At 39.0% G+C, this 72,089-nt stretch overlaps 1 protein-coding gene across 1 annotated transcript; it reads left to right on the top strand.

Moving 5' to 3' along the window:
- Window positions 1-32,286: 32,286 nt before the first annotated feature.
- On the top strand, window positions 32,287-33,986 carry LOC149192139 (uncharacterized). The gene is made up of 3 exons (XM_089406850.1): window positions 32,287-33,131; window positions 33,176-33,722; window positions 33,840-33,986. The coding sequence occupies exons 1-3, from the start codon at window positions 32,287-32,289 to the stop codon at window positions 33,984-33,986; spliced, it is 1,539 nt and encodes a 512-aa protein (XP_089262976.1).
- The last annotated feature ends 38,103 nt before the right edge of the window (window positions 33,987-72,089 follow it).

The following is a 72,089-nucleotide window of genomic DNA, read 5'->3' as shown; positions in this document are numbered from 1 at the left end:
AACCTGGTAAATACTTAGCCGGTTGTGTATTATAAACTTCTGCGCATTTATCTATGAGCCTCAGCACTCATATAAATCTGCGCGGCCATATACCCGATAGTCTGCTGCGCATGTATGTATATTCCTAGGCATTTACTCGAGAGCACCGTCACTCATATAATCTGCGTTTTTATACATACCCAAGCTACTGCCCGAATCTATTAAACAAAAATCCAATCGGTCTCTCAACCTCAACCAGCACAACCCCGTGCTCCTTTGAGCGTGTGAGAGATAACTGTCATCGCCAAATCTCTGTTACCAATATTCCCTCTCGCCGTTAATTCAACCGACAAGAATTAACGCCTGCGCCTTATCCTCTTATGCGCCTGAGCCGTACGCATTAGAACTGCGTAGCTAATCCGAGAGACTCCATTAGTTGATTGATGGGTTGAATGGCATTTCACCATGCCATATATATACACGCATCGTCTCTCCAAAAGACGCGTCCAGCCATGAAGCCGACTCTCCAAAACATAATAATATGCCCCCAACATGTATTTAACACGTCGGCCTTCATTTCTCCATTATATATACGCATTTCTTATTTTAATGGTCGTCCCCGCCATCCATATAAGGCCACGTATCTTTTTATTATCCGCTTATTTGCATGTCCTCCACATACGCATAAGCTCCACATTTTTATTTTAATTAATCCACTTATATTCACATATATGAACATCTCCATATAATATGCGTACTTCCTATGTTTTAAGGCCGTCCCATTATACATATAAGTCTCGCATATTATTATATCATTCATGCACATTATATTTTCCACCATATACGTTCTTCCTTATGTTTTTAATGGCTATCCATTATACATATAAGCCACGTATATTATTCTCACATATTATATTTAATTCATCCACGCACATATTTATATGTGCGTATAATCCACCATATAATGTGTGACCATGCGCTCTCACGTCTTCGTCCTCGCATACCGACTCGCCGGTCTGCCCATCCGTAGCTCCGGTTCATCACCCAAGTGTCGGAGGTTCGCCCATTGTCGGGTCAAAACGCACCCGCCGTCGTGCACGAGGGCGCCCGCCCATCGTGCACGCCTGCCCGAGACTCGAGGGCGTTACACCCTCACCCGCCTCACCCGCCCGGGTGCCCTCGCCCGCCCTCCCGCCCGGTGCCCTCACCCGCCTCACCCGCCTGCCCGGCGCCCTTACCCGCCACACCCGCCGCCCGGCGCCCTCACCAGCCTCACCCGCCAGCCCCGGCGCCCTCGCCCGCACGCCCCGGCGCCCTTGCCCGCCCGCTCGCCCGGTGCCCTGACCCACCCCCCCTGTCACGCCCCAATCTTTTTTTTTTTTTGTTTGGCGGGGTGCGGCACCACCGAGCGCCCACTTTAACTAAGTAAACACTTATGGACTACGCCTTTCAACATATAACCATTATAAGTTTTCAACATTAACGTTCATGAACCATTCATAACATCACAATATTAAAACAACAATATTAATACATCAATGCCCAACGCTTCAATATAATAATAAATCTTTTTATTTTATCGCAATGTTTTACAACCGGGTGGGCGACCGCCCGTGCACACCTGCACGGCGGTCCGCCGAGACCCTCCACGTGAATTCGATACAATATATAAGGGGTGGGCGACCGCCAGTGCACCCCTGCATGGCGGTCCGCCTGAACCGTTGAGTTTTCCAATATGTAAGATATGGGGAGTGGACGACCGTCCGTGCGCTGCTACACGACGGTCCACCGAGACCACTCTAGAACCGATGCGCCGCAACCTATAACCGCGCCTAGCTGCTGTAACTTCTGCGCACGCCGAAACACGATGTTTGGTAGGGAGGGCGACTGTTCGTGTGCTCCTGCACAACAGTCCGCCGACCTCTATATATCACAACCCGAGACCACGTTCCAATCCGTAGCTCGTTGTTAACCTGTCGGACTTCTATGCCGATTATTTTGTGGACTGTATATCTACCCGAAGCTGGGTGGGCGGACACCCCATGCACGACTCGACCCTGTCCCAGCACGGCGTATAATACAGCGCGCAACCGGTTTATAACTCGCTCACTGCCTGACTGTTACCCAACCCGTGAATACCTTCCGACTGCGCCTTTCGCCCGTTCATTACCGAGACCTCTGTTTTAGACCACCCGACCTTCGCCCGCTCCACGGGCTCATCCACCAATACAGCTGCGTCCTTACCGTAAGTGCGCACTGCCTTTTGAGGAATGAGAGTGAAGTTCGTTGTTTTTGAATGAGCTTTAGCTTGTTGTATTTATACGCTCCCTTAGAGTGCTTTAACCATCCAAGCCGATGCTCCATAATGCCTAAATTCGCCACCATTCATTAAAATCCGTTGTCGGCCCACCCATCAACGATTTCTTATAATGGTCGGCTGGGACATAAGGCTGACCGCCTTATAAAAGGGGCGAGCTCACCATTACTACATGTACTTTTATCATTCTTCATGGTTCGCTCGCGCCCATAGTCTTCTTATTTTTATGCGTTGGAGGGGCGCGCGCTCGGGCGGAGCCGCAGCTCGCCACTTCGCGCGCCCGGGTAGGGGCGCAGGTCGTCACACTCTCCCCCGCCCGAAGTCATTGTCGTCCCGACAATTCCTGCTCTCCTCCTCAATTTTCTGTCATATCTCGCGATCTTATCCTTCCATCTCCAAAGTGAATCTTCTGTCTCCCAGCTCTCCTCTTCCGGTGCATCCTTCCATCTGCAAAGAAATTCCCGTCGTCGGTGGCAGCCAACACCAGTAGTCCTGAGGTTCACAATTTTCTCCAACTCTAGTCCTGGCCTGTCCACGATCCCAGCTGGTCCCCTTGTTGGTTCAACTCTCTCCGGATGGTCGGAATCAAGTCGGCATCTTTTTAACTGGCTTACATGAAAAACGGGGTGTTTCATGTTCATGTGGTGTGGAAGTTCTAGTTCGTAAGCTACTTCCCCCACTCTCTTCTTCACTCGGAATGGTCCCTCATATTTCCGTGTCAGTTTACTCGTTGTCCCATTAGCTGGCTAAAACTGCTCCCCGGTGATCCTGAGAAATACCATGTCCCCTTCACCAAAGTGTGCTTCCCGTCTCCCACGGTCAGCATACTTCTTCATCCTTCTTGTAGCATCGTGCAAGCGCAACCGTGCTAACTCCAGGGTCTCCTCCCAAGCCTTCATGAATCTCTTCGCATGAGGACTCCTCAAGAAACCCCCCGTCACTACAGTATGCGGTGCAACCGGCATCTGTCCATTTACCAACTCGAATGGACTGTACCCTATCGCAGAACTCTTTTGAATATTGTAGCTAAACTGAGCAATATCCAAGAGTTCCGACCAATTCTTCTGGTCAGCTGTCACAAGTAGTCCTCCAACAACGTGTTGATCCTCTCGGTCTGCCCATCTGTCTGGGGGTGGTAACTCGAGCTCATCAACAGTTCTGTCCCGACCAACTTGAACAATGTTGTCCAAAATCTCCCTGTGAACCGCGGATCTCTATCCGACACAATACTCAACGACATTCCCCAATACTTCACTATGTTCTTAAAGAACAATTCTGCTGTTCGCTCAGCCCCACAAGGTATATTTGTAGGAACAAAGACGGCATACTTGGAAAAACGGTCGACCACAACCATGATCCCATTATACCCCTGAACCTGCGGTAGCTGGGTGATGAAGTCCATTGAGACACTCATCCATGGTCTCTCTGGAATCGGCAAAGGCTGCAATAGTCCTCCTGATCTCTGGTTATCCAATTTGTCCTGTTGACAAATGATGCATGTATGTACATACTCCACCTCCTCCCTCATCTTTTCCCAGAAGAAACCCCTCTCCAACAAAGACAAGGAACGACGTTGTCGTGGGTGTCCGGCCCACAGAGAATCGTGACATTCCTTCAAAAGGTGTCTCCTGAGTCCTGATGACTTTGGAACATAGAGTCGGTTCCCAAAGAATAAGAACCCATCTCGTAGGAAGAACTTTTGTGTCTTCCCTTCCTTAACCTGCTCCATTATGTTTTGTGCCAAAGTATCGGTCCCAATGCTTTCCTTGATCTTATTTTGCATTTCTTCTGACATCTGAATTCGACTTCTACCCCTGGCGGCCCGGTCCTCTCCTTCCTCCAATGCTGCCAGCTGTCCCTTCCTACTAAGGGCATCTGCTACTGCATTGTGCCTCCCCGGTCTATACTCGATAGTCATATTGAATTCTGCCAAGAAATCTTGCCACCGAGCTTGCTTTGCTGAAAGCTTCGGTTGTGATGCAAAGTAACTTGCTGCAACGTTGTCGGTCTTGACAACAAACGGCTTCCCGATCAGGTAATGCCTCCACACATGAAGACAGTGGATAATAGCAGTCATCTCCTTCTCATGAACCGGGTACCTTTGTTCTCTATCCTGTAACTTCCGACTCTCGTACGCCACTGGATGTCCATCCTGCATGAGAACTCCTCCTATAGCAAAATCTGAAGCATCAGTGTGTACCTCAAATGGTCTCTCGAAGTCAGGTAACTTCAGTACCGGAGCTGTGACCATCCTCTTCTTCAAATCATCAAATGCCTCCTGGCATTTGTTCGTCCAACTCCACCTCTTGTCTTTCTTTAGTAGGTCTGTCAGTGCTGATGTCACCTTGGAGTACCCCTCTACGAACCTCCGTTGGTAGTTGGTCATGCCCAAGAACACCCTCATCTCATGGATAATCTTTGGTACAACCCAGTCTTCGATCGCCTTCACTCTGCTTGGCTCCATCCATATGCATCCTTGACCAACAATATGACCAAGGAACAGAATCTCAGTTTGGGCGAACACACACTTGGACTTTTTCAAGAACAACTGATTTGTCCTTAGTGCCTCGAACACCATTGCCAAGTGTCTTTTGTGATCTTCCATGTTGTCACTGAACACCACTATATCGTCCAGGTATACCACCACGAACGAGTCCAAGTATGGTCGTAGGACATCATTCATCAAAGTGCAAAATGTAGCAGGAGCATTACACAACCCGAACGGCATAACAAGGAACTCAAAACTACCATACCTTGTTACTATCGCGGTCTTCTTCTCGTCTCCTTCCGCTATCCGCACTTGATAATATCCATGTCTCAGGTCCAGCTTGGAAAACACCCTAGCTTTCGCAAGCTTGTCAAAGCAATCAGCCGCTAATGGCAAAGGATATATGTTTCTTACCGTCTGCTTGTTCAATGCACGGTAGTCACAGCACATCCGTAGCTCGTTCGAATCCTTCTTCCGTTGGAACAGTACCGGGGCTCCATAAGGGGACCTTGAAGGTCTGATGAATCCTGCCTCAGTTAACTCCTTTAACTGGCGCTTCAATTCCTCCAATTCAGGTCCCGACAACCGATAAGGTGCCTTGGCCGGGGGCTGCTTCCCTGGCTCAAGTTCAATGCTATGGTCCACTGCACGCCTTGGTGGAAGTTTCTTTGGAAGCTCGTCAGGCATCAAATCTGCATATTGGGTAAGTACCTCAGATATTTCGGTCGGAACAGGTGTTCCTTTTCCCCCTTCCTCAACATCTTTGAACATTACCGCATATGTTTCCATATTTGAGTCCTTCATGGCCTTCTCAAAGCTTAGTGCCGAAACATGCTGCACCCTGGCTTCCTTCCTTTGCCCATGAGTGGGCAAAGTCCAAATTTGTGATTGTCCAATCAGCACCACCTCATCACAGAAAGGAACAACAATGGCCTTGTTCCCTTTCAAGAAATCTTGCCCAAGTATCATATCGAAGTCGTTCATCTCCATCACCGTGAAGTCCAACTGACCCTTCCATTCCTTTATTTGCACAGGTACATCGTGTACCAAACCCGCCACCTTAGCTCTAGAGTTCACTGCCTTAACCTCCATGTTTGATGGGGTGATTGTCAGTCCAGCCTCTTTTGCTAACCGTGTCGTCATAAAGTTGTGTGTGGCCCCTGTGTCCACCAGAGCTTGGATGGTTTTGCCATGTACCACCAAGTCTACGAACCCCAAGCGATTCATCCATGCTTTCTCCATGGTCTTACCGGCTTCACCTGTCGTGAGCAAACTTGGCTCTGATACCACCTGTCACGCCCCCAATCTTTTTTTTTTGTTTGGCGGGGTGCGGCACCACCGAGCGCCCACTTTAACTAAGTAAACACTTATGGACTACGCCTTTCAACATATAACCATTATAAGTTTTCAACATTAACGTTCATGAACCATTCATAACAGCACAATATTAAAACAGAAATATTAATACATCAATGCCCAACGCTTCAATATAATAATAAATCTCTTCATTATATCGCAATGTTTTACAACCGGGTGGGCGACCGCCTGTGCACACCTGCACGACGGTCTGCCGAGACCCTCCACGTGAATTCGATACAATATATAAGGGGTGGGCGACCGCCCGTGCACCCTTGCACGGCGGTCCGCCTGAACCGTTGAGTTTGCCAATATGTAAGATATGGGGAGTGGACGACCGTCCGTGCGCTGCTACACGACGGTCCGCCGAGACCACTCTAGAACCGATGCGCCGCAACCTGTAACCGTGCCTAGCTGCTGTAACTTCTGCGCACGCCGAAACACGATGTTTGGTAGGGAGCGCGACTGTTCGTGCGCTCCTGCACAACAGTCCGCCGACCTCTATATATCACAACCCGAGACCACGTTCCAATCTGTAGCTCGCTGTTAACCTGTCGGACTTCTATGCCGATTATTCTGTGGACTGTATATCTACCCGAAGCTGGGCGGGCGGACACCCCGTGCACGACCCGACCCTGTCCCAGCTCGGCGTATAATAAAGCCCAACCGGTTTATAACTCGCTCACCGCCTGACTGTTACCCGACCCGTGAATACCTTCCGACTGCGCCTTTCGCCCGTTCATTACCGAGACCTCTGTTTCAGACCACCCGACCTTCGCCCGCTCCACGGGCTCATCCACCAATATAGTTGCGTCCTTACCATAAGTGCGCACTGCCTTTTGAGGAATGAGAGTGAAGTTCGTTGTTTTTGAATGAGCTTTAGCTTGTTGTATTTATACACTCCCTTAGAGTGCTTCAACCATCGAAGGCGATGCTCGATAATGCCTAAATTCGCCACCATTCATTAAAATCCGTTGTCGGCCCGCCCATCAATGATTTCTTATAATGGTCGGCTGGGACATAAGGCTGATCGCCTTATAAAAGGGGTGAGCTCACCATTACTACATGTACTTTCATCATTCTTCATGGTTCGCTCTCGCCCATAGTCTTCTTATTTTTATGTGTTGGAAGGGCGCGCGCTTGGGAGGAGCCGCAGCTCGCCACTTCGCGCGCCCGGGTGGGGGCGTAGGTCGTCACAGCCCCCCCTCCCGCACCTACGCCCTAACCCACCGCCCCCGGGCACCCTCACCCACCCTGCCTCGGCCGTGCCCCCACCCGGCAAGCGGCAGGGCGATTCTGAGAATCGCCCTGCCGCCTACCCGGCGGTAGCGCGGGCCGCCCAGGTGACGCCTGCCTCCGCCGTGCCACCCGTGCCGCCTGCGCCCCCTCTCGGCAGGCGGCAGGGCGATTCCCAGAATCGCCCTGCCGCCTGCCGGGCGGGGGCGCGGGCCACCCGGGTGGCGCGACCGAGGCAGGCACCACCCCCCCGGCAGGCGGGAGGGCGATTCCGGGAATCGCCCGGGTGGGTGGGTGACGGCACCCGGGTGGGGGCGGGCGAGGTCGATGGGTGAGGGCTTCGGGCGGGCGAGGGTGCCAGGGCGGGTGAGCTGGGTGAGGGCGCTGGGCGGGAGAGGGCGCCCGGACGGGTGAGGGTGCCGGGTGGGCAAGGGCGCCCAGGCGGGTGAGGCGGTGAGGGTGCCGGGGTGGGCAGGCGAGGGCGCCCGAGCGGGTGAGGCGGTTGAGGGCGCCGGGTGGGCGGGTGGGTGAGGGCGCCCGGGCAATTCCCAGAATCGCCCTCACCCGCCCGCCCGCCGGGCGGGTGAGGGCGCCTGCGGGCAAGGGCGCCGAGGCGGGTGAGGCGGGTGAGGGTGTCGGGAGGGCGGGCGAGGGCGTCCGGTGGGCGGGCGGGCGAGGGCGCCTGGGCGGGTGAGGCGGGTGAGGGCGCCGTGCGGGCAAGGACGCGGGCGTGCGGCGCGGGTGAGGGCGCCCGGGCGATTCCCGGAATCGCCCTTGCCGCCCGGGCGATTCCCGGAATCGCCCTCACCCGCCCGGGCGCCCTCGCCCGCCTGCCCGGCACCCTCACCCACCTCACCTGCCCGGGCGCCCTCGCCCGCCCGCCCGCCCGGCACCCTCACCCGCCTAACCCGCCCTCTCCCGCCTTGCGCCATCGCCCGCCCGCCCGGCACCCTCACCCGCCTCGCCCGCTCGCCCGCCCGACACCCTCACCCGCCTCACCTGCCCGCCCGCCCGACGCCCTCGCCCGCCCGCCCGGCGCCCTTACCCGCCACACCCACCCGCCCGGCACCCTCACCAGCCTCACCCACCCGGGCGCACCCGCCCGCCCGCCCCGGCGCCCTCACCCACCTCACCCGCTCGGCGCCCTGACCCGCCTGCGCCTGCACGGGCGCCCTGACCCGCCAGCCCTCCAGGGAACCCTCACCCACCTTGCCTCGGTCGCGCCCCCATCCGGGTGGCCCGCGGCCCCCCGGCAGCGGTAGGGCGATTCCGGGAATCGCCCGGGAGGCCCTCACGCCCGCCCGCCCGGCCGGTGCCCTCACCCGCCTTGCCCCCATGGGCACCCTCGTCCGCCCGCCCGTCCAGCGCCCTCGCCCACCCGACACCCTCACCTGCCCGGGCGCCCTTGCCCGCCCGCCCGCCCGGCACCCTCACCCGCCTCACCTGCCTTCCCTCCCTCGCCCGCCCGCCCGCTCGGTGCCCTCGCCCGCCCGCCCCGCGCCCTCACCTGCCTCACCCGCCCAAGCGCCCTCGCCCGCCCCCGCCCACGCCCTCACCCGCCTCACTCGCCCGGGCACCCTCGCCTGCCCGCCCCGGTGCCCTCACCCGGCTGCCCGCTCGCCCGGCGGCCTCACCCACCTCACCCACTCGGCGCCTTGACCTGCCCGCCCCCCTGCCCGGGCGCCCTGACTCGCCCTCCCCCCCCGGGGGCGCCCTCACCCACCCTGCCTTGGCCACACCACCCGGGTGGCCCGCGCCCCTGCCCGGCAGGCGACAGGGCGATTCCCAGAATCACGGGTGAGGGCGCCGGGTGGGTGAGGGCGCCCGGGCCTAGCGGGCGGGCGATGGGGGCGGGTGAGGGCGCCGGGCGGGCGGGCGGATGAGGGCGCCCGACAGGGCGCCAGGTGAGGGCGGGCGGGTGAGGGCGTCGGGCAGGGGGGCGGTTGAGGGCACACGGGCTGGGCAGGTGAGGGCGCCCGGGCCAGATGGGGGAGCGGGTGAGGGTGGGTGAGGGCGCCGGGGCTGGGTGGGGGGGGCGGGTGAGGGCGCCGAGGCGGGGGGGGTTGAGAGGGTTGGGGCGCGGGGGGTTGTGTGGGCTGCCGGGCGGGGGGGGTTGCCAGGGTGCCCGGGCCGGGGTGGGGGGCGGGTGAGGGTGGGTGAGGGCGCCGGGGCAGGGTGGGGTGTCGGTTGAGGGGGCGGTGAGGGGGGGGGCCGGTGGAGGGGGGGGTTGATAGGGTTGGGGCGCCGGGGGTTGTGTGCGAGATTCGCAGACATCAAAGACCCATTAGAAGAGGAAAATGAGCAAAAGGAAACATAAAATATTGTGGAAGAAGGCAATGATGAAACTCTAGAGGATGAAGTGTTTGGATTACGTGACATTGTTGATTAAATTTAAGTTATGCTTGTAAATCAAGCTTTGCAATGTTTTGACTTTGACATTTTATGAGAAGAATAAACACTCAATTAGGGTTGTTATACGTTCAATATCTGTAATATGTGATTTTCGCATTGATTTTTAAGTTAATCATTATTTTTTGAAAAGAAAAGTGATTATTATTATTTTTTTGACATGAAATTCATAAAAAAAGCTATTATTTAACCATTTTTAGTTAAAATTATCATATAAAAATTGCGATTTTGACATGTCAATTCTAGCAAAAAATTATCAAAACATGTAGTTTTTTAGTTATATTTATGTTAAAAATGGTTATTTTTATGTCCATTGTTAAAAAATATTGTTTTCTAGAAACAATTATTTCATGTGGATTGAAAAATTAATTAAGGATGTATAAATATGTAGAATATAGAAAATTCTAAATATCGACCTCCTAATTTAAAAATGCAAAACAATAAAAACCTCAATAAAAAAAAAGCTAAAATTAAAATAAAAAACAAGAAAATGTGAAGAAAACGACCACTTCAACAATGATCAAATTTACAAAATAATTATTTACATTTTATACATTAGAAAATTTAAAGCCAAAAAACAGGTCTTTTAAAAAAAGGGGTGATGCAGAATACTCACTTTTTTAAATCAGCATGAAAATCACTACGATTCTAAAACGTAATGTACATAAAAAAATTAAAGTTCCAAAAACTATGCTCTAAAAAAAACATGTTTGTTCTGCATCACCCCTTTTCAAAATCAGGTCACTTTTTTGCTATCTCTACGAAACGGGTAACAGTATCAGTTCCCGTTTCAAAGTTTACATTGTTGAAGGTTGTTTAGAGGAAGAAGGATGTGCTGGCATGACCTTAGCTGGGATACTGATCCTTCTTCTTCTCTACACTAATGATATTGTTCTTCTCACAAGGTGTCCATCTGATCTTGATAAGCAACTTATACTTCTTAAGGATTTCTACTCTACCATGGGTATTATTGTTAACATAGAGAAAACAAAAGTATGATTATCAAATACAAGAAGGACACTTACACTAATTTTATGTATGACAATAGTAACTTGGAGGAAGAGTCTTCCTACAAGTACCTAGGAATTGATATTCATCACAAGCTCAACTGGAACTATAGCATTGAGAAAAGGATTAATGGTGGATGGAATGCTTATTTTGGCATTGAAAATAATTGTAAAATGGGAAACCTCATAATGTGGGATAGAAAGAAGTTCCTCTTTGAAACTTTATGTAGGAATTTACAGGGTAAGTTCCACAGAAAGAATACCAAAAGGACACCGCTCACAACCAGATCTCAAATCAATACACCAGTATTTTTGACGTGGTTAAAACCCTCAGAGTGCAAGGAGGGAAACAGTCCACGGCCTGTCCCAACGTGGGTACTACAGGCAATTTATTAATCAAAGAATGAAAAATTTACATAAGCTTCTCTCATGCACGGATTACCCGAACAATGACCCTCCATGCGCTTTAAATAGAACTCATGGACCAATCGGGTGTCAAGCCACGGATCAAGTGTCGGTAATACCGAGGTGAGAGTGAACCGTCGGATCACTACATATCGTGACCGTCGGATTGTAAGTTACAAAATGTACAACGGTAAAGAAACACACTTTACCTAACTCTAACCTAACTCTATACTAGACCAAGTTGAACTTAACTATATCCTATGTGTCAGAATATCCTAACATCCCCCCTTAAGAACAACTTGGGATAGGATTGAAGGATTTACAAATATGACACAATAGGAGAAGGAAGGAGGCACTAGAGCCTATCCCCCCTTAGTGACAACTTCCTGAACTCCAAGCATATATCGAAGTTTAGTTAACTTCGCCTCTGTGAGAGCCTTTGTGAAGATGTCTGCAACCTGATCATCTGTTGGACAATATTGCACTTCAAGAACATGGTCATGAATGAGATTTCTGATGAAGTGCATGTGTAGTTCAATGTGTTTGCTGCGCTGATGCTGGACTGGATCTTTGCATAGCTGAATGGCACTTTGGTTATCACACCAAAGTGTGGTTGAATGCTGCTGCTCAAAGCCAAATTCTGATAGGATCTGACGAAGCCACAAGGCTTCCTTACTAGCTTCCACGGCACCACGATACTCTGCTTCTGCTGACGAAAGAGAAATGGCAGCCTGTTTCTTACAAGCCCATGTAATAGGTCCTGAACCAAGAGTGAAGACATAACCGGCAGTAGACTTCCGATCATCAGGGTCACCAGCCCAATCAGAATCAGTGAAACCAACTAACAGAGGAGCTGCTTTGGCACTGTAATGAATCCCAAACTGTATTGTACCTCAAACATAACGAAGTATTCTTTTAGCTGCTTTCCAATGACTTTCACGGGGGTTTTGCATAAAACGAGCAACAAGGCCAACAGCAAAGGAAAGATCAGGACGAGTATGGGTTAAATACAGGAGTTTTCCGACAAGTTGACGGTATAAGGTAGCATCAACTTCAGGAGAAGTACAAGAGACTGAAAGTTTGACTCCAGACTGAAAGGGAGAAGGGGCTGGCTTACAGTCTTCCATGTGAAAATTACGAAGAATATCACAAGCATACTTGGACTGGGAAAGGAAAATACCCTCTTGGGATTGCAAGACTTGAAGAGCGAGAAAATAGTGTAAATGTCCTAAGTCTGTCATTTCAAATTTCTTTTTAAGGCTGGAATTCACATGGTTTATAAGGTTGGGATCACTACCAGTAAGAATAAGATCATCAACATATAGAACAAGGATGATAAGAGAGTTGCCCACTTTCTTGGTGTAGACAGTATTGTCAGAATGACACCTAGAAAAGCTAGATTCTAAAAGAAAGCTATCCATTTTGGCATACCAAGCCCGAGGAGCTTGCTTGAGGCCATAAAGGGATTTCTTAAGTCGACAAACAAGGCTGGAGTCTGTTTGTATGAAGCCAATGGGTTGTTCCATATAGATTTCTTCCTGCAAGTCCCCATGCAAGAAGGCAGATTTAACATCCATCTGATGGACTTCCCATTTTAAAGAGGCAGCAAGGGAAAGAACAAGGCGGATGGAGTTCATTTTGGCAACAGGGGAAAAGGTTTCAGTGTAGTCAATGCCTTCAACCTGTGAAAAGCCCTTAGCAACGAGACGAGCTTTATGTTTATTAACTTTCCCATCTGGTCCATACTTGGTTCTGTAAACCCATTTACATCTAACAAGTTTGCGTCCCTTTGGTAGAGGAACAAGATCCCATGTATCATTTGTCATCAACGAATGATATTCTTCATTCATAGCTGCTTCCCAGTGTGGATGGCCTGAAGCTTCTGCAAAAGTGTCAGGATCATGATTTACTGGAGCTTGAGCCAGTAAAGAAGAGGCTCTTTCAAACTGAGAACGTGTACGTCGCTGATCTGTAGGATCACCGGCAAGATCACCTGTTGCATCCCGAGTGGCACGGACCCATCTTGGAAGTTGAGGATCCTGAGAAGGTGGGGGAGGATTATCATCCTCGCTTTCATCATCTGAAGAAGAAATGTTTTCAAAGATAGAAGAGATAGGAAGAGGTGGCACATCCGCCGGACTAGGCTCGCAGGCTGATTTATTCTCATCAAATTTTACATCTCTTCTAATGATAACATTTTTGGACTTAAATGGAATAAGTCTATAACCTTTTACATCTTCAGAATATCCAACAAAAGTACATTTCTCACTCTTAGGTTCTAAAGCTTTATGCTTTTCATCTGGAATATGGGCCCATGCTTCACTTCCAAACACACGAAAGTGACTTACATCTGGTTTAATGGAACTCCAAGCTTCTTCTGGAGTGATATTCTCTAGAACCTTAGTAGGAGTGCGATTGATTATATAATTTGCACAATTAATTGCTTCGGCCCAAAAACTAAGACTGAGTCCTTTAGATTGCAGCATACAATTAGCCATTTCCTTTAAGGTGCGATTTTTCCTTTCAGCTACACCATTTTGTTGTGGAGTGTATGGAACAGTATGTTGCATTTGAATTCTATTTTCGGTGCAAAAGTTGATGAATGTGTTTTTAACATATTCTCCACCATTATCAGTTCTTAGCTTAAGAATTTGATGTCCAGATTGTTTTTCAACAAATGCTTTGAAGGCCAAAAAAGTGGTAAATACTTCACTCTTGAGTTTTAAGAAGTATACCCAAGTGCGTCTGGAGAAATCATCAATGAAAGTTAAGAAGTACTTGCAGCCAGAGAATGAAGCAACAGGAAGAGGACCACATAAATCACTGTGCACAAGTTGTAAAGGGGCTGAGGCGTGCCAAGAGGCACGTTTGTCAAAACTGTCCCGATGATGTTTTCCGAGTACACATCCGGAACAAACACCATCTCTGCAAGATACCATAGGAAGACCTGTCACCATATTTTCTTTACATAGATGCTGAAGGGAGCGATAGTTTAAGTGACCAAATTGCTCATGCCAAAGTTTGCTCACTTCATCATTATGAGCAACAAATACTGAGGGAAGATTGGATGACCCAAAGTTGTGAAACTTATACAACCTTTTGGAATCATCAGCAAGACCAGTAGCTAGAATCTGTTTAGGATCTTTTAGATCCTTGATTACAACATCATGAGGTGAAAATTCAACAATTTTACCTTCACCTGAATGAGTTATCTGATAGACAGATAGAAGGTTGCAGGATAAGGTTGGAACACATAATACATCATTAAACTGACCATTGTCTAGATGAACAGTTCCAGTCCCTACAACATTAAGAGATCTATCATCACCAATATATATATTTTTGGTGTTACAATCATTTAAAGAAGAAAACATGGCTTGGTTTTTGGCCATGTGACAAGAGGCTCCAGAGTCAATGAGCCACTCATGAGAATGAGAAGAAGAAGAGGATACATTTAATGCATAACCAGACTGAGATGATTGACAATGAGATGCAGAAAGTGCCATTCCGGAAGTTGAAGTTGAAGTAGGCTCCACATGGATGTTATGTTTCTTCATTGCGGCTTCCAAGGCTTCCATCTTCTTAAAGCATTTAGATTCTAAGTGGCCATCTCGATTACAAAAGTTACAATGTCTATCAGTCTTCTTCCATTTGTTTTTATTGGTCTTATCATTTTGCTGAAATGATCTTTCATTTTGAGGCTGAAATGGTTTAGGACCATACTTTTGAGGATATGACTTCTTAGGATTCTTTGAATTTGGTTGCTGCTGGGCGGCTAACGCTTTCGTGGAAGAGTTTCCAAGATTAAGAAGACCAAGGTGTAAGAGTTTTTCTTGTTCTCTTATTAAGGAATCACAAAAGGAGTCAAAGGAAGGGGGCTTGTAGTCTTGTCCTTGACAAATGAAATCTTCTCTTGTAGAATGGAAAGTGGAAACAAATACAGAGTAGGCTGGTCCCAACTTAGTAAGGATGGAATAAATAAGGTTACCATCATCTTTCTTAACTTTAACGCCTTCCAGGAGATATCTAAGGTTCTTGAATTTGGACAAGAAATCTTCAATGCAAGAAAAATTATTAGGATCCAAAGTAAGCAGCTCATTTTCAAGTTGATGGGCTCTAATTTCATTTTTAATCCCAAAAACTTTAGCAAGATTTTCTAATGCTTCATGAGGAGTCTCAAGTTCTGCAATGTGGAATCTAAGATCAGGAGAAATAGACATCCCTATCAAACCACGTGCTTGATCTTGTCTATTTTCCCATTTTGCCGCCTTGTCTTCATCTTTTGGTTTCTTCTCTTGGTCTGTGGCTATTCTAAAGAGACCTTTACTTCTAAGTAACTCTTCGATGTAGGCTACCCATTGGAAGTAGTTAGTGCTGTCAAGAATGACTTGGCATGGGCTTTCCATTTAAAAAAAAACTGAAGCTGAAGATGCTGAAAGTAGGTGTTCCAATGGATAGATCTCGAAAAAATAGGCGGTTTTAAAAAAAACGGCTCTGAAAAAGGCTTCCGGATGAAGAAGTTATGGCTTTTTGAAAAATAATTGTTGAAGTTGCCGGCAAAGTGCGCGAATGTGCGGGAATGAAAAAATCCGCCCCCACAAAATGGAGACTTGAACCCAAGACCTCTACTCTCTTAAAATAGCTTTGAACCAATTGATCTATACAAAAAATTTGAGAGAGAGAGAGAGAGAGAGAGAGAGAGAGAGAGAGAGAGAGGGGGGGGGGGCCTCGGTTTGCGTGCTTGCCTTGAGAAAGCTCTTTTTCCCTACGAAACACAAAACACAAAACCCAACACGAATATGCAAAGAAAAACGAACCTTGCGGCTCGAAGTTAGCTTTAGCCAAAAAACTAGAATTTTTTTTAAAAAAAATCTCAAAGTTAGCTTTAGCCGAAAAACTAAATATTTTTCTCAATGTTTCTGATTTTCCGAGATCACACTAAGGTGCAGGGAAAAGAGCATACGCATGAGAAAAATCCTTCCTTTCTGTTTCTGATTTGCCCAGATCGCACAGAGTCGCAGGGCAAAGAGCATACGCAGAAATGAAAGGTATAGATCCGGTTAAAAAAAAAGGCTAAATAAACTGAGACCGAAATAAGCAGAGAGAAAATAACAGTAAACTGCAAAAAAAACACTGTATACCTCCCGATCTGAAAAATGACGCAGCTAGGGCTACCGGAAACCTTTTCGCGTGAAACGAAAGGGGTTCCTCACTGGAACAGATGCTCTGAACGCAACAGAGCAGTCCTCTCAGCTCGAAAGCAGTCAGAAACAACAGATCTAGGAAACGACAGCCGCATGCAGTTCTACCGGCTTCAGATTTGGATCACCAACGGACGCGGCCCTCAAATTGCTCTGATACCATGTAGGAATTTACAGGGTAAGTTCCACAGAAAGAATACCAAAAGGACACCGCTCACAACCAGATCTCAAATCAATACACCAGTATTTTTGACGTGGTTAAAACCCTCAGAGTGCAAGGAGGGAAACAGTCCACGGCCTGTCCCAACGTGGGTACTACAGGCAATTTATTAATCAAAGAATGAAAAATTTACATAAGCTTCTCTCATGCACGGATTACCCGAACAATGACCCTCCATGCGCTTTAAATAGAACTCATGGACCAATCGGGTGTCAAGCCACGGATCAAGTGTCGGTAATACCGAGGTGAGAGTGAACCGTCGGATCACTACATATCGTGACCGTCGGATTGTAAGTTACAAAATGTACAACGGTAAAGAAACACACTTTACCTAACTCTGACCTAACTCTATACTAGACCAAGTTGAACTTAACTATATCCTATGTGTCGGAATATCCTAACACTTTAGTCACTCCGGTTATCTTATATTGATGTGAGGTTTGGCGTTGTAGCATCTTTAGAGAATCCTGGAGAAATATTGAGCAAATCCAAAAGCGTTTTATAATGTATAACCTCAAAATTAAAAGCAACACACCCTATCCTATTCTTCTTATAGAAGTGGGTCCTTCCCCTATTAAGAGCCTAGCTATGACTAGGCTTCTGTTGTACAAGCACAAACTCAATAACATAGGAGACCATATACTTCCTAAGCTAGCTTTAAATTCTAGCAAAAACCACCTAAGGCTCAAACGAGCTTGGTATAAAGACATGAGGCCCTAGTTAAACCATTGGGAGATTGACGAGAATGTTTCATTGAAAAACATTAATAGCATTAAAAATATTATTACTTCTAAGTTCAAAGAAAAAATGTGGTGTGAGAGAGATTTAGCAGCCAAAAAAAAATTAAGATATTATAAGAAGGTCATCAACCCCACCCTAGAAGATCAAAAGTATCTCTCTGTTTTAACTATCTCAAAGAAGAAAATTAATATAGAAAAGATTAGAATGAACTCTCATGATAGGTCATTTGGCAGTTCCTAAAACACCATGGATGGAAAGGTTCTGCCATTTCTCTGAGAATACAAACATCGAGGAAGAAAATCACTTCCTATTACAGTGCCCCTTGTACAACAACATTAGATCTCAGTTTCAAAATCTTTGTTGTAATACTAACCTTCCTAGACTTTTATGTTGTCAAAATTAAAATGAGCTCGGGAGGCTTCTCTCCAAGCATTTTGAGCATAGGAATAAAATCTTAAATCAAACCTAATAATTCATTTCTTTAGGTCCGATAGACCAAAGTTTGGTCCCAGTGGACGTTAACCATCATCAACATCATCAATAATTTAATATTATACTTATATTAATCGTTTAATTGTATTATATTAAACTATTATTATATTAATTATGATAGTTTATGTTGGACACCTAATCCTCAATGGGTTAGTGTGGAAGCTAAATAGAAAAAAGGAGTCCAAGAGACCTTGGGATGTGGAACCCAACGGTCAAGCCATGTACTATAAATGTATATCACTTGTTAATAAAAATTGTATTCTCATGTTTTATCTTTCAGATTTTGTTGCGGCCCATGTGTGTTTAACATGGTATCAAAGTTGTGATGTCTGCGTCATTTTTTGTGAGATGATAATTGTTCGTCCTTCCCTTTACCTTCAAGGTATCCAAGATTTTCACCACACATCATAGAAATTTTCTTTTCATATGCTTTATTCGCTTCAAACAATTGACATTCCAGGGAATTAATTCTCCATCACTACTCTTTCAATGCACATTCCACAATTTGGATTATCAATCACTTCTGCCCTACTATCTATGATACCTAATTTCGCAATGAATCTATCTTGGTGCCATTGGCGTCAAGGGTAATCGAAAGAGAGGGGCAAGGCTTGGTGATATGGGTCAGATGAAGGATGGGTTGAAGATTTGAGCACACTAAATAGCAATTTGGTGACATGTGAAATTGATCAAGGGTTTGTGCCTCACAGTGAACACTGTCTTAGGACTTGTCTTTGTTTTCATATTGGAAATGGTATGCTAAATTTGGAAATGGTATGTTAAATTTTATGATGTTGTTAGGAATAGTTACTACATAAGAGGCCGAGAATCATTCCTTTCCATGCTTATGTTGAGTAGTCTTTAAAAAAAAAGCTACATATAACATATATAGAATATGGAAAGTGCATGTGTTGAGTTAACAAAAAAAAGAAGAAGAAAACTTTATATTTGATTTCTTCGGATGCTCCTTGCTAGCTTTTCCTGAATGCTGATCTCTCAGCATAGACGGCCATGACTTTTATCCTGCTTTGATTTAAGATCGTTCAAATACTTTTACGAATTTGAAACAACTGCATTGATAGGAAAACCAACTGAATGAGAGATGAGGTAATGCTCAACTTTTGAACATGCAATAAAGTGTAAACAAGGCTCTTGCGCACACATTCAATACCACGACTTTTCTCTAGCCATAGTATTCAACTAGCACTGCAATTGCATCGGCCTGAACATCGTCACTATAAAGAAGTTCTATGTATCCACCTCATCAATCGCAACATGATTGAGAGCTATGAAAATGGCGCAGTGGGTGCGTCCTTCCCAGTCTCTCGCTTTGTAAATGTGCATGGAGATTAGTTGTCTTCCAATAGTAACAAGTGGGCAGCGCTGGGTAGTTAAAGATTGTCTTTTAATGACAGCAATGCCTCAGTTCCCAATTCAATGTTAAATAATATATGTGCTAGTGTATTAATCGTTATGGGTTTGGGTTGAGTCCCTGCTTTATATATATGCAATGCGTTGAATACCATTAGTTGAGGTATGCGTTCATTGTTTTTTATTGAACCCTGGTGTATATTGAATGCATAGAAGCTATGTGTTAAAGCAACGAGCTGGTCGGTTCATCTCTATGCATTCATACCTTCATGAACATATGGAATAATCCTTTCATTGGTGCATAGCTTCTACAAGTGGGTCACTGTTGTGTTCATCTTTCTTATTGGAATACTAGAGGTATCATTGACTCTTTATATATTGCATTTTGGCATATGCGCTTTTAGCCCTCCACAAATTGTGTGTGATATATGAGGGCAGATTGTTTTCTTTGAAGAAGTGGCAAGATAAGAGAATATTTGTTCATACCCTAGTCAAAGAATTTATATATGAGCATTCAAGTACTGTCCATGACATGGTGTTATAGTTGTTGAAATTTTGATAGCGATCATTTTTTCTTTGAAAGCGAAGGAGTATTTGAAGGATCCAAGCAAGTTTGTAGTTGCTGTTGCGCCAATTGTGGCATTATATTTAAAACTCATTATAGTTTCTGTCTACATATATATGCATTAATTCCTTGATTCGATTGCTGCATAAGAGTTTCGTGGGATATATAAAGGCAATGATTGTTTTGACAAATAAAAAAAATCTTTTGAGGAGAAACGTTTAGTCGATTGTATTGTCAAAAGATAGTGTTGATCATGAGTAAACTCTTATTTTGGTGCTTTCTGGTTGCACATTGATCATTTGCTACACATTTATAAAGCTAGTGGGTATTACTTTTCTACATTGAGTAGTAGTTTTGATTAGTTTTTAAGGTATAATTCTCACAGTAAAGAAAACATGGTAAGAATTAGTGAAGTGTTAGAGTTCCTAAAAACTCTGATATTGTCTACTAATCATGATACATTGAAAGTCAGCAAAGTTTCTCTCACAAACATTCAAGTCTGTCTACAAAATGCACAAGAGAAAATTGTTTTTTTGCAGCTCGAAACTCATCTACGACAAGAAGAATTAAAACAGAGGAGTCATTCTGAACTTGTTTTTGTTTAGAAGACTGAAATAGACTCCCATAAAGTAGCAAGTTTACATGCAGATGCAGAAGTTCAGCCTACACTTCCCAAGCCCATCATCAGACCTTGGGAAGAGCTTGTTCCTAACAAGCACAGTATTGTTCTTAGATATGACAAGGACTTGTCCTTCCGTATTCCAGGCTACTCCAAACCAATCCAATTTCAAAGTGCTAGATTCATTCATGACAGTTCACTTGCTCCTCATGACAGTTCACTGCTAGCTGTTCCAGATTCTACTCCTCTTCCACAACAACAACAATAGATTGTGAAATGCCAACACTGTGACTGAGTTGGCCATCTAAAACATCATTGTTTTGATCTTCATCCATGTAAGCACTATCATAAAACCAGTAATTCTTCAAACAGATGCTTCAGAAACAAGTCTCTTGCAAGAACACATATTCATCTAGAATGGATTACTTCTTGGCAATGGGCATCAATAGCCGAGAAGATATTTCAGTCACATGTCAGAACTTGTTCCAGAGTATTAAACAGTCTTGTAGTTGAGTTTTCTCCATCATCTCACCTTGTATCTGATAGGGGGGAAATGATGGTCATCTACAAGCTTCAAAGCCACATCAAGCGATCCCGAGCCAACCTACCACACCAATTTCAGAGTTGTAGCTAGAAACAAAGATGCCCTAAGCATGCCTTTAGTTGGTAATCTGGGACACTTCCTCTAGCAGAAGACTTCAGCTTCTTGCCAGTTTAGGAATAATTCTAGGAACAAAATTGAGAATAGTTCCTCTAGCAGAAAACTTCATCTTCTCGCCAATTTTGGAAAAGTTCCAGGAATTGCATTAAGCATTCCAGAGTTGTTGGTCATCCTTAAACCGTCACAGGTTGAGAATTCCCTTTTCAGGTTGAAGTTCTCCCTTTTATGCGAGGTGAGACCTCCCTTTCATGGTTGAAGGTCTCCCTCTTTAAAACAATAGGAGCACTTCCTCTAGCAGAAGACTTCAACTTCTTGCCAATTTTGGAATAGTTCTGGGAACTGCAGTAAGTGTTCGAGTATTGGTGGTCATCCTTAAACCACCACCCTTTAGACCAACATTTAAGAGAGCACATTAAACGTAGTGCTGCCATGCATTTTTGTACGTTCTATATTATAGCTCTTTTCTTGGACTCATACATAACCCTTCAGATTAAGGGGGGGGGAATGCTGGACACCTAATCCTCAATGGGTTAATATGGAAGCCGAATAGACAAAAGGAGTCCAAGAGGCCTTGGAATGTGGAACCCAACAATCAAACCATGTACTATAAATGTATATCACTTGTTAATAAAAATTGTATTCTCATGTTTTATCTTTCAGAATTTGTTGCTGCCCATGTGTGTTTAACAATTTAGCTATATTATATTATAGTTAAATTAATATGGCTATTCTTTTGGGTTTTTAGTATTAATATTTTAGGTTTATTATTCTCATAGGTTGATAATATCAATCCCTTTGGTTTATTAATCTAAGAGTTCATATTCCTAGGGTGTAATATTATTAATAAGGTTTATAATATAAAAATCCACTCGGTTTAATTAATTACCAATAATTAATATAAATTTAAAAAAAAAATTGTATTTTTAATAAATAGTAATAATAACAAGAGCTTAATTATTATTAATTGATTAATTTATTACTTATATTTAATAATTAATAATGATATTAAATTTAATTAAAAATAAAATTAATTATAATAAAAATAAAAATAAAATGATTATAATAATAATTTATTAACATTGTAATTAAATTTTAACATAAATTATTAATTATTTTTAATTAAAATAATTATCATATTTTTATTATAATAGTTACTTCTTAATATTATTGTTATTTTTATTGTTATATATTTATTAACATGAACTTAATTTTATGTTTAATATTAGATTTATATCATTAACACTTATCGATGCTTTTCAACCACATTTACTAATGTGGTTGGGTTTATAATATTAACATTATCTAGGGTTTATTAATTGCTTGGGGTTTATATACCTTGGGTTTATAATATTTATCCCTTGGGTTTAATAATATTCCCTTGGTTTATAATATCAATCCCTTGGCTTTATTAATCCAAGGTTTCTTATTACTAAGGTATAATATTATTCATAGGATTTAAAATATTAACCCCTCAGTCTAATAAAAATCCCCTTGTTTTATAATCATGGTCATCCATGGTCGAATGCCACATTGTGACAAAGATTTTCTTAATATGAAAATAAAACATGGTCCAATGTCGCATTGTGACAAAGATTGTCTCCATATGAAAATCATTCATGGTCAAAATGGTCAACTATGGTCAACCATGGTGCAATGCCACATTGTGACAAATATTGCCTCAATATGAAAGTCAACAATGGTCAACCATGGTCTAGTGTCGCATTCTAACAAAGATTGTCTCAGTGGTAAATATTATTCATAGGGTTTATAATATTACTCCTATTGTTTAATATAAATCCCTTAGGTTTATAATCATGGTTAACCATGTTCTAATGTCACATTATGACAAAGATTGTCTTAATATGAAAATCAAGCATTGTTAACCATGGTGAACCATCACATCGTAACAAAGATTGTTTCAATATGAAACATAACCATGGTGATCCATGATAATTATAGAGTTTGCAATATTTATCTTCGGGTTTATAAACCTTGGGTTGATAATATTAATCATAGAAAATTTTAGGGGCTAATGTTCGCCCAGTGGGCTAATTTTCCATGATTTTTCCAAAAAAAAGATTCGCCAATTTCCAATTTTATAAAAGACGATTCGCCCAAATTTTAGAATATAAAATTATTTTACCTTAAAAATCGCCAACATTATATAGAGACTATATATAAAATAATTATAAATTTGATTAATTTTACAAATATATCAATAAACATTTATAATTTGCATATTAGGGATTAGTGAGATTTGCCAATGTTTTAAACTTCAAGAAAATTTTCCATCCTTAAAATTTTCCTTGATATTAATCCCTTGGGTGTAATATTATTCCCTTTGGTTTATAATCCCTTGGCTTTTTAGTGTTAATCCATTGGGTTTGTTATTCTCATTGGTTAATAATATCAATCCCTTAGGTTTATTAATCTATAGGTTCATATTCCTAGGGTCTACTATTATTCATAATGTTTATTAATGCTTATTAGTGTTTTTAGACCACATTTACTAACGTGGTTGGGTTTATAATATTAACAATACATAGGTCTTATTAATCCCTTGGGGTTTATAATATCAATCCCTTGGGTTTATTAATCCAAGGTTTCTTATTCCTAGGTATAATATTATTCCTATGATTTATAACATTAACCCTTAGGTCTAATAAAAATCCCCTTGGTTTATAATCATGGTCATCCATGGTCGAATGTCACATTATGACAAAGATTTTCTTAATATGAAAATCAAACATGGTCCAATGTCACATTGTGACAAAGATTGTCTCCATATGAAAATAATCCATGGTTAAACAAGGTCAATCATGGTGCAATGTCACACTATGACAAAGATTCCCTCAATATGCAAATCAAACATGGTCCAATGTCACATTCTAACAAAGATTGTCTTAGTGCTAAATACTATTCATAGGGTTTATAATATTACTCCTATTGTTTAATATAAATCCCTTAGGTTTATAATCATGGTCAACCATGTTCCAATGTCACATTGTGACAAATATTGTCTCAATAGAAAAATCAAGCATTGTTAACCATGTTCAACCATGGTTCAATGTCGCACTGTGACAAAGATTGTTTCAATATGAAAATCAACCATGGTGAGCCATGATAATTCTAGGGCTTTCAATATTTATCTTAGGGTTTATATACCTTGGGTTGATAATGCTAATCCCTTGTGTGTAATATTATTCACTTTGGTTTATAATCCCTTGGGTATTTAGTATTAATCGCTTGGGTTCGTTATTCTCATTGGTTAATAATATCAATCCCTTAGTATACAGGTTCATATTCCTGGGGTGTAATATTATTCATAATGTTTATTAATGCTTATCGGTGTTTTTCAGCCACATTTACTAGTGTGGTCGAGTTTATAATATTAACAATCCTTAGGGTTTATTAATCCCTTGGGGTTTATATACCTTGGGTTATAGTATTTATCCCTTGGGTTTTTAGTTTGAATCCTTTTGATTTATTATTTCCTTGGGTTTATAATATCAATCCCTTAGGGTTATTAATCTAAAGGTTATTATTCCTAGGGTATAATATATATTTAGTTTATATTATGATGGTACATCATCACTTTGTGCTAAATATTGTATCAAGATGAGAATAAACCATGACGACATAATGACTAACATGTTTAATAGGTATTGTATAAAAATTTTGTTGGGCTGTATATACACTCAGTTTATATTATTCGATAGGGTTTAATATTGTTCCGTTGGGTTAAATATTTTTCGTGTGAATTTATAATATATTCTATTTCATATATTAATATTTATCTTGGGGCTTATCTACCTTAAGTTTTTAATATTTATCCGTTGGGTTTAATATTATCCCTTTGGGTTTATATCATTAACACATATTGATGTTTTTCAACCAAATTAACTAATGTGGTTGGGTTTATAATATTAACAATCCCTAGTGTTTATTAATCCCTTCATGTTTTTATACCTTAGGTTTATAATATTTATCCCTTGGGTGTAATGTTATTCCCTTGAGTTTATTATATTTTTGGGTTTTAGTATTAATCCTTTTGGTTTTTTAATCCCTCGGGTTTAAAATATCAATCACTTGGGTTTATCAATCTAAGGGTTCTTATTTCTAATATATAATGTTATTCATAATATTTATAATATTAATCCTTGGATCTAATATAAATCCCCTTGGTTTATAATCATGGTCATCCACGGTCGAACATCACATTGTGACAAATATTTTTACAACATGAAAATCAAACATGGTCCAGTGCCGCATTGTGACAAAGATTGTCTCGATATGAAAATCATTCATGGTCAACCATGATGAAATGTCACACTATGACAAAGATTGTCTCAATATGCAAATCAGCCATGGTCAACCATGGTCTATTGTCACATTGTGACAAATATTATCTCAGTGAGAAATATGATTCATAGGGTTTATGATATTTAAATCCTATGGTTTAATATAAATACCTTTGGTTTATAATCATGATCAACCATGTTCCAATGTCATGTTGCGGTAAATATTGTCTCAATATGAAAATCAAACATTGTTAACCATGGTCAACCATGGTTCAACGTCACATAGTGACAAATATTGTTTCAATATGAAAATCAACTATGGTTGGCGATGATAATTCTACAGTTTGAAATATTTATCTTAATGTTTATATACCTTGGATTTATAATATTAATCCCTTGGGTGTAATATTATTCCCTTGGGTTTTTAGTATTAATCCTTCATTTTATTATTCTTATTGGTTTATAATATCAATCCCTTGGGTGTAATATTATTCCCTTGGGTTTTTAGTATTAATCCTTCATTTTATTATTCTCATTGGTTTATAATATCAATCCGTTGGGTTTAATAATCTATTGGTTCATATTCCTAGGGTGTAATATTATTCATAAGGTCTATTAATGCTTATCGATTATTTTCAACCACATTTACTAATGTGGTTGGGTTTATAATATTAAAAATCCCTATGTTTTATTAATCCCTTGGGGTTTATATACCTTGGGTTTATAATATTTATCCATTGGGTTTAGTATTATTCCCTTGGGTTTATAATCCTTTGGGTTTTTAGTATTAATCCTTTTGGTTTATTATTCCCTTGGGTTTATAATATCAGTCCCTTATGGATATTAATATAGAAGTTCTTATTCCTAGCGTATAATATACATTCAATTTATATTATGATGGTACATTGCCCCTTTGTGCAAAATATTGTACCAAAATGAAAATCAACCATGGCGAGACATCGACTAACATGTTTATTAGGTGGTTTATAATACATTTTTCTGGCATTTATTTACATACAATTTATATTATTTGACAAGGTTTAATATTGTTTGCTTTGGTTGAATATTTTTCCCGTGCATTTATAATCTATTCGGTTTCCTATATTAATGTTTATCTCCAGGTTTATATGCGTTGAGTTTGTAATATTTATCCCTTGGGTTTAATATTGTTTCCATGGGTTTATAATCCCTTGGGTTTTTATTATTAATCATTTTGGTTTATTATTCCCTTGGGTTTATATAATGCCAATCCCTTGGCTTTATTAATGTGAGGTTTCTTATTCCTAAGGTTTATAATATTAATCCTTGGGTCAAATATAAATCTACTTAGTTTATATTCATTGTCATCCATGTCACATTGTGACAAATATTTTTTCAGTATGAAAATCAACTATTGTCCAACATCACATTGTGACAAATATTGTCTACATATGAAACAATCAATCATGGTCAACCATGGTGCAACATTGCATTATGAAAAAGATTGTCTCAATATGAAAATGAACCATTGGAAACCATGTCCCAACATTGCATTCTAACAAAGATTATCTCAGTACAAAATATTATTCATAGGTTTTATAATATTAATCCTATGGTTTAATATAAACCCCTTAGGTTAATAATCATGGTCAACCATGTTCCAATGTCACATTGTCGCAAATATTGTCTCAATATGAAAATCAAACATTATTAACCATGGTCCAATGTCACATTGTAACAAAAATTGTTTCAATAGGAAAATCAACTATGGTCAACAATGCACAACCATGATAATTCTAGGGTTTACAATATTTATGTTAGGTTTTATATACCTTGGGTTTATAATATTAATCCCTTGTGTTCAATATTATTCCTTGGGTTTTTAGTATTAATCCCTTAGGTTTATTATTCTCATGGGTTGATAAGATCAATCCCTTCCGTTTATTAATCTAAGGTTTCATATTCTGAGGGTGTTATATTATTCATAATGTTTATAATAATAATTCTTGGATTTAATTAATCCACAATAATTAATATAAATTAAAAAAAGCATATTTTATAATTTTTTTAAATAGTAATAATATCTATAAACTAATTATTGTTAATTAATTAATAATGATATTAAATTTAACTAACAATAAAAGTAATAATATTAACTAATAAAAATAAAAATAATATAATATAATAATAATAATAAATAAATAATCATAATGATAATAATAATAATAATAATAATAATAATAATAATAATAATAAAATAATTAGTAATAACAATAATTATTGGTGGGAAAATTGGGGGGGGGGGGGGGGGGGGGGGAGAAAATGGCTCTGAAGTCGCCGGGTCAGGTTAGCGCACGCGAAGGGTTTGGTTAGGGTTTCAACTGAGCTTTGAAGCTGCAGTAACTGCGCCTGGGTCTCCGTTTCGCTCCCGCCGCTACTGCAGACTCCGCGCTCCCTCCTCCGTTACAATGCCGCTGTAGACTTCGAAGCTCCGCGCTGAGGGACTCCTACGCCGTGACCTCCGTGACTTCCGTTTCTTACCTGTGACGGTTTACATTTTTAACCTGGCACGGTCTGTTAGCTGTAACTGCAACCTGTCTTTTTCCCCGGGATTCTCTACTCCACAAGGTGTCCGCCGTCCCGAGGTGCAGCTGGCCATGGAGGACTTAGAGGTCGTAGATTATTCCGCTGACCCATTGGAAGGGGTCTCCATCTGGCGTACTCCATATGCCACATCAAAAGGTATGTTTAATCCTGATTTTTCCGGAAATTTCTCACAGTTTTCCCTCGGTGAATCGTCTAGGGCACAGCCTGTGGTCCTCCCGGACGAACCCCCTACATGGCCTGCCCTCTCCACACCGCCTCACTCTCCGGCTACCCTCGGTTTTGTCTCCGGCTGCTTAAAACCTAACCCTGGGTTGGCTCCCCCGGAATCTAGCTCTTTTTCTCGACCGCCGTTTAACCCTCTTCTGCCCTCATCCTCCGCCGGACTCGCAGTTTCCCTTGGTCACCACTCTGGTAGTTTCAATGCCATACCCCGCTTTCGTGCCCCCCATTTGCATCCGGTTTTGGCACACCTATCACTCACCAGTTCGCGGCCCCTTTGAATGTTACCGCCCCGCCTCCGGGACAGCCACTGAACCCTCCACCTGCTTGCGGCCCTAAGCGGAAGTATAAGTGTTTCAAATCAAAGGAGGACAATATTTTTCTTAGACTCGAAGAGGACATTCGGTGGGGGGAATCGATGGACTTTGCAGATCGGGTCTTGGTCGGCCGCATCAGGGGACGCAGCTACACGGCGGCACAATTGAAAACCTGGGCAACTGAAGTATGGGGGCATCATTTGGTGAGCATCCCTCATGTGCAGGCATTCGTGAGGGGATGGTTCGCACTGAGATTTGCGCGTGCCGACCACACAAACTGGGTCTTGTCCTCCTACTGGCATCTTGAGCATGCCCCTGTGCTCCTTAAGAGATGGACACCCTTATTCGACCCTGAGACGAAGCAGATAGGCATTGGACCAGTTTGGATTCTGCTTCCAGGGTTACCTCTTCAATACTAGTCCGAGGATATATTCAAACGTATTGGAAATGCACTTGGCACATTCATGGGCTATGATAAATCTTATCATCAGACTGGCATGATGGCTTATGCTAGAATCTTAGTCAACATGGATACCAGAGGCGGGCTATATGAGCACATTACAATTCAGTGGAGAGACTCTGCTCGCAGACAGATCATCGATTATGAGGGCATTCCCTACCGATGTCGTAGGTGCCACAAAGTAGGGCATCTCTATAAGGATTGCCCTCTCCTCCGAAAAGGGGCTAGGAAAGGCAATGAAGCTGGAGTCGACCCTCCCCAGGACACCTCCCCTAATCAGCACCCCATTCAGCATTCGGGGCCTCGAATGCAAGCACAAGAAGGAGCTATCCCACAGAACTCTCCTGCGGCCGCTGATACCGTCACTGCCCCTGAGGCACCTCCGACTACAACAACACCTGATCATACAGCACAGCCGGAGGACGCTACGAACTCAGGTATGTCTTCATCTCCCCCTTCTTTTATATCTCATGCATCCTGCATTGCATTGGGCATATCTACCCTCCCTTCATGCTTCGTTCCCCTTCCCTCATTATCTCATCCCGATCCGCGACTCTCTCCCACTCACTCTCCCCTTACTTGCTCCCTCCCGCTCCCTCCGCCATTGGCCCCCCCTCGATTGATCACATCGACTCTTGCTTCCCTCTCTATCCGAACGACTCAGTCATCTCCTCGGTACGCTCTGCGATCTCGGATGAGGGACAAGGGCCCTGATGCGGTTGGTCTTGACTCTATGAGCATCCCCTCCTCACTAAAGACCTCCCGAGGTCGACCTTCCCGTATCACAAAAGCTAGGCATACTGCCGACGAAGAGGTTGCCCTTGGGCGACAATAGACTATTCTTGGGGCGCTTAGAGCAAAGGATGGCCCTCTTCCCCTTCCCCCATGAAAGTATTATCCTTTAATTGCCGAGGTTTTGCTAGTTCACCAAAAAAACTAGCGCTCAGGAGGCTGCTTACTTCGACTCAACTTGACATTATTTTCCTGCAAGAGACCCTATGCTTGGCTGAACCCCTCACACTCACCCTCTCCTCTTGGCTCCCAAACTGGACCTTCCACGCCCTGGATGCAGCTGGGCGATCTAGAGGATTGGCTGTTGGGGTCTCATACAGGGCTGTGGATATTCGAAACCTCTGGGGAGGGAGGGTATTCATAGGTCTTGACATATTTGTCCACTCCATTGAAAGAGACATTCGCATTATCAACATCTACGGCCCCTACACTGATCGTGTCAACTATTGGACATCATTAATGGCATCTAAACTTCTACAAGATGATAACATCATATTGGGAGGGGATTTGAATTTTTCCTTGGGTTTCTGTGAATCATGGGGGCATATGGCTCAGGTCGACTCCCTCTCTGAAACCCTCTCCACCTTATTAGAGGATCATAAATGGGTGGACATCCCTTCTGCTCGTTTACAATTCACCTGGTCAAATAATAAGAGTGGGGAGCAGAGTTTAGCGAGGAGACTCGATCGTTTTCTTATCAAGGAAACCTTGTACAACAGCCTCCCCAGAATACGACAATGTGTCGGATCAGGTGGCATATCCGATCACAGACCTATCTTCCTGGAAGCTGAGGACCTTAATCACAAAATCAAGAGCCCCTTCAAATTTAACGCCTCTTAGCTCCAGGACCCTTTGTATCTTCAGCTGGTCCATAATTACTGGCAGACCAATCCCATCAGGGAAGAGGAAGAACTAGCAGTAGGTTTTGTCAGAAAGCTCAGGGAACTCAAACAAATCACCAAAACCTGGGCCCACCAGAAGCGAATCCAAGATAACCTCATTCTAAAAGAGGCAGAACAGGTTATTGCGGAGTTTGAAAACGTATGCTCTGGGACTTTCCCCTCACAGGAGAGGAAAGAACAGTACGCTTCACTTATTGCTAAGCGCACTCAAATTCTGAAAGAAAGGGAAGAAAGTTGGAGGCTGAGGAGCAGGGCTATCTGGCTTACTGAGGGAGACAATAACTCTAAATTCTATCACAAATTCACCAATGGACGCAAAACCATCAATACGATTTGGGAGCTTAAGGATAACCAAGGCCATACTGTTACATCTCAACCGAACCTGGCAAGATTGGCCACTGATCACTTTCGAGGTATATACTCTGCTCCCGGGGACATAAATATTTTGGAAATCATGAGAGTTGCGGAACTCTTTCCCAGATATGTTGAACAAGATGAGTTGGATGAGCTACAGAAGGAAGTAACCATGGAGGAATTGGAAGCCACACTCAAATGGTTTAAGAAAGATAAGAGCCCGGGCCCAGATGGCTGGACCATTGAATTCTACATTGATTTTTTCGACATCTTGGGGAATGACCTTCTGAAGATTGTGGAGGATAGTAGGCGACGAGGCAGGATATCCGTAGCCATCAAGACCACCTTCATCGCCCTTATACCTAAATCCGATGATCCGTCCTCCTTCGATGATTTCCGGCCCATCTCACTCTGTAACTGCCTCTATAAAATCATTGCCAAGATTATCGCAAACCGCCTCAAGCCCATCCTCTCGCAACACATTTCCCCTGAAAAATTCGCTTTCTTACATCACAGACAAATCCATGAAGCCATTGCCACTGCTCAAGAGCTCATGCACACCCTGCAGATCAAAAAACAAAAAGGAATGATCCTTAAAGTGGATCTCTCGAAGGCTTTTGACAGAGTAAACTGGTTGTATTTGAGGCTGCTGCTTACTCATCTTGGCTTCCCCTATGACTTCATCAAATGGACAATGAGCTGCATCACCGATGTATCTTACAGTGTTTTACTCAACGGGGAAGCCACCCCTTTCTTCACTTCTGAGAGAGGACTTAGACAAGGATGTCCCCTCTCGCCTTTGCTGTTCCTGCTAATCATGGAAGGTTTAAGCAGAATTATCACATCAGCCAGGGATAGACATCAATTAACAGGCATCAAAATGGTGGATAATTTCTTCCTCACACATCTGTTATTCGTTGATGACATCTTGATTTTCCTAAACGACAGCATTGGCGACTCCACAACGCTTCACAACTCTTTCCTTCTATTTCAACAAGCCACGGGAATGAAGATTAATGAAAACAAATCCATGATCACCATGGTGGGCTGCTCCATACAGGAATCTGCCTATATCACTCAGCGTTTTCCCTTTGTTCTTTTGAATATGAAGGATGGGATAAAGTACCTTGGATTCAGACTAAAACCATCTGGCTACAAGATTGCAGATTGATTATGGCTAATTGCAAAAGTGGAAAAGAGGCTACAGGTATGGTATCACCGATACCTCTCACGAGCAGGCAGATTAGTACTCATCAAAGCTGTTATTGAAGCCACGCCAGTCTACTGGATGGCCCTAGCCTGGATTCCAAAAGGCATTCTGAATAGGCTTCAAAGTATTTGCTGCAGATTCCTTTGGAAAGGAAATCAACATGGGAGACTATTTGCTTGGTTCAAATGGGACACCATTGCCAAGCCTAAGAGTTGGGGTGGATGGGGCATCAAGAGATTGGATTCCTTCTCCAAAGCTCTGGCTGCTAAGCTTGGCTGGAGGCTACTTACCTCAGATGGCCTCTGGTCACAGGCTGCATACGCTAAATATATCAAGCCCCAGTCCGTATTGGATTGGATCTGTACTCATCATGGCACCAATCATCAAATCTCAAATATCTGGAAAGCTGTCATGGGTACCTTACCTCTTCTGCAGGATGGCATCACCTGGCGCATAAAGGAAGGCAACACGGTACACATTGGGCTGGACCCATGGGTGGGATGTGGAAATGCCCACAGATTACCTGCTGATTTAATTCGACACCTTCAGGGCAGAGGTATTACACACATCAAGCATATTGGAGACAATGCAAACTCATCGTTCCTACAACAAGCTTGGTTGACCGCTCAAGCTCTGGAAGTACCTGCACAATGGACAAACGAATGGACGGAGTATACATGCGCACTATCTCAAGCACATATCAGGCTCACTGATGGTCCGGATGAGATCATATGGGCTTTTGCCAAGCATGGTGTCTATACACCAAAGCATGGATATCTAAAGCTCATGGAACCTTATAGACCCCCGGAAATTCAACCCACCTGGAAGGCTCTCTGGAAACTTAAGTCAGCCCCCCGGACAAGACTGCTGATGTGGAACATCCTTAACGACAAAATTCCCACTGGCACCAATCTCATGAAGCGGTCCTTTTATGGACCCTTCCGATGTCACCTCTGTCATAACGCAGAGGAAAGCGCCGAGCACTTATTCCTTTCTTGCTGCTCTTCACAACATTTCTGGAAATCACTCACATCGCAGATTCCGCTATTAAAAGACTGGCATGGCAACAACATCATGGAAGCCTGGAATGCCTGGTGTCAAAATCAGTTGGGAAAGCTATTAACGTGCCACTACTGGCATGTTGGGCCATTTGGATCGCTCAGAATCAGACTATCTTTAAGCTTAAAGCCCCTCATTGGCCTTTTATCATTCTCCACACGGTTGCAGACTACAATATGCTACCTGAAGAGGATCCCCCAACCCCGCCCCGCATACTCAGACCTGTACCCATAGATACATCCAAACCATGGGCGTTCTTTGATGACTCGGCTCAAGAAGCGGGCTGTGGGGGAGGAGCTATCCTCCACCTAAATGAGAGGCATTGTTATAAGCTACAAATCAACCTTGGAAGAGGCACTAATAATTTTGCTGAGCTATGCACCGCCAAACAAATCATCCATTTTGCTCTTCATAAGCAGTGCAGACACCTACAGCTGTTTGGAGACTCTAAAATTGTTTGTAATTGGCTGAATGATGCATCCCATTGTTATGCATTTTCTTTGAGGCATATACTTGATGAAGCAAAGAGATTAACTACTGCTTTTGAATCCTTTGTTTGCCAACATGTTTAGAGGGAGCATAACACCGTCGCCGACCAACTCTCCAAAGAGGTCGCGCATAGAGATGGAGAAGACTGGTTGATACAGGAGGAAATCGATGGCACATACTACCAGCATTACCACAGACCTTTTGACGACCACTTCGACGCGGTGCTATAAATCCCACATTATATCAGAACAGTTTTTGTTTATAGTATGTACATAGATACTGTCTAGATATGTTTACAGCACACTTTATTTTGCTTATACACAGTATATATATTGCTCTCTGCGAAGAGCACAGTCAAATTTTGATCTCTGATAAACTCAACAGTTTTTATTATTTTGGAAATGCTCCCTGGGTGGAGACATCATGGACTGCTCTATAGTTATTTTTTTGAATCTCTGATAGGCAATACTGCCTTCATATGAATATGCTACGGCATCTGCAAAATGTAATTTCTTAACACATAATAGAAATTACGACTTTTTCCCAGGGGAAAAAAAACAATAATTATTTTACAATAATTATAATAATTATTTATTAACATTAATATAAACTAATAATTATTTTTAATTAAAATAATAATAATATTTTTATTATAATAGTTATTTATTATTATTATTATTATTATATATTTATTCACATGAATATTACTTTTATGATTAATATTAGATTTATACCATTAACACTTATTGGTGTTTTTCAACCACATTTAATAATGTGGTCAGATTTATAATATTAAAAATTCCTAGGTTTTTTAATCCCTTGGAGTTTATGTACCTTGGATTCATAATATTTATCTCTTCAGTTTAATATTATTCCCTTGGGTTCATAATCTATTTGGCTTTTAGTATTAATCATTTTGGTTTATAATATCAATCCCATGGGTTTATTAATCTAAGGATACTTATTCCTTAGGTACAATATTATTCACAATGTTTATAATATTAATAGTCGGGTCTAATATAAATCCCATTATTTTATAATCATGGTCATGCATGGTCCGATGTCATATTGTGACAAATATTTTCTCAATATGGAAATCAACTATGGTCCAACATCGCATTGTGACAAAGATAGTCTCCATATGAAAATCATTCATGCTCAACCATGGTGCATTGCCACACTGTGACAAATATTGTCTCATTATGAAATATTATTCATAAGGTTTATAATCTTACTCTTACAGTTTAATATAAATCCCTTGGGTTTATAATCATGGACAACCATGTTCCAATGTCACATTGTGACAAAGATTTTCTCAATATGAAAAACAAACATTGTTAACCATGGTCAACCATGGCTCAACATTGCATTGTGACATAGATTGTTTCAATATGGAAATCAACCATGGTCAACTATTATAATTCTAGGGTTTTCAATATTGATCTTAGGTTTCATATACCTTGGATTTATAATATTAATCCCTTGGATGTAATATTATTCACTTGGATTTATAATCCCTCATGATTTTAGTATTAATCCCTTGGGTTTATTATTCCCGTGGTTTTATAATATCAATCCATTTGGTTTATTAATCTAAAGGTTCATATTCCTAGGGTTTAATACTATTCATAAGGTTTATTAACGCTTATCAATTTTTTTCGCCAATTTACTAATGTGGTTGAGTTTATAATATTAACAATCCATAGGGTTTATTAATCGCTTGGGATTTATCTACCTTCGGTTTATAATATTTATCTCTTGGGTTTAATGTTATTCCCTTTGGTTTATAATCCTTTGGGTTTATATATTAATTGGGTTTAATATACTAATTGTTAAGGCTTATTAATATATTAATTGTTAGGGTTTATTAATTTAGCAATGTTTAATTTAGTATTTTTATTATTTATCTTAGGGTTTTTATACCTTAGGTTTATAATATTAGTCCATTTTGCTTAATATTATTCCCTCGAGTTCATAATCCTTTGGGATTTTAGTATTATTCCCTTGGGTTTATTGTTCTTTGGGTTTATAATATCAATCTCTTGGGTTTATCATTCTCCACTTATCCATGGTTTGTTATGATGACAACCATGATTGAGCATGGAATTGTGAAAATGATTGTCTTAATATGAAAATCAACGATGCTCTATCATGTGTATTTTAGTGTTTATAATATTTATCTTAGGGTTTATATATGTTGGGCTTGTAATATTAATCACTTGGGTTTAATATGATTCCCTTCATTTCATAATCCCTTGGGGTTTTAGTATTAATCTATTGGGTTTATTATTCCTTTAGTTTTCTGATATCAATCCCTTGGGTTTATTATTCCCTTAGGTTTATAATATCGACCATGGTCAACCATTGTCAATCATAGCCAACCATGGTCAACCATGGTTGAATGTCACATTGTGACAAGGATTGTCTCGCCATGAAAATAAACTATATCTATTTTCGTGTTTGTAATATTTATATTTGGGTTTATGAGTGTTTGTTTTGGGTGTATTATTCCCTTAGGTTTATAATATTTAATTATTTTCAACCATTGTCAATGATAGCCAACCATGTTCAACCATCTTTGAATGTCGCATTTTGATGAGGATTGCCTCACCATCAAAATAAACCATGCTTATTTTAGTGTTTGTAGTATTTATGTTTGGGTTTACCAATGTTGGGTTTATAATATTAGTCCCATGGGTTTAATATTATTCCCTTGAGTTCAAAATCCCTTCGAGTTTTCTTATTAATCCCTTAGTTTTATTATTCCTTTGGGTTTATAATATCAATCCCTTGGGTTTATTATTCCCTTAGATTTATAATATTAATGATGATCAACCATTGTCAATCATATCCAACCATGGTCAACCATGATTGAATGTCGCATTTTCACAAAGATTGTCTCACCATGAAAATAAACAATGTTATTTTAGTGTTTTTAATATTTATACTTTAATTTACGTATGTTGGGTTTCTAATATTAGTCCCTTGGGTTTAATATTATTCCCTTGGGTTTATAATATCAATCACGGTCAACCATAAACAACCATGGTCAACCATAACCAACCATGGTCAACTGTGATCAATCATAGTTCGATCTCTCATAATGAAACAAATTGTCTCCACTTAGGGTTTATATACCTTGGTTTTTTAATATTAGCCCCTTGAGTTTAATATTATTCCCTTCGATTCATAATCCCTTAGGGTTTTAGTATTAATCCCTTGGGTTTATTCTTCCTTTATGTTTATAATATCAATCACTTGGCTTTATTATTCCATAGTTAACCCTAGTCAACCATGGTCCAACATGGAATTGTGATAATGATCGTTTCAATATGAAAATCAATGATTGTTAATATTAATCGTTTGGGTTTATTATTCCCTTAGGTTTATAATATTAATCGTTTGGGTTTATTATTCCCTTAGGTTTATAATACCAATAATGGTCAACGATTGATAATCATAGCCAACCATGGTTAGCAATGTTTGAATGTCACATTGTGACAAGGATTGTCTCACCATGAAAATAAACCATGTTTATTTTAGTCTTTTTAATTTTTATATTTGAGTTTACCAATGCTGGGTTTATGATATTAGTCCCTTGTGTTTAATATTATTTCCTTGGGTTCATAATCCCTTGGTGTCTTAGTATTAATCCTTATGATTTATTAGTTCCTTGGGTGTATAATATTAGTCCCTTTTGTTTAATAGTATTCCCTTGGGTCCGTAATCCATTGGGTAATAATATATATTATTATTATTATTATAATAATACAATATAATTGTTATTATTATAATAATAATATAATATATTTATTATTATTATTATTATTATTATTATTATTCCATAGTCAACCATAGTCAACCATGGTCCAACATGGAACTGTGATAATGATTGTCTCGACATGAAAATCAATGATCGTCAATCATTTTTATTTTAGTGTTTATAATATTTATCTTAGGGTTTATATATGTTGGGTTTATAATATTAGTCCCTTGGGTTTAATATTATTCAGTGAGGTTCATAATCCCTTGGGGTTTTAGTATTAATCCCTTAGGTTTATTATTACTTTGGGTTTATAATATCAATTGCTTGGGTTTGTTATTCCCGTAGGTTTATAATATCAATGATGGTCAACCATTGACAATCATAGCTAGCCATGGTTATAATCCATGTTTGAATGTCAAATTGTGACAAAGATTGTCTCACCATGAAAATAAACCATGTTTATTTTAATCTTTCTAATATTCATATTAGGGTTTACCAATGTTGGGATTATAATATTAGTCCCTTTGGTTCATAATCACTTGGGGATTTAGTCCTTTGGGTTTATTTTTAACTTGGATTGTAATATCAATCATGGTGAGCTTTATTAATCTCTTGTGTTTGTAATATCAATCCCTTGCGCTTCTTGATCCCTTAGGTTTTTAATATTTATTGTTTAGGTTCACTAGTTCATTCGGTTTATAATATTAGTCCCTTTTGTATAATATTATTCCCTTGGGTTCATAATCCCTTGGGATTCTAGTATTAATTCCTTGGGTAGTAATAATATATTATTATTATTTTATTTTATTTTTTCTGAATTTGGCTCCTCCTATATTAATACCGAATATAATTACAGAGAAGTTGAGGCCTCAAGATTTCTAGCCCAAGGGAGGGCATTCTTACAAAAAATCACTTGAAAAACTAACTAGATAACCTCCCTAATGACTTGCTTTCAAACTTGATTTATCTGGAGACTGTAACTGAAAACCAGGATAGAGTGTTTGGAATCAGTCAAAAACTCAATGCTGCGCAGCTCTTTCATGATCGGAAGATGACCATAAATAGGTTGACCCAAGACAATATCCAACAGGATAGTAACCAAATGACGTTGACCATGATAGTAACAAAAAACGACTGGAGAGTGCCGCCTGCGCAGGGGAAACCGACAAGTCAAAATCAGCATAAGACCTGATCCTGAGACTTGTAAAACAAGAAATGACTTTGGATCTAGAAGGATTAGGTGTCTTCTTCTAGAAAATAAACAAAAACAGAGGGTGCAGACCTGTTCATTCATCGTGCGAGGTTGGAGGCGATCCTTTAACAATGCGGCCGCCAAATTGGTCAGAATCTTTAGACTCATAGGGTTGGCCCTCTTTACCTGAAGAACCACCCCCTGCAACAGTTCTCGAACTGGCGTGGATGGTCGTTTCTTGTATTGCTAAGCCACCAGGGTCCTTGCATTGTGTAATCTCAGTGTGCGAGGAATCGTTCTTGTCTTCCAAATTCAGCTCCAAGGGAGCCCCTGGATCAACAACGCCTGAACTGACAGCGTCTTCACACAACCTAATGGTAACTGACGCAATGAAGGAGGAGTTGCCTAAGGAGCAGGGGAAGTGAAAGTGAGCTGTGTGAGATTGGGAGTGGTGAGAGCATGCTTCGGTGTTGAATTGCCCTCATCCCCTACCACGACTACTTCTGGTCACAGGGTATCTGTCAAAGCAAAAGCCTGAGGCATCAGACAAAGGGTTTGAGGTCGTGGAGGAAGGCTGGCAGGAGACATGTCCATGGGAGCTACCTCTTCTACAGCTCATCCTTGAGCGAACTCAGAGCATTTTGAAGTTTACAGGAGGAGTGGAATAAACAATAGCGGAGGAGACTGAGAGGGGATGACAGAGGAGGATGCAGAAATGAATAATAGGAGCATGAAAACACTGATGGATGGTAGGACCTTGATCCCGAGCCAGACAGTAACCTGATCTATCTCAAGAGCGAGAAACCTCAGTCTTGCTAGACCCGCTTGAGCGCAAGGGAGAAGCCAAAATGAAAAATAGGCAGAGCGCCCTTGCAATTAAACTATCAAACTGGAGTACGATCGGGAGTTGCGTTAAGGAAACATTTAATTTGTTGTCCTGAGTCACTAAAACCTGTCTCATGCGAAGCCGGATGGCATTGGTGATGAGCCACGCGCCCACCCTCCACGCCGCCATCGTGTTGCGTGCCATACTATACACCCGCATTCGGGTAATATATTATTATTATTATTATTATTATTATTATGAGTTTATTTTATATAATAATCATACATATATAAATATATAAGAATATCGTTGTTATTATTTATATAGTTATTAATAATCATAAATAGTTGGTCTTTAAAAAATTGCACATAATAATTCCCTTATCCCAATTCTAATTATTATTGGATCACGTTGTTAGTATGAATTAATATTAATATTATAATAATAATTCAATATAATTGTTATTATTGTTATTAATATATTTTATATTATTGTTATAATAATATAATAATAATCATAACATATTATTATATTGTTATAAATATTATTTTTATAATAATATAATACTAATCATCTACATGATCTCGCGTATATCCGAGTACAGCCAGATTCCAGGCAGCAGATCAAAGGCACCAACCATAGATCGAGCAGAGTTTTTGCAGATCTAGACATGAATAAGGAAAAACGATAAAAAAAGGGGTTAGATCTGGAAGATTGTTTACAGCCAGAGCAGATAACAACTGCTTGTTTTTAGATTTTGATTAAATCCCCTCAGGGGAAAACTCGTTTAATGTGGGTTCATGCAGGAAGCACCACCTTGCAGCTGAAACAACAAATATGGGCAGAGATGGGATACCCAGTTCAGATCCAACATCTGGTCAGTGGTAGGCGGTCCCTCCAGGACTGTAGAACGATGAAAAGCTATGAGATTGGTCCAGGATCAATCATTACTTTAAACTTTAGATTGAGAGGAGGAGCTCTGCCGCAGGGACAACCAAGCTCCTCAGGGGGAGACAAAGGAAAAAATACAGCATCCCAGCACCAACCCAAGGGAGGCTTATCCTACAAAAACATTTTACAGTGCAGCAGAGATACAGGGTCTCCAGATCAAGGCGGACATATACCCAGGCCATACATATTAGATCAGTCAGGGCAAACCCCAGCCCTAAACTTAGATTCTACAGGGCTTGATGATTTCATTAAGTCCTATGAAACGCAAGCTCTAATCTGTCGTTTCAACAGTTTTTGGCCTAAACCTATGGATCTATTCCATTGGATCTTCACCAGCTGGACCATGGAATGTGATATACATCTATGTTCAAAGGGGTTTTTTATAGTAAGATTTGCATCCAAGGAAGTCAGAGATACAGTCCTCAGTGCTGGTCCTTGGTTTTGGGGAACATCGGGGTTGTTTATGACCCCATGGTTTCCAGATTTTGATCCAAACAAAATGATTGTATCCAAAGTGCCGGTTTGCTTCAGACTATACAATCTTCCTCTTCACTTTTGGAATGAACGGGTTTTGGAAGGCATTGGGAATAGCATAGGGAAATATATCAAAACAGATTTGGAAAGGATTGATGAAAGGGTCTACACTTATGCACGTATTTGTGTGGAAGTAGATTTAAGCAAAGGGCTACCGGACAATATAAGGCTGATCTACAAACAACAAAATTGGTTGCAAGTACTAGATTATGAAAACACTGCTTTCAGATGTAGGCTCTGTAGGCAGACAGGACACTTGCAAAGCACATGTCCAAAAGCCAAGAAATTAAACAGTAAAAAGAAGCAGAAAGGGAAGCAGAGGAAAGGATGGAAATTTTCACCACCAGATTCAGAGGACGAAGAATCAGAAGCAGAGGAGGAAGAGGCTCCCGCAGAGAAGACCGAGGTCTCTCAAGAAATGGAGAATCAGAAGGGAACCACATCAGACAACAAGGATTCACAGATTCACTTAAACCAGGCAGAGAAGGCAAGCGAGGGTATGAATATGGGAGGGATCAAAAGGCATCACCACTCAGATACTTCAGACTCAGACAAGGAAACAACCTCACAGAAAGCAGAAACACAGCTGGTCATAGCTTCGATTGAGCCCACTCAAGGAGAGTGGCGCAAGGTCGAAAAGAAAAAGGAGAGAAAAACCTGAAGGGTGAGTCCTTTACTCACAACTGGTTTGCAGTTTTTCTCCTCCTTATCCTCACTACTCTTTTCTCTTTCTCTTTCTCTAATACAGTTACTTTGTAACGTTGCATACGGTGCGAGAGCACTGGAGCCCAATGGGCCCTTTTCTGTAATGCTTCAATGCATCTGCTAGTGTAACTCTTTATTTCTTTTAATAAAAAGTTACCGTTTTTTTCCTTGGAAAAAATATAATACTAATCATAATATATTATTATAATAATAATCATTATTATTTAAGAAAACTCTTTCTGTAGAAATCACATAAGAGGATTTTTTGGCCGACGTGTTTGGAACCAACAAGTGTGGTTCATCATCAGGACCAGATGAAGAGGCAGACCATGGCGAAGGCTTAAATAGAAAGCAATGTAGAGACATAATTTTAAGTAACAGTGAAGAATAATATTTAAATTATAATATTAATTTATTAATATATTAAAAACAAATATTAGTAAGTGAAAACTATATTAAATGGCTAGTTTTTGAAAAAATATATTTAAATAATGATATTATTTCATTAATTTATTAAAAACATTAATAGGTAATGGCTATATTAAACGACTAGTTTTTGAAAAATAATACTTAAATTGTGATATTAGTTTATTAATTTATTAAAAACAAATATTAATAAGTAACTGCTATATTTTTTTTTTGTAAGTGTACGTAGATCCTTTCTTTTCTATTTAAAATAACCAAAGAGACCAGATACATCGTATTGGTGGCCTCAAATTGCCCCGGAGGGAAACCAGGTCTGTTGGCCACCTTAGTTTACTATATGCATTCCAAAAGCAAAATTTAACAAGTCTTTCCATCCTAGCTATGTGCACTATACAACTAAAACTACTTATAAGCTACTAACATGCATGAAGGAGTAAAAGCAAAAGATTCACTGAAACACTTAAGAAACCCAAAAGGACCATTCCTTTTTGATACAAAGATTCAGGTCCATATCCATGGGAATATCCACTGGTTCGGCCTGACTTGGAGTTCTATGAGCCATCCGAGACAGCTGCTAATGCATTTCCTCCAGCTTGTTATTCTGCCTGATCATGATAACTTGGAAATTTTTCATTTCTTTTTGTAGGTTTGGCACACCATTTGTAATTTCAGCCATTTCCTTCGCAACCTACTCTAAAGCTTTTGCCAGAAGGCGTTTTAACACCCAGTAGATATGAAGAGTTTTCCTATACAGTGTCAACCTTCCTTGTGTATTCCTCGTATCACAGATCCCTTTAGCCCACCCTTTTGTCTCAGACTCAGACTATTCCTCCATCACACTGGTCTCCACATCTTGAATAATTCTACGAATTTCTTCACTCGTGCCTTCCTTATAATCTCTAGTAGCCTCCTGGACTGCTGTCAAAGTAGATCTTCTCCCTTTGCCCTAGTTACTTGGAGCATTTGCTGGTTGTTCCTCTTGATTGCCCTGTCTCAAACAACCTCTGTTTCCAAACCCTCTACCATGACCCGGGCATGCCATCCTGTTGTATACCTTATCCTATTGACAATTTTCATTCACATAGATCAGTTTTTGAGATTTAACATCACTATCTTCCACCTCATCTTTCTCTGTGGTCATTTCTCTTCTCCTACTACAGTTTCTGCCATTTGTTTGGGTGTTACAATTCCTGAAATTTTTGGGATGAAAGAATTTAAGAAGGATTTTAGTCATTTGGATCAATTGTTGGGCTAGGGATGAAATTTTCGTATCCCTTTCCTCCATCTCCCCCTACACCTTTGCAGTGGGTTGGTTGATACAACCCCCCACTTTTCTTCCCGAACTATTCTCATGGCTACAATTCCCCCATTCATCAAGAAAACTTCCCTGATCTTGACCCGATGGACCCTCACAAAGCATTGCTTAGTGAAAAGCGGGTTCACACTAGTCCTTTTCTTCCTCAAAGGCTTCAAAAGTAATAAATTTATCCATTTTACCAATTATGACAGAGGAAAGGGTTGAAGGGGTCTCAGAGATAACATACCTGAAATCATTAACCTCCTTGAAAGCTCCTTCCATTTGCTCTTTTCCCTACTCCTCTTCCTCCCAGCTTAGTCTACCTTTCCTTCTAAACTTCACCATCTTCATAAAATACCACTCATCTGTCCCTCTCCCTCTTCCACTACCACTGCCACTACTGCTCATCTCCTTCATTCCACCTCCCCCACTCCAGTTTTTTGAAAATTGTGTTGACATGTAGCTCACTTTTCTGGCTAGAAGGACGACGTCGTACGTATGGGTTAGTCATGATGTCCTGCCATGATCATAAACCCATCTACCACCCTCACCTACTTTTTTCCACGTCCCGATTGGGGGCCATCTATCTCTATTATCTTTGAATCATGTCTTCATGATTATCATGGTTTAGAATCATTCTTAGCTACGCTAAATTGGAGTCCTCTGAATAAATAGTCCATATGTTATCTAGTTTCCTTCCTTGTTCCTAGCCACCCTAGTTCGCAAGAAAATCCGATGCTCTATTTCCCTCTCTTCTAACATGCTTAATAATCATATATTCAAATCTTTTTATGATAATTTATAGCTCCTATATTAGACTCGCTGTTCTCCAACTCTGCCTGACTTTATCCCATGAGGTTCCATTATTAAGTTTTTTTATTACGTGTATGACCATTTGGGAGTCCCCTTCCACTTCCATGTTATTGTATCCCTTTCTAATTGCTATCTTTGGTCCTTGACATACTGCCATCAATTCAACTTCATTGTTGATCATGATGCCGCCATTGTCTGAGTAAAACCATTTTGTTCTTCCTTGATCATCCCAAAAGAGACCTCCAATCCCTACCAGGATTGGATTTCCTTACGATGCCTCATTGAAACTTAACTTTATGAATATAGCCATGGGGCGAGAGAAGTGCATGGTGCTGTTATATCCAATATTTGGTTTTCTCCACATCTAAGGAGCCACCATCCCTTGATGCAGGTTCAACTTCCTTAAAATCTGATCTTCTTCTGGTGTCGTTTCCCAGTCTTCTACATTCCAAGTGTCTGCAAGTATGGTATCACAAATATGACTCAATGTTTCCCCCAGATTTGGTCTTTTGTCATTTCTTTATTTCGGAAGATTCTTCTATTTCTTTCTTTCCAGATAATCCACATATTCATCCCTACTGTTAGACTCCAGGCTCTTCTTACCACCGGGCTAGTGAATTGTCCACCTCCCCAAACTTTAATTGTGTTTTTAATTCTTTATTTATCTCTGTGAGTCCTTCGAAAGAGTTTCCTAACATCTTCCCACTGTTGTTGAGCTCCTTTACACGAGTTCAGGAGGTGTTCCTACGTTTCCTTTTCTTGCTTGCAAAGATTGCATCTGGGGGGGCCATGTATGCCTCGCTTTTGGAGTTTGTCCCAGGTCAGGATGCGACCTTTTCTTACCATCCATAAAAAGTGGGCCACTTTCGACCACCAATTACTAGTCCATATTTTTTTCAAATGGATTGTCATATCCTCTGGTCCTCTAGGAGTTAAGAGATGATATTCCTCTTTAATTGAGAAATTTCCTTTTACTGTGTAACCCCATATAAGTATGTCTGGTACAGGTCTTATAGGTATTCTCCTTGTCTGCATTTTCTTTTGATATAACTCCCTTTGTTCTCCATCAGATTGATCCATCCATTCTTCCGGACTCTTCTAGCTTCTCCAAACTTCGTCTTGGCTCCTTTCCTTCCAAAAGTCCCTTACCAGATTCATTCCATTCTCAGCTACCTTTTGGCATATATCCCTTAAAGCTTGAAGTCCATTCAGTCTTTCTCTTTTCTGCCAGGCTTCCTCACAAAACCTAGTAGAGCTGCCATCCCTAATTTCCCAAAAAGCATCTTTAGTTATTATTTCCTTGTTTAGACTAGCTAGATTCCAAATTGTTGACCCTTTCGGGGTATCCCTTATTCTTAATATCTTCTTTGGTTCTGTTGGCATAGTATATTTTTTGTCCATATTATTTTCCATAGGTCATTTTCTCCATTCATCCAGCACCACCAAAGTTTAGCACCCATTGCCTGATTCAGAATATAAGGATATCTAAGGCCTAATCCTCCCTCAGTCTTGCTTTTCACCAAATCCTTCCGGGGTACTAAAGACAATTTTCTTTGATCCTTCAGTCCTCCCCGGATAATTTTTTTAAAAATCTCTACCATCTTTGCACATGCTCCTTTAGGGTCTGCCATTGCCAATAGTTGGTATATTCAGATCGATTGAAGGAATGCTTTAACTGAAACAACTCTGCTAACAAAATTCAAAGTTCTTAAAGAACAGTTGGCTAGTTTTCTAGCAATTTTCTTGTTAAAATTTTCTTGGGAGTTCTCCTGATCGAAATCCTAGAGTTCTTGTTAAAAAAATTCAATATTTCCAGCAGTGTTGAAAAAATAAGTGCAAGACTTGTCATTGTTAATTTGCGTGCCTGAAGCTCTCACAAAAAGTTCTATAATTTCTTTAATTCTATGGGCTTCTCTAAGGGACATAGTACATAAAAACATAGTGTAATCTACGGATTTCTAGTGGGTAATAGGAAGGTTGTTTCTGATGTACCTTCCTAGGCCTTCTACTTCTATAATAAACAGGAAAGGGGACAATGGATCACCCTGACGAAGTCCTCTGGACGCTTTAAATGGTTTTGAAGGAGTTCCATTCACAAGGATGGAGAAATTGGCTGAGGAGATCATAGTAGAGATCCATTCAATCCATCTATTGTAGAAACCAAAGGCCCTTAGAACTTCTTTCAAATAATTCCAATTCAGATGGTCATAGGCTTTAGAGAGGTCAAGTTTGATCATCATACCTACTTCCTTTTTGACTTTCAGAGAATGCACTACTTCTTGGGAGACCACTAGTCCATCCAGGATTTGCCGGCCTTCAACGAAACCTGTTTTTTCCTGGGAAATAATGCTAGATAAAATAGGCTTGAGTCTTTTTTCCATTAAATTAGTTATTATATATAACATTATAGAGGGAAATGGGTCTAAAGCCCTGGGGAGTTCCAGACTTAGTTTCTCTAGGAATCGAAGATAAGAGGGTAGAGTTTAAGCCTGCACTTACCTTCTGGTTTCTTCTTGATTCTTCCACCACTTCCAGTATGTATTGGCCCAAGAAATCCCATCCTGCTTGATATAATTCCACTGTGAATCCATCAGGACGAGGGGCTTTATTCTTTTTCATTCCTTTTACTACCTCTTCTACTTCTTCTAAGGTGGCTGCCCTCATTAGAGCTAGGTTTTGGTCTCTAGTGACCCTACTTGGGATCTCTTTACAGATTCTTTCAGTATCTTCTCCATGATCTACATTGGGTTATGTGAGGAGATCTTTGAAATGATCCACCAAGTCTTGTTATATTTCTTGATGCTGTGTAACTCGTGTCCGTGCTTCGTCTTTCATAGAAAAGATTCTATTTCTCTGCCTTCTCTTGACCATGGCTTGGTGGAAGAACTTTGCATTCCTCTCCCCTTCTCTTAACCAATTTACTCTCGATTTCTGCCTCCACAAGATCTCTTCTTGTTTTCTCCTTTCTTCCATTTGTCCTATCAAGATCCCTTCCTCTCTGGCTAGGTCAGCACTTCTTCCTGCCGTAATGATTTCTTGTTGGCTTTGCTTCATCTTCTATTCTCGGAGTTGTTGATCTTTGAGTAGTGTCTGAATTTGTCTTTATTCCATTTCTTAATGTTTCCTTTCAGTTCTTTTAGTTTCAACTGAAATGTCTGCATTCTGTTTCTTCCTTTTTGTCGACTTTGCTTCCACCATTCTTCTACTTTCTTCATGAAAATTTTATCCCTAATCTAGAAGGCTTCGAACCTAAATGGTTTTCTCTTAGGACTGGCTTTAATATCAAGTTTTTCTTTGATCGACTAGTGGTCTGATCCCATTCCAGGAAGAATCTTTGCTTCAATGAAGATATCCCAATTTATAATATGTTCTAACATTAAGAATCTATCTAGTCTGGAAGAAATCTAGTGTCTACCTCCCCTTCCGTTGTTCCATGTATAGATCCCATTTGTTGTTTGTATGTCTACTATCCTTTGATTTGCTATCCAATCTTCGAAGGCTTCCATGTCTGCCTCTGTACATCTGAGTCCACCCTTTCTTTCCTTTATTGATTTTATCATATTGAAATCTCCTCCCACTGTCCAAGGAGAGGTTGGATGCAAGGACCACATAACTGCTATGTTCTGAAGGAAAAACCTATGATCCTTCTATATATGGGGTCCATATACATTGGATAACAGGATCCATTCTTGAGAACCTATAATTCTAAATCTTCATGTGAGGATACGAGGTATACTGATCCAGTCTTCAAATTGGACATCCTATGGGTTCTAGAGGATTGCTAATCCTCGTGCACTGCCTGCCTCACCTTAACCAATGATCTCGTGATGTGCTTGAAATTGCTCATCACCTCTTTTGGTTTACCTTCTCGTAATTTTTTTTCTTAGATTTAATTATATTTGGTTTATCTCTTTTGAGTCTCTCTTTCAGATATCTTTGTTTTCCTTTACTGTTCAGCCCTCTGATATTCTAGGTTGTGATGATCGTTTCAAGAGTTTGAGGGGTTGTTTGAAAACCTCCGACAATGGCACAACTCTTCCTAAATTCACCAACATGTCTCCCACCATTTGGATTGTATCACTCATGGCTCTCCTTCCTCTTTTCCTTCCTCCATTCCCCGTGGTTCCTGTTTCTGTGTTTTGATTTCCTTGTGTTCGAAGTTGCTCTGGTTGCTTTGCTAACATTGTCCATTGTTTTTCTTTTTATTTTTGGAACATATCTTTATAGAGTTGTTTTTGGTCATCTAGTATGAACCATTCATCCAGATGCTTCCATTCCTGTAAAAGTTTCCTCATGACCTGTTCATCTTCTCCTTCTTGTTCCTGCTGAGGATCTATTTCCATTTGAATCTGTTCTTGAACTTGGTCTCCCCTCTCCTTCTCTATTTCTAATTCCTTACTATTTGGCTCTTTCTTTTCCTTTTTGTTTTCTTTCTAGATTTCCCCTATTTCATCTTACCCTTCTTCACTTTCTGCTTACATTTATAATTCATGAAGGACCTCAAACTGGTTCTGGCTTTTCTGAGTACTTTCTAGGTGAGAGGGGTTTAGTTTGGTTTTTCATTTTTGGGTTCGTCTTCTTCTCAGTACTTATGTGAGCCCTCCCCCTTTTCCTTCGTTAGTCCTCCTCTCTTGTTCCATACTTCCCTTTCCATCTCCCTGATCTGTTGGTGTATCATCTTCATTCTGTTGGAAATAATACTGAGAGGGGGGGGAGGTGAATCAATATTATCAAGACAAATATTTTCAACTTCAGATAATATACGCTACTTCAGTTAATAAAAACCGCGTATATAAAGAATACTTATAATTTGATTTATCTTTCAGATGTCAATTATTGATCTGTGAATCAAAAGTAAATAAACAGTACTAGAACCAGTGAAATAGAGCAGAAGACAGTCACACAAATGAACACAAGATATAAGGAGGAAACCTAATGTGGGTGAAAACCCCCGGCTGCAATTCGTCTCTATCTTCTTTTTAATTAGAAGCTTCTCTTTACAATGTGTTTCACTGGTGCAGTCTTTACCAGTACGCAGGCTGCAACCTGTAGAGAGCTAAAACTCTCTCTCGTTCTCCAGCTTTCCTGGAAGGGAGCTCCAACCCCCTTAGTTCTTGTACTAGCTTGAGAGACTAGTACGCAGGATCCTACGTGCAGAAGGCTGCAACTTTCTCTCTGCTTTCAGGGACCTCGTTTCATTAATTTTTAGACTGGATCCACAAGTAATATCAATAAAACATCAAGTATTTCTGCATGAACCAAACCCTTCTCACCAATCAAAAACTGAATCAGATAAACACTTCTCTGTCTAATGTACCCAGAACACAGTAACTGTAATCAAACACCAATTCTGAACCCAGAACACTGCAGCAATAAAACAGAAGCAGCTAGAACATAAATCAAGATATGTACGCTACTTCACTATCCATCAATCTGCGTGTATATGCTTCTGTACCACAACCAACCTGCGTATACGCTTCTTTCATTCACAGAAAAAGCGTGTATATGCACTTGCACTTCAATGAACCTGCGTACAGATCTATAAAGGATAATTTATTCTTTTAAAAATTTAGACATTAGTTAACCTAGATTTATAGATCAGAGTGCGCCACATATAACAGATCAAAATCATACAGAGATAACAATGTTCAAGCCTTGAGATTTTGATCCATTAATAGTCCTTATCCTTCTCGCGCTGAGGTTCCTCCTTCATTTAGATCTAGATCTGCACCATAACCCAATCACCAGTATTCTAGATCTAGCACGATATCAGATATTCAATAAATCAGATGATACTTTGCCACATGATCTCCTTCCTCTTTTATAGTTTTAGCCCTTCCACAATACCACGGTCCAAAACCATAACAAATCAATACCAAGGGCCCAAAACCTGGGGTCATTACTTCTGACGAGATACCATGGTCCAAAACCATAGGCTCAAATTCCAAGGACTAACAACCATGGACCAAAAATAAGTTTCCCACCATGTACGTGCTTTTCTGTGCATAAAAGTCTGTGTATACGCATACGCGACATTTGAACGTATAACCCACGTGTATACGCGTCTTCGGCAAGGTGAACATGTGTATACAAGATTTCCTTCATTCTGAGCGCCTGAACTGAGATCTGTCACCAAAGTGAGTTGCCATCAAGGACAACACCTGTACCATAGCACCACACCGGTGCCGAAATGCCAACAATCTCCCCCTTTGGACTTGATGGCAATCCCAAGATCCTCAAAGTCATTCAACCCCTTTGTCATCAAGGGCAAAGGGCTGTGCTCCCCCTGAGTACATGCTGAAATCTCTGCTCTGTTGTTTTGAACATGCTCCCCCTGACTGTAGGCAAGATCTGCAAAAAGGTGTTCTTAAATAAGAACCATGACTTATACATCATAAAGCACTTTCCTATCACCAAAAGACTCAATACATACAACCATCACCCAACCACGTGGGGATCATCCACCCAACCAAGTGGGGATACATCAGAAATTTGCATATGACAACCAATTGCATCAATCATCCGAGGCATAGTGGGGAAACCAAAATAGGCCATTACATGACCTTGATAAAAAAAGATATACATGAAATAGAGACGAAATATCAAGACTATGCAAATCACCAATAACTACTATCAACAACATCTGACAATCACTGTATATATCAGCAACCATGTTCCGCTTCTATTCTTCTTTCTGCAGCTGATCCACGTGAACCAAAAAAAAATTTAGTACTAGAACCAAGAGCTTCTAAGGTAATGCCAACAATTCACTATTAGAAGATTATCTGCTCCCCCTGAACCTGTGCCTGATGGTCTCTGACAGACCCATATCAGACTCTCTTCAACCAGAGTCTGTCCATGCTGATTTTCTTCAGAACTCCATATACGCGACTGCACCTGCATAAATCAATGTATTTACACGTATTTCCCTCATCCAACTCGCGTACACCAACTTTTCTTTGAAACATACAAGCCTCAATAGCAGGATGAAGCATAAACTACTCCCAATATCTGCCTGAGATATTCAAAAGTTTCCCTGGTCAGTGGTTTGGTGAGGATATCAGCAATTTGTTCCTTAGAAGGAACATACTCCAACTTGACTTTTCGCTCAAGCACTTGTTCCCGAAGAAAGTGATATTTGATAGGTATGTGCTTGGTCTTTGAATCCATGACAGGATTCTCTGAAATGCTTATTGCACTTGTATTATCACATAAGATAGAGACAGGTGGAGTACAAGTGATTTGAAAATCCTGCAAGGTTTGCATCATCCAAAGAAGTTGAGTGCAACAAGATGGAACAACCACATATTCCGCTTCAGCTGTAGGTAAAGCAATCGAACTCTGTTTATTGCTGAACCAAGATACTAATATGGAACCCATAAAGAATGCACCACCACTTGTGCTCTTCCTGTCATCCACGCTTCCGGCCCAATCTGCATCTGTGTAAGCATGAAGTGTGAGATCTGTATCTCTAGGGTACCATAAGACATAGTTTTTAGTTCCTTGAAGGTACTTGAAGATTCTCTTGACTGCCTAAAGATGAGTTTGCATTGGATTTTCCTGAAATCTTCCAACTATTCCCACTGCATGCATGATGTCTAGCCGGGTACATGTCAAATAAAGTAGACTTCCAATCATAGATCTATAGGTTGGTTGATGCATTGCCACCGATTCATCATTTGCAGTGAGGTTGCATCCTGTAACCATGGGGGTACATACTGGTTTTGAATCTTCCATGCCATACTTCTTCAGAATCTACTTGAGGTACTTGGTTTGAGACTAGAAGATACCACCTTCATTTTGTTGGATTTGCAATCCAAGAAAGTATGTCAGTTCTCCAAGCAAGGACATTTTGAATTCTTTCTACATCACCAAGGCAAAGCTTTGACTCATAGCTTCTTCATTGCTTCCAAAGATAATATCATCTACATACACAACAAGTATTAGCAATTTTTTATTTTCAATTTTTTTATAGAGAATGCTATCTGCTGATCCTTTTGAAAAACCTTGTTGATGAAGGTATTTATCCAAACGATAGTACCAAGCCCTTAGAGCTTGTTTAAGCCCATAGAGAGCCTTTTTGATTCTGCATACAAGATTTGGATCATTCCCAAGGATGAAACCATCTGGTTGCTCGATGTATACTTCTTCTTCTAAATCTCCATTCAGAAAGCTTGACTTCACGTCCATTTGAAATACTTTCAACTTCTGAAAGCTTGAGAGAGCAAGGAACATTCGAATGGCTTCAAGTCTGGCAACGGGAGCAAAAGTTTCTTCAAATTCTATTCCTTCTTGTTGAGCATACCCTTTACAAACAAGCCTGGCCTTGTTTCTAATAACTTCCCCATTTTCATTCAACTTGTTCTTGAAGATCCATTTTGTTCCTATGACATTCTTATCTTTTGGTCTAGGAACCAACTCCCAAGTGTTGTTCTTTCCAATCTGCTCAAGTTATTCATCCATTTCCTTGACCCAACATTCATCTTTGCATGCCTATTTTACATTTTGTGGTTCAGTGGAGGAAAGTAATGCCAAATAGCTTGAGGCTTCTGCAATTATTCTTCTAGTTTGTACACCTACTTCTTTCTGCCCCGAAATCTGAGATTATGGATGATTCTTCTGAACGTACCTGGATGGAGTCTTCTCTTCTATCCTTGTCTGTCCCTCTAGTGCCTCTTGAGGTTCTTCTTCATCATTTGTCTAATCTTGAGAGTAGTCTTCATCCTCATCGATATCTTCATGATTTACTTTCCTAGGGATGTATCCTTTTTCATCAACCACTACCTCAATGTTGTCAACAATTCTTCCAAGTCTTTTATTGTAACACTTATATGCTTTGCTGTGAGGAGAATAACCAAGGAGAATGCCTTCATCTGCTCTAGGTTCAAGTTTACCAAGCTGCTCATCAGTATTCTTAATATAGCATTTTCTCCCAAAAATTTTGAAATGCTTTACCGAAGGAGTCTCACCATACTAGAGCTCATGAGGAGTTTGAGTGTTGTTCACTCGGACATTTGTTTTGTTGAGAATAACAGCCGCAACATATGTAGCTTCACCCCAGAAGGTTGCGGGAGTTCCAGACTCATCAAGCACAACACGAGCCATTTGTTGGACTGTTCTGTTCATCCTTTCCACCACTCCATTTTGCTGAGGAGTCCTAGCCGTAGAGAATTCCCTTCTTATTCCATGTTCTTCACAGAAATCAAAAAATTCATTTGAGGTAAACTCCCCACCTCTGTCGGACCTGAGGCACTTAATTTTGTAATCTGATTCATTTTCAGCCAAGGCTTTGAAGGATTTGAATTTTTCGAATGCTTCATCTTTGTGCTTCATAAGTCCTAACCAAACAAACCTGGAGAAGTTGTCAATGAATAATATCAAGTATTCTTCTCCTTGAGGTGACCTTGTCCTAAATGGACCACATACATCTCTATGGACTAGCTCAAGAGGCCTGCTAGCTAATCCTTCCTTCTTAGGAAAGCTAGTTCTGGTTTGCTTACCAAACTGACATGATATACATATGGTGTTGTCTGGTATTTTGATATCTGGAAGACCACGAACTGCCTGGTCTTTGCATGCTTTCCTTATTTTTGAAAAGCTTAGATGCCCCAACCTCCGGTGCCATAACTAGTGTTCATCATCCTTGCGCAAATAGCATTATTGTTGTCCTTCTTCAAATATGTATAGATTATTTGGAGTTCTTCTGCCTTTGATCAAAGTTTTTCCTGTATCAAGATCACGAACACTACATCCATTTGATCGAAATATTACCTCGGTTCCTTGATCGCACATCTGACTAACACTTAGTAGATTATGCTTCAAGCCATCAACATACAAAACATTTCCAGCTTTGACCTTTTCTTTCAACTAAGCAGTGCCTTTTACTTTTATGGCTGTTGGGTATCGTTTCCAAAAGACACCTTCTTTCCCTTTTCTAATGCAGTATATGATTCAAGTTTTTCTTTATCCCTTGTCATATGCTTCAAACATCCGCTGTCAATATACCATAGATTTTCCTGTCCTTCTGCATAGAAGGCTATCCCACATCTTTCTGGTTGTGGTTCCTTCATTCTCCATGTTTTGGCACTTGAGTTGTGTTCCTTCTGAGTTGTCTTCCAAAACTTGCTCCTGCATTCAGAATCTTCATGACCAAAGTGATTACAAATAGAACATTCAACTTCATTTTCAAGGGCTGAAAAGTTGTTATAAGTCCTTTTCGTGATTCCAATCATATTCCTTTGTTTTTGAGCTTCTCTAGTCATGATTGTCTTATAGGAAACACATTGAGTTGCTTTGTGACCAAAATTATGGCAAGAGAAACATTGGCCATTGAAGAAACTCCTACGATTATCAAATCTATCATCCAACCGATCTAAGTTTCTACTGACATCCATTCTTGAGGAAAATTGGGAAGATTTTACCTGTGGCTGATTGTAGCTTTTGTTTGTCCTTAAGGTAGCATGTCCCTGATTTTCTTGATAGTCTTTATTCGTTCTTGAGGTAAACTGTCCCTGATTTACCTGATGATTTCTATTAGGCCTTTGCTTGCTCCTCCTTGCTGCATCAAGATAACTTTTGGAGGTAGAAGTTCGAGATGTTTCTCCATTATTTCCCAGACCTGTCTTGATTAGTGGAGAACGCTGCACATTGATAATCTCATCCAGAGTTTCAGATCCTTTAACAAATTTAAGATTAATATCATTTGTTTTCTCAATCTCCTTTCTAAGACAAACAATTTCACATTCCAATTTTTCAAGATGTTTTTCCCTTTCAGCCAGTTAACATTGTAGAGAATCGATAATTGCATTTTTCTCTTCTAAGCACATTTTGAGATTAGTCATCTCTTCACAAAAACCTTCTACATCTATAGCATCCATGTAGTCTTCACCTTCAAAAGCCATTAAAAGTTTATATTCATTACCTCGTTCATCTTTGTCACTATTTTAAAGACCATCACTATCTTCATGAGTGTAATAGCTTTTCTTATTTGCATTATGTTTCTTCTTCCATCTAACAGGTTCCTTTCCCTTGTCAATCTTATCCTTATGAGGAAATTTGGCAACATAGTGACCTACTCTTCCACAAGTAAAGCACTTGAAAGGTAACTTACCTTGGAATCATCCGGCACCCCTTTGAAGATTTTTGACAAAATTTGATTCTTCTTCTTCTTCTGACACATGTCCTAATTCATAGTATTCTCCTTTGCCTGAAGCCTTGAAGGTATCTTCTCTCCTGTCTGATGGACCTCCTTTCCTCATTTCATAAGCAGTAAGAATTCCGTGTAGTTGTGACATTTTAAGACTTTGTAGATTCTCCTTTTCTTCTATTGCAGAAACTTTAGATTCAAACGTAGGTGACAAAGATCTTGGAACTTTTTCAACCACAACAGCCTCTTTTATTTCTTCTCCCAAGTTTTTCATACAATTAACAATCTCATATACATGAAGAAAATGGTTAGCCACACTTTCATCGCTATATATCTTGGGATTTTCATACTGAATCCTGAGGGTTTGAAGTTTTGCTCGTTTTACCTGATCATCTCCTTCATAGCTTAGGACAATCTTGTCCCATATTTCTTTTGCTGATTTTAACTGCATGTCTTTCATGAATACTGATTGAGATAGACATCCTAGAAGAGTATTGACCGCCTTTGCATTTGTTTCATATTTCTTCTTCTCAGCTTGATCTGTAGGGGTAGCTGATGGAAAAGTATACCCTGTTTCTATGATGTCCCAAACTTCTGTACCCAGAGATTGAAGATAGGTAGTAACTCTTACCTTCCAATATACGAATTTTGTTCCATCAGAAACCAGTGACCTGATTGATGCTTCCCTCTCGTAGTTGCTCATGATGAAATATCTTCCTTCAAGCGATCAAGCTTCTTCAGAAGAAACTAGCTCTGATACCAATTGTTGGAAATAATACTGAGAGGGGAGGGGGGGGGGGGGGGTGAATCAGTATTATCAAGACAAATATTTCCTTTTTCATCTTCAGATAATATACGCTACTTCAGTTAATAAAAACCGCGTATATACACAACTTTAGATAAGGAAAACCGCGTATATAAAGTAGACTTATAATTTGATTTATCTTTCAGATGTCAGTTATTGATCTGTGAATCAGAGGTAAATAAACAGTACTAGAACCAGTGAAACAGAGTAGAAGACAGTCACACACATGAACACAAGATATAAGGAGGAAACCCAATGTGGGTGAAAACCCCCTGCCGCAATTTGTCTCTATCTTCTTTATAATTAGAAACTTCTCTTTACAATGTTTTGCATTGGTGCAGTCTTTACCAGTACACAGGCTACAACCTGCAGAGAGCTACAACTCTCTCTCGTTCTCCAGCTTTCTTGGAAGGGAGCTCCAACCCCCTTAGTTCTTGTACTAGCTTGAGATAATAGTACGCAAGCTCCTACCTGCAGAAGGCTACAACCTTCTCTCTGCCTTCAGGGACCTTGTTTCATTAATTTTCGGACTGGATCCACAAGTAATATCAATCAAACATCAAGTATTTATGCATCAACCAAACCCTTTTCACCAATCAAAAACTGAATCAGATAAACACTTCTCTGTCAGTTGTACCCAGACCACAGTAACTGTAATCAAACACCAATTTTGAACCCAGAACACTGCAGCAATAAAACAGAAGCAGCTAGAACATAAATCAAGATACGTACGCTACTTCACTATTCATCAATCTGCGTATATATGCTTCTGTACCACAACCAACCTACATATACTCTTCTTTCATTCACAGAAAAAGCGTGTATATGCACCTGCACTCAATTGAACCTACGTACAAATCTATAAAGGATAATTTATTCTTTTAAACATTGAGACATTAGTCAACCTAGATTTATAGATCAAGAGCGCACCACATATAACAGATCAAAATCATACAGAGATACCAATGTTCAAGCCTTGAGATTTTGATCCATCAATAGTCCTTATCCTTCTCGCACTGAGGTTCCTCCTTCATTCAGATCTAGATCTGCACCATCACCCAATAACCAGTATTCCAGATCTAGCACGATATCAGATATTCAATAAATCAGATGATACTTTGCCACATGATCTCCTTCATTTATAGTTTTAGCCCTTCCACAATACCATGGTTCAAAACCATAATAAACCAATACCAAGGGCCCAAAACCTAGGGTCAACACTTCTAACGAGATACCATGGTCCAAAACCATAGGTTCAAATTCCAAGGACTAACAACCACGGACCAAAAATAAGTTTCCCACCATGTACGCGCTTTTTTGTGCATAAAAGTGCATGTATACGCATACGTGACATTTGAACGTATAACCCGCGTGTATAAGGGTCTTCGGCAAGGTGAACATGTGTATACAAGATTTCCTTCATTTTGAGAGCCTGAACTAAGATCTGTCACCAAAGTGAGTTGCCAGCAAGGACAACACCTGTACCATAGCGCCACACCGGTGCCAAAATGCCAACACATTCATCGGGCAACATTTGAACAAATGGCCATACTCATGGCATCATCTACATTTGAAAGGAACGTGTTCGTAATCAACTGGTTGTTGCCAAACCTCGTCATGATATTCTATTTCGACATGATCGAGTAGTGGTTCTATGATATTCATGTCGACAGAAATTCTGGCATAAGATGTATGTCTGCCTCCCTTGGTGGTTTTTTCTACCTTCACAAAGGTCCCAATTGAGTTCCCAATTCCTTCTAAAATCTTTGGATCCTAGAACTCTATCGAGAGCCCAAATAGTCTGACCCAAACTGGTGCTTCTAGCATTTTTTCTTTTTCGAATTATAGCATTCTTCCCATTGCCTCATGAAGAGACCTGCGTTGTTGAAGAAGTATGGACCCTCTTCAAAGATGCTCTCCTTATCCTCCAGGTTTGCAAATATTACTGTGAGAAAACATTTTTCCCCTAACTTAATATCTATATGCCCTTTAGCCTTCCACCTCTGTTGTATCCACTTTGTCAGATCCTTCTCAGATGGCCATGTTCCTACAAACTTGCAGATGAGTGCATGGTCTTTCATATATCCCCTGTACTCCTCCAATTTATTATTTGGGACAACAAACCTGGGAATTTTTGTTGCCCGCGGTAGACATTTGTTCCCCATCCTAGCTTGCCATACCACTGCCATTATCGGCGCATCCTTGCTACGATTCCCAAATCCATCGTTTTCTCCATTTCGGCTTGATTATCCTATGATAATCGCCTTGTAGGAGGGGATCTATCCCCCCCCCCCCCCTCGCATCAGTCATTTTCCTCCCAGACTATGCTATTCTCATATCCTTCTTCCCTTAGTTAATCTATTGTTGTATTGGTCTGTGATTCACTAGGTGGATACGAGATCCCCTGCACCTTGACCAAGAGCAGGTCCGTTCGAGGTCATCTGATCCCAAACCCTAACCCTAATCTCCCATCACCTTTCTCCTCACTCGCTTAGGGTTTCCAGCTCTAGGTGCATTTTCATTCATAAGTAACCACTATATTAAACAGTTAGTTTTCAAGAGATAATATTTAACAAAAATTAAAAAAAATCAAACGTTAAAGGGGGGAGTCAAAAATTAGAAAAGTGAGTGAAGATCCTAGTCAAGACAAGATCATTTGATAAATAAAATAATTTATGGAATAAAATAAAATTCATTATGTACCATAGAAGCTTGAATACAAAAATTATTATTATTATTAATATAATAGTTATTATATTATTGTTATAATAATATGATGATAATATAATATTTTTATCACATATTATTATTATTATTGATTAATATTATTAAGATTAATATTAATATTATAATAATAATATAATAATATTTTTATTATAAGAATATAATAATAATTACATTATTATTTTATTATAATAATATAATGACAATCCAATATTATTGTAAGTTAATCTTATTATTAATTAATATTACTAATATTATTTTGAGTTTATATTATTATTATAATATTAATATAAAAATCATATAATAATATATATAAATATTTATATTGTTGTTATTATTTATATAGTATAATAATCATAAATAGATGGTGTTTAAAAAGATACCTATAATAATTATTAATGTGGTTGATATAAGCATATCGTCATATATCAACCACATTGGAAAATATGGTTGTATGTATGTTTCATGTACGCCTATCGGCGTATATCAACCACATTGTTAAATGTGGTTGTGCTTGTTATCAACGCAATCGTATGGAAGTTTTCATCTATTCTTACGTATTTTTGACTTAATCATAAATTTCTATTATATTTTTCAATATATTAACTCAGTTAACTTAAATTTTATGCATATACTTATACTGACTAAGATCTTTGCAATTTTGTTTTTCATTTAAATATGTAGAATAAATATGGAGAGTATGAAGGGTTAATAGAAATTTTATAAATATAATTATATTTAATAAGAACTTTGTAATTTTGTTTTTTATTTCAATATGCATAATGTGTAGAAACACAAAATGTGATAGTGATTATGAATTAGTTTATAATGTAAATCAAACTTTATATATATATATATATATATATATATATATATATATATATATATATATATATATTTATCTTTTTTTACATTTATAGTTTTATTTTCTAATTATTATGGGGATAATATTTTCAAATTCATTATTTTTTTAGAAAATTAATTATATCATGATCATCAAGAAATTCATCTTAAACTTTTGAATTCTTATCATTCAATTTAATCTGGAAGTTAAACCAGTGTTTTTGTTCAAACAATTTGTCTTATAGAGCAACAAAACCATAATGAAGTTTTGAAGTATACTCACTAACATCTAAATAATTATTAAGAAAAAGAAAATGTCAATCTTCTACTAAGAATTATGTTTCACAATTAACCCACTGCACTCCATGGTCTGCAAAACGTTGTCAAAATATTATACTATTCTTTGGTCTCACACTATCATAAATGAACTTGACATGGATAGTTTCTAAGTAATGATCAAATAGTAATTTTGAAGATTCAATTGAGATTAATTAATGAAAATAATTTAAAATATCTCTATGTTTATCTTACAAATTCAAAGTATTTGTGTCAATATAATTTGTGTTGTATCTTATACTTAGAGAAAAGTCGATTAACCGCACATAATACTCTTTTTTTCCTTCATGTGAAGCAATATTAGTGTTGTTGGTCACTTGAATTGGTTAACAAGGAACAAATCATTAGCTTGCAATTACTAAATAACATAGTGGTGCTAATACCAAATTATCAGAAATGAAAAATGTTAACAGAAATTGCAATAATACAAGAGTTGACCACATAGAACAATGTTTTTTTTCCTTTCATGACAAGTGATATTGTTGCTGGCCAAGCAACCTGATTTGATTAAAGGAGAAAACCATAATAGTGTAGTTAATGATGATATTGTCGCTAAAAAACCAACTTGAATTGGTTAACAAGGAGCAAATCATAATCTTGCAATCATTGAATAAGATACAGATTTTAATATCAAAATATCATAAACCAAAAACTTTAATAAAAAGTGCGATTATATGATTTTGCATGAGAAATTCAAGTAATATCTTTATTTCAAGTAGCATCTTTAGGTGAAAAATAACCAAAATATTAATTTGAAGAACAAAGCACGAAACAAAACAAAAATATTACTTTAAAAAAAATATAACACAAATAAAGTAATATAATTCCTAAACCAACAAAAGTTAATAATAACAAAAACAATATTTGTACCTCTTCATTCTCATGTTCCAACTATATTTGATTTTATCACTTTTTAAATAAACAACTCTGGCTGAGGCCATAATTACTTCCCCTTATTCTTGAAACCATTTTCAGTGTTATAGTGATGCTTACAACAAGGTTCTTGCAAGTCTCAGAGTGGGTGTAGCCCCAACGCCAGGTGTAGCAGCTTGAAACCATTTTCAGTGTTATAGTGATGCTTACAACAAGGTTCTTGCAAGTCTCAGAGTGGGTGTAGCCCCAACGCCAGGTGTAGCAAAAGGAGGAAAAATAGAGTTCATTATCCTCTATGCATGTTAATCTAGTTTGATACACGATAATATAGCAAGTGCAATGTTTTCTAACATATTTCTCAATTCCTGGTTAGAATGCAAAAAAAAAATTCAATGAGCATGAACAAAAAAAACCACTATGATGTGCTTAAGAATTTACTCAATAAAGTGAAATATCTCATTCATACTTTTTAAAATACCATAAAAACCTTGCCACAAAAAAATACAACAAAAGAATATTACATTTATTTCCCATGGGTCTCGCTTCTGTACTCCCAAAGAGTTGGGAATTTTCCTTCCTGATTTGCTAAATATGCTTACTAAATACATTGAGAAGAGGATGTATTATCAATTGATATTGCCTTACATTTTTCAGTTGTTTCTTGGAACAAATCCCCTTCCATGTAATTTCATATTACATTCTTTGATCTAAATAGTCTTTTAACTCACTTTTTTAGTAAAGAACAATTTGATATTTAAAAAAAAAAGTTATGGTCAAGATCAAGATCGAGATTTCATTTTATTCAATCTCAAAATATGGTGGATAACTTTTTATGTTGGAAGCCACTGAACCTGGTCTTTTGATAACTGAAGTAATAGACAGGGTAGACCTAGATGAAGAAGTTGAGCTCATTTTCATTGACCTTTAGAATTCCATTCTTTTTCCATCCATATATTGTAGACCAAAATTTGACACTGCTATTCGCGGCTTCATTTATGTTGGCTCAAAATCAATCACCCACTTTGTTACAACAACGTTTGTAGGGCGCTCAAAATCCAGTCACAAAGACATGGGGTATGGACATTAATTGCATGGAGAAGTTCTCATCTAATTTACCTTCGCATAATTTTTAGCGTTGGGTTTCAATTAGGGTTTGGGTTGTTTTATTGTTGATGTCAACCTCTGTAGATTCAAGAGGCCCTTCTCCAATATAGACATTGGCCTTGCTAACATTGAAGCTTTTCATAATAATCTTGCATCATATTTTTGCTTGTAAGGATGATAGTGACATAGAGACTGAAATGAAATTTTCTTAGGATGGTCGATTTGGAAACCTGGCACCCTATTATGATGGTGTTATTGATGGTAGCAATCTATATATCATCGTTAATCTATATATCATTGTTGATGGGAGAGAACTCTGTTGAACTAATTTTAACTTGAATGGATGCCTCCACAATACATAAGATTGGAAGCTCTTCCTTGGGGATCGACACCTTTCTCCTCATGATGATTATCATCATATTTATTAGTTGTCCCTTTTACCTCATTTTGAATTAATTGCTAGTGTTCAAATTCCAATTTAGGGATTTCTTACCTTGTTCTCTCATGGGAATTTCTCATAATACAACAAAAATTCCATGACAGCAATGAAATTCAAATGAAAAAGATTTACAAATGGTTTGCATCAAATACAGATGAAATCAGAAAAAATCCAAGTGAAGTTTTGAGGGTTCAAGTTTCTTGTAAATTTCAAACTGAAAATTTCAGGGATAAAAACATTAGGTTCTATTTAATTTGGTCATTGACTTACCTCAACTTTTCACTAGTAGAATACAACAAAACTTCCATGATATTCAGGGCAATTCAAATGAAAAATATGCTTATATGGTTTGCATCAAATATAGATGAAATAATAAAAATTCAAGTGAAGTTTTGAGGGTTCACCTTTCTTGTAAATTTCAAACTAAAAAGTAGAGGGATAAAAAAAATGTGTTGTATATAATTTGGTCACTCACATACCTCAGTTTTTTGCTAGTTTTTTCTTGTATTTGTCTCAATTTTTCACATGTTTATACCTGTCATTATATTCCGCTTCTCTGCACTATCTGTATTTGTCTCAATTTGCATGTATTTATTCACAATTATTTAATATCTGTGAAACAATGAAATATATCTACAGATGAGAAGGAAAATGCATGAATTATTCTTAACTTACCAATTTATTCTCTAAATGTATTTCAATCAATTAGTTATTGTACAAAGAAATTACGTGTACATACTAGAATGAAAATATATGAACTATCCTAACTTAACAATTACTCTATGCCTAATTTACATATCAATTTCTCATAATTTATAAATTATGTTAATTTACTTATCAATTTATGTTTCAGAGTCTATGAACTATGCTAACCTACCAATTTTCATTTTGTGAAACAATTTGATTTCTATGGTATCATTTCTTCCTCGGTGTTGTCGTTCTTTGGTACATGGTAATTAATGGTTCTTTTCATTATTACACTCCTATTCACATATCAAATGAAACCATAAAATAAAGAAATGGAATAGGGAAGTTATATGTTTTGTTCCACTCCTATCAAACCGTAAAGTAAAGTAGTGGATTAGAAGTATGTGCGAAGGTGAAGTAGGTGGATTAGAGACTAGTCGTGAAGTGGGTTCGAGACAATTGTTGTGTCATTGTCCATGGAAGTTGGTGTGTCAAATAGCCACCGTGAACATTGATCATGAAGAACAAGTAAGAGCTCCTCTCAGCACTCGGAAACCATTTAATATGAAACTTTCATTAAAGTTTCATCGGTTTTATATGAATTAATATAGGACATAAAACTTTGGTTAAGTTTTTGGTTGAAGTTTATATTTATTAATAAACAAGACATCAAACTTTAAACAAAGTTAATTAGCTTCCTGCACTTTTGATATGTAATGTTGCCTTGGGACACATGAGGTCTCTAATAAGAGGTCGTTTTCAAAAAAATGGTTAAAATTTTTGTGAAGCCAAAATGCCACCGGAAACTTTGGTTAAATTTTTGTAAGAAGCAGAAATGGTTGGTCAGAGAAAGGATTAATGGATAGTCGACGATCTAGCGATCGCTAGAGTATCTGTAGTGCCGAAGGCAGGGAATAATAAATGGGATTTTTTCTTATCTTATTTGTGGATCATATATGGTTAATCGTTCTCTAAATGAAATCCTTCATGTATACCCATCGACTATGTATAATTTCATTATTTGACATTTATGGTCAATCTTAGCTTGTGTATAGGATAAGTGACTAAGGTTGGCCCATGATGACACACTTGTCACTTCTTATGGAGGCTACTTGAGCTAGGCTCGTGTGAACATTCGTACTCGATTTTATGCAATGATAGATATATTTTTAGAATTATATAAGGGTGGATATCGATTAGAGTTTTTCTAATAAAATCTCCTTATTCCTCTCAACATTATTTTCGGTAATTTTTTTGTGTTGGGGTTTGATAAACTAGCAGGTTTTTCTTCTTTAGGAATTCAATGGTGAATTTTCCTTTCTTAAACTATTACCCGTTATTATTGAATGTTGACATCATTAGGATTTCATTTAGATCATCCTTACTGGTGAAAATATGTCAAAATTTTGTATGGTGACGATCTATTTGTCATGTACCTTATTTTCTTAATGAACTAGTCCTTTTATTGAGACTTTCAGTGTTTCCTTTTAGGGATGGTGGTAAAGGTGACTATTATTTTAAACCAGAGAACTCTAGTAAAGGTACTTTGGGTTTTTCAAATGCCTCTCTGTAGGTAATTGTGACTCTATTTATTTTTTCTCTTTCGGTATCAATTCGAGATTATGGTGTGTGTCTCTTTTTTCATTTGATGCCTCCATACCTTATGCATGGTTTTTTATTATCACTTTCCTTTTTCAATCCCTTTAAATTTATCCTTGGAATGTTTATACTATTAAAAACATATTTGCTTTCCTCTACATGCAGTGTTGAAATAAATTTGTGACCTCACTCATTGTAGGTATATGGAATAGAAACACATTCTCTCCATTTTATCTCAACTTTTCTCTTTTTGTTTATTAAAACACCTTGGTGTGGAATACCTAAGGAATAATATTTTACTCATAGTTAAAGTTTTGGGGTTTACCAAAGGAAAATTATCAAATGGATATGGATATTATTTTTCAACACCTTGATATTTACTTCAGTGTCTCCAAGTTGGCCTACCTTCATTCCCCACTTTCATATTCCTGAGCTTCAACCATGATAATTCAGAAGAAAAGTTTCAGAACCCTATACAAAGTTTCTTTTAAATAGGTTATTACTGGATTGTACTCAATCCTACAAGGGTTTTGACCAAAAACACCATGGTTTTAACTTCTTTGTTATGAAAAATATTTCGGCATTAACCCATTAACCATAATGAATGGGATTTTTTTTATTTTCTATGTTCTCCCTTAACACCTTAATCATTTGTTTGTTATTTTTATAGTTTCTTATCTCTTATAGAACATGTGCTCATTCTGGTACAATACATCTAAAACATTGTATACTTGTCTATCACATTATTGGTAACATTTCTATATATTAACTGGTTATTATGAACTCAAGGTCTCTCTCAATCTCGCCATGTTATTTCATGCTTCTCCTAATCTAGGTATGCATGGGTTATATTGAAATTTTCTATTAATTTGTAAAAATTCTATGGAATTTGTAGTCCTTACCAGGTTAAATGCATTATATAAATTCATGGTATCTTTTGTGTTCAAAACTTTTCCATAAAATCCTTAACCATTTACCCATAAAATTTAAATGGTTGAATTGTACTGGCCAAATGAATATTATTTCCCATAGGAATTTTTTTTATTTCTACTCTTTCCATTTTTGGCTCACATTGTGTATATGTTTATATATATATCTATATATATATATATATATATATATATATATATATATATATATTACACTATGAAAAATAAAATACTTGTCAATTGCAGTTCTTGCTTGATTTGCGAAACTGTGCATCACACTCACTATTTCATTTTAATACTAGTATTAGTTGTGGACCTAATGAAATTACCCTGTTAGTATAATCATTGTATTATTTTCTTTTGTGCCCTTTATTTATGTAGCATAATGGGCGTTCTACAATTCCAAAGTGTTTCAATATACCATTAAAAATTCATAATACGATAATATAACTTATACCATTTGATTGGTGGTACAATTACCTTTATCATCCAAAAGGTTATCTCATTATATGACAATGTTCTTCTTCCAAATACTCTCTAGACTATGTGTAGTTTAATAGACTTCTACTTTAGTATCTAAAAAAGACAATAATATAATTTCATATCTATTGTGTACTATTTACCCTTATTATCACTAGTTTCCTAACTTCATTTTGTTTCCATTATACTGTTTCTCTTAGTATACATATCTAATTATGAAGGATGTAAGGCTGTTGGAATCTATTCTCTATGTAATTTAGTACAAGGAATACATGAAATATAAGAGTTATCTTTGCCTTATTGACTTATCTAGCTATTATATAATAGATGAAGGAATGAGAAGTTCATGTAATTCTCTAGGTCTCATATTTAGAAGTTAATGGTTCCATCTTGTATATACATATTCCATTTATAGTTCTTGAGTGAAATTATGAATTAACTCTTAACTTATTATAATTCATTTCTTTTCGAAATGTAGTATACTTATTCACATTAATAAATTTTCCAGTAGAAATAACGCCATCGATACAATAAATAAGGTTTCATGAAATCTTCTTATGAGACTTTAGCTCTCGATCCTTACTTTCAATATACACATGCCTTCATTCCTCTCCTATTATTCATGATTAGATTACAATGTTAATGAATATAATTATCTCTAATCCTTGAATTTGTTCATACTTATTTATTTGAGCTAAATCCTTTCATATGAGTTAACAACAATCTAATGCTAAAGTTAATTTATATATGGAATAGTTCATTGGCTATAACTATTTCATTTGTGCATATTTCATCTTCAATTATGATTTCAATACACAGCAGATTTATAGAGATTTGATACATGCATGTGTAGTTTAGTTGTGATACCATTAACCATTTTCTTCATATATATATATATATATTCCCTTTACGAAAAATTGTAATTTTCATTAACAAGGTGATTAAAACTACATTTTGTATGACCAATTATCATCGCAAAATTTATTGTTGATTATATCTATTATCCTCATAATTTTGATCAAACTATACTCAGATACATACACATACAAAGAGAAAAAATATGATAAAATAAAAGTCCATGAAGTGTACTAATGAGCTAATATGCATCTGTAATGTGCCTAGTACTGATATGTGATGAGTAATATAAGAAAAGAGCCAAAGTGATTTCACTATGAATCTTCCATATCCAATGTTGATGAGTAATAAAAAAATAAAATAGATGTCACTTTGTACATGCTATATCCATTATAACCTCAGTGAAAGGGAAATGATAATACTGATAATGATGTGTCCCTCGATTTTATGTCACATTCCAAACATCGAACGCTTGTTGTGAACCCTCTTTGGATATCTTGCCTTGAATAGTGTTCTCCTCCCTATAAATATGTTGACAAGAAATGGAATCAAAATGATATTTGAGAAACATAACTTCATCTAGTATTCCTTTGAGTGTGTGTGTGTGTGTGACATGTATAAATCTGATTAAATTAATCAATTATCACCATTAAGCCACCAAAAACCTATAGGTCCTAACAACTCCTTTCAATAGAGAATAGGAGTAGCTTTAAACTGAACAATTATGCATAATTATTTGTGCCCTGGCCAAGGCGTGCTCTAATTTCAACATGATGAGAGTCATTTACGTGTACAACAATGCCCCCTCCACTTCTTCCTTGTTGTGAAGAACAATCAAATTATGCTCAGGGATATGAGTGATTAATAGTCTCTGTAGTGATGGTGTGAGGTATATGATTATGCACTTCATAGGGAAGGATGTTATATATTTCTAGAATTTGTGTTGTGGTTAGTTCAGAAGAGAAGATATTATCCTCGAAAATCTTATAATTTCTCCCTATCCATATGCCCTAGCATGTAATCAAAGGTATATTCCAAACCTTTTTTGGTGCTACATTGTTCCACCATCTTTGCCTGGCCTGAGAGATATTTTCCCCTTGTCATCTAATGTTAATAGATAGACATTGATATATGAAGATCCATACCTGATGGGCCAATTGACAAGTTAAAATTAAGAGTTCTATAGATTCATCGAATTCTCTACATAAAACACACCAAGAAGGGCCATGCAAGGATCAATTTTTTAGATTATCATCAGTAGGTAATTTATTATCTCGTATGCACCATAGTAGAATTATTTTCTTTGATGAACTCTTCAATTTACAAAGGTGCTTCCAACAAAAATGTTGTATATCAAGTTCCATTGAGGCAATGATGAATAAATAGTCAGATTTGGGCGAATACGAGCCATGCTTAGAGTGAACCCACAATAACTCATATTCCTAGCCTAATATTATTATGTGAGATGTAGCCAACGTCTGTCTATAGTTATCCCAAGTTTTGTGCCATTGATCTAGTATTTGTAAATCTCTGGAAGAAATCCAACATTGGACCCATATAATAGTATGTTCGAAGTCTACAATCTCATTTAGATATTCTATCCCGTGTGAAGACAGGAAGGAAACCAGATCTCGGGGAGGATATGATGATTGTCACATATATACCATAGGTCAATTCCAACATGGACATGGCCTCCTAAGACAACTCATCAAGCAAGACCTGAAGCTATAATATTGAAGGATTTTACGATATCTTTCCAAATAGTAGATATGTTAGGTATTTGTTTATTTTGTAACTCAATCAAATCTTCTGTATATAGGGTATATATGTACTTCTTGGTCACAACTTTCATCTGGAGATCATGTGTCATGATTAGTCTTCATCCTACCTTGCTAGGCAGGGCTTGTGAGAAAAAAAAAATAGATGTTTTATGCCCTAGCCACGCCATATTTTGGGAAGAGAAATTATTTCCCATTTAACCCATTGAAATGTTGTTCCTTCCTTCATGCCCTGCCAAAGAAAACCACAACAATACCTCTGAATGATATTCAATATGTCTTTAGGAATTGAGGATAAATAAATCCAAGAGAGTGGTGTGGCTTCCAATATTGATTTAACAAATAAGAGTCTTCCAACTCTAAAAACCCACTTGTGACACCAATATTTTATTCTCTTCTAAGTTTTTTCCACAAGGCACATAAAATCACCTTTTCTATAGTAATTTGGTTTCGGCTGAAACCCCAGATATTTGATCCCTTCATCAAGGGTACTAATTTGGAAGGGACAGACACTACGGGAAAATGTTATTTCGAGCTTTCGAACATTCATTAATTGTGAGGGTAGATTTCAAATTATTTGGTGTCATAAATGTTTCCTTGTAGAATAAGTCTAGGATAGATTTGAATTTTTCCAAGCGACTATGCAACCCATCCAAGAACATCAGTACATCATCAATAAAAAATAGGTGTGAGAGGAGAATTTCCCATGCAATAGGTGTCCCCCTAAGAGATACTTTGCATTTCACTTTGGATAATAGTATGCTCAGACCCTCCATAATCAATAGGAATAATAAGGGGGATTGTAGGTAGCCTTGACAAATCTCCCTTTCAATGTGGAATAAATTTGTAGCATCTCCATTGGCCATGACTGAAAATGATGTAGACTTGATAAATCACATAATCCAATTAATAAAGGAGATGTTTAAACCTATATGGGTAAGCATCAATTTTATGTAAATCCAACTAGCTCTGTCAAATTCTTTGAATTGTCTATTTTAAGAATCATTCCCTTCTTTTTTTATCTGTAAACTAGAAGCCCCTCCTGAGCCACTCCAATGGCTTCATATATTTGACGATTCTCCATGGTGGTGAATTGTCTGTGTGAAATGTGATGAGATAAGATCGACTTGATACTATTCGATATGCTTTTTACGATGATATTGTATATGAAATTACATAATGAGATCGTTCTATAGTCATCAAATTTAGTTAGGTCATTTGACTTAGGAATAAGTGCCATGAAGGTAGATTTGAATTCTTCATACATCTGCTCAGAAGTCTGACATTCCTCCATGACTTTCAATAGATCAGGATGAAGTATATCATAGAAACTAAGGTAGAATTCTATAGGCCACCCATCGATTCCTGGACTTTTATAATTTTTTAACCATTGTAAGACAACCTCCAACTCTTGAGTAGATACAGGCTCCAATATGTCTTCATTATCTTGCTCATTAGAAAATTTAGGGAAGGCTTGGGCAATATTCATTATTTCCCCTATAAAATACTCCCTAGGAGCTGAGTAGAGGGATTGGAAGTGTTGAACTCCCATTTTTTCCAGATCTATAAATTTTGATCCCCTATTTCCAGAAACATCTTTAAGGGACCAGATAATATTAGTGGCTTTCCTTCCCTTTTCATGTTGTTGAAAAAATTCAATATTAACATCCCATTCCTATACCTATATCACACTAATTTTAAGTTTCCAAAATCCTTCTCTGTCTTCCACTAGTCTCGTTCTTGTAATTTCTAATTGTATGAGGTGTAATTTTGATTCAACTGATGAATACCCTCCTCCTCTAGGCTTTTCCAACTATTCCAATTTGGCTTCAATTTCATTTAGAGATTCCTCATCTCTTTGTATTTTTTCTTTTAGCGACTCAAATGTTTTTCTCTTTGAATTAAAAATATTCTTATTAAATTGTGAGGCAATTAATCTGTCATCCTTAAATTCTTAGGGGTGCTAATTATCTAAAACTGAAATCCTGAATTCCTCCTCTTTAATCCATGTCACATTAAATTTGAAGCGGGATCTAAGCTTATCAATGTGACTTGGTATTGAGATATCGATAGGGTAATGATTAGATTGACCCCCAATCCAACCCATTGTTTGAACAGGGTGTATTGGTCTAGGAGAGTTTCATTAATAAATAAATCTTCTAGTCTTCTAGTCAACAGATCCTCCCATACACGACGATTTCTCCAAGGTCGTAGTGTCCTAGACATATCTATGTCAATAATATGGAGGGATTCAAGTAATTGGGAGAAGTAATCCGAGAGTGAATCCACTTGAGCATTATTTCCATAGCATTCAGCCCTTCTAATAGAGAAATGAAGGCACCCCCCCCCCCCCCCCAGTGATCAATTTATGATTGTTCATGGAAGATTTTTCATAAGATAATTCCACAAGGAGACTCGATTTTGTCAAGGTCCATCTTTATTAACACGCCGTATTTGAAATATAAATTATTTGGAAAATTTGTTAGTTGCAACATAATTGTGATATCCCCATACATTAACAATATTCACTTATTTACAAATAATACCAATTTCCTCCCCCAGAGCGACCCATTGTGTCGACAATAAAGAAATTCCAATTCTTAATTAAACCATCTAGGTTATGTTCAACATAATAACACGAGCCCAGTGTTTCTTTAAGAAATATGATATCGAGACCATCTAACAATATCAGGGGTTTGAATTCTTTCTTTTTGGAGGGAATATCTAACCCTCAACAATTACAATAGTGCCACTTCATTGGTGAATCAAAGATGGGTAATTCCTTTCTCTATAGACCACTTCCAGTGATAATTGTCTTCGAGTGGCAATGATAAGGTAAGCCGTATTCTTGTCTTCGGATATATGTGATTGTCTCCCACGAGTGATTTTAGGAACCCTAAAGGGGGAGAGAGACCCAAAACAAACCAATGGTCGGCAATAAGTACAAGTCAGATATAGGATTTCCTCAGAGCTCAAAGGTTCTATCTATGCCCCATGTTTGACCTTGAAGAGGTGTCACTAGAAGCGAGTAAGGTAGGTGATGGTCCCAGGAAAAAAGTAGGGATAGTATTGACCAGGAAAGACAGAACCCCAAAATTATTTAATGGAATATTATAGTGAGTAGAAGACAAAACAATAGAATAGGGAGTATATGAAAAAACTAAAGATAGAATTTTTCAAGCATGAGGGGGGTAAAATAGTAATACTACCCAAAATAGTGACAAT

Source organism: Pinus tabuliformis, chromosome 2_2, assembly GCF_031772625.1.
Source record: "Pinus tabuliformis cultivar Carrire ecotype Pingquan chromosome 2_2, CPIR1, whole genome shotgun sequence".
Lineage (NCBI taxonomy): Eukaryota > Viridiplantae > Streptophyta > Pinopsida > Pinales > Pinaceae > Pinus > Pinus tabuliformis.
Note: the sequence above shows the minus strand (reverse complement) of the source record. Positions and strands in the feature narration are given on the sequence as shown.

Bases quoted from the DNA above. Each gene is read 5' to 3' on its own strand.
- LOC149192139 (XM_089406850.1), top strand. From the start codon at position 32,287: ATGGCCCTAGCCTGGATTCCAAAAGGCATTCTGAATAGGCTTCAAAGT. The intron at 33,132-33,175 runs GTCCTTTTATGG...GTCATAACGCAG, and splicing joins GGCACCAATCTCATGAAGCG to AGGAAAGCGCCGAGCACTTA. The intron at 33,723-33,839 runs GTTTGTAATTGG...CAACATGTTTAG, and splicing joins TGTTTGGAGACTCTAAAATT to AGGGAGCATAACACCGTCGC.